We start from the raw sequence: 72,089 nt of genomic DNA, 5'->3' as shown, positions 1-72,089 counted from the left end.
ATAGATTCCGTATCTATGATTAGCGCTCCCACTCAATTATACTACCATGTCCTTAATCTATATTTCACGAGAAGATCCATTGGTTGACTTTAATGAACAGATTGAAGAACACAAATAATGCAATTGAACTAGAACCTAACAGGATTGAGATCATTTGATCTAAGATCAACTAGATGATATTGAACTAAAAAAGATATTACGGTAAGTTTATTATATCTTATCCAACTTTAATATCAGTCCCTTCCGATGCATACTCCATACATCCAACCCAAGCTTACTTTAACCAAAGCCTTGGAAATGACATAGCACTTATCCAAGGTGTAAGTAAACTACATTGTAGATTATCCTATCAGCTAAATCATATGTACAGATAAATCATAGGGATACATTTAATCACACATTCTCGATTACTTTCCACTGTGTTGACAACACAATAAATAAGAATATCAACGTGATAAGGATTTGGGTGGATTTATAAATCAAATAAATAAAGAAATGATCACATGAACCAAATAACACATTAAATAAGTAATGAAAATAAATCTGTTTCTTTAATGATAAATGAATATAAAAGATTACATTGAAAAAGATTTTTATTTAGGGCACAAAGCGCAACAGAAACATCCACCACTAGTGCTTTTTCAGTCATCTGCATTACTTGCCCGATCAGCATCACTAAAACAAACTAGATTAGAATTAGTGTCTTTAAGTATTATCTCTACTATTAATACAACCAGAAGGGAATCAGGTCGTTACCCTCTAACTAAGGGGGTCGAACCTCTATAAAAATATTGTCTCTTTTACTTTCATGTTATTATTGTGTACACGTGGTAAGTATCAGTAATAAATACGACTCCGCTATCGGTTGGCCAAATCTGAGGTCAACAGATGCGAAGTTGAAGTCGTAATAATTTAATTACTCTTTATATAACAAATATTTTAGTTAGCTACGTTATATATGTTTATTAATTGAAATATTTATAAATTTTGAAAACAGGGCATACAAGACGTTAGGGGGGGTCAAATGCGTTTATTGAGGCGTATCTAAAAATATCAATAGTAAATTACCCAAAACAACCTAAAAAGTAAGAATATAGTTTTTATGTATTGAAATACATCGTTGACATCATCGTACATGAAAATCCTAACAAATACTCAACTAATGTAAAAGTTGTAAGTTTTAATTATTAATTATCTTATTTATTATATTAACAAATAATATAATATATAATCTCATAAAAATATTTACCTCTTTTTACATTTTAGGGAAAAGAAGACATATGATACAAAACCTGTGTTGTTACCGTTACAACGATAGTGGATAGAACAATTGCATGCGATAATTCACGAAGGCTTACAATGATGCTGAATTGTATGAGAGTTTTTTTCTCTTATTTTTCTATGTTTAATTAGATAACTAGCAAACTTTTTTTTCTTATTATGTTTAGTTAGATAATAACTTGTAAGCACTTAGACTAATTTTAAAATATTTGTGTAATATATTTACTTAGAATAATGTATATATATATAGTTATATAGTTAATTTAATTTTTAGTTATATAAAATTAATTTAAGTAAACTAATAAAAATAAATAAAAACATATTATATAATACATTTTTGAGGAATTATCCCATAATTATTTTTAAAATTTTTTTTTTCAAATTTACGGTTTGGGTTTCTAAAGTGGTTGCAGTGCTAGTTGCAATAGGTGTTTCTATACGATTTTTTTGTTGCAATTTAGGTTGCAACACTAGTTGCAATAGGGGTTTCCATGTAAAATTTCGTAAAAATACAAAAAAAACTGGTTTGAAGTCTAAAAATGAAAAAACTCCTACTTTTTTTAGATTGTGTTAGAATTCTTTAAATTGATTTATTATTTTTAATATATAATATATTTTTAAGATATACATAAAAATATTTTGAAAATTATTTAATAGAATTTTATTGTTCAATTAATATTTATATATATAATTTAAAAATTTTATAAACAATCTCAAAACGGAATTTGTTTACTAATTAAATTAAAAGATCTAATTTATTTTAGGGAGAAAAACAGAAAAATATAAAAAAAGAAAAAAAAAATTACAAAAATAATATGGGCCGGCCCATTAAACATTTATACAGTCTACATACAAATATTTACAAAAATACCACATGCACTAAGCCTTCAGCTGTACAGAGCGAACGATGAAGATGAATATACCTCGATCGTTTCAAAACCGCAAAACAACCAAAATGAAACCAAAACAAAGAAAATACAACCATTAATTCTGGCGAAATCAACTGGAAAAGAAGACCTGCAATGATCTAAACAGAAAATGACGAAAAAAAATTAAAAAAATTGTGAAGAAACTGAAATTACACATTTGTTTTCTGTTTTATTCGATCAAAACAACTCCCCTAATATTGAAATCCAGATTCATGAAATGTAGATCTGTAACAAACAGATCTGGAGCTCCCACCAAATCCAAAACAATGTATGATGTGAAAAATTTTTAAAAAAAAAAAAAAACCTCATGAATAATACATCTACGTTAGATACAGTTGCATTTTGATTGATTACTGGTTTCCAATATAAATATATTTTTTTAAAAACACAACAAGAAGAGCAAATTCGAATTAAGGTACAATCAGTTACGTATAAGTCTGTTTATTTTTTGTTTTGGTTGCCTTATAGTTGCATTATCGTTTCATTATAGTTAATATGTTATGCAGAAATTTAATTTGAAGGAGAACAAGAAATATCAGTTATACATGGTAAGTTTTGTGCAAATAATTGCATATTAGTTTTATAATGAAATAACATATGCAAGTAGCAAAACTATAATAAAACTACAAAACAACTGTATACAAACTAAAATACAGGAAAAACTCTTTGAACATCAACATCCATGATAAATCTCATTGTTACCCATTGATGATATAAAAATAGACAGGAAACAACTAGACAAAAAAATATATTAAAAAAAATACATACAGAAAGTGTTTACACTATTAAAAAACTATGAAAAAACTATTACAAAATGAGAAATAATCAAATAGAAACTAAAATGAAAAACAATAAAACATCTCGAAAAACAAAAACAGAAAAAAAAAAAAAAAAAACAACAACAAAATAAAACAGAAATTAAGACTAAACAAACGAAAATGAAAAACTCATAAAAAGAACAAATAAATTAAATTAAAAAAATAGAAGCCCTAAAAAACCAAACAAAACTAAAAGAAATGTTAAAATGAAAAACTTAAAATAGTAAAATCGATAAACACAAAACACACTAATGTCAAATACGAAAAAAATTTCAAAAAGGGGGGAAACGAAAAAAGAAACCGAAAACAAACCTGAGATCGAAGACCAGTTCTATCTTAATCATTTTTTGAGCATCATCTTGATGAATTTTTTCCTGGGCAGCAACCTTTGATTTTTTTTAGGAGGAGCTCGCTCACGTTTCGACAATTGAGGAACAAAATCGGAGTCATCGTCTTATTCCTATTAGCTACAGATTTCAACCCTATTTTAGAACTTTTCTTTTGCACAGGGAAAGGAGAAGAGTTCAGCTATGGAGGTTTTATTTTTAAAAAAAAAAAAAAAAACTGAAAAAAAAATTGAAAATAATAATAAAAAAAAAAAAAAGAGAGAAAGAAAGATAAGGGAATGATGTAAGGTGTGATTGATATAAGCCATCAATCAATGACGTGTGTGGCTGCATGGATTGTGTGTGCAAGTGGTAAAAGTGTAATAAAATAAAGTTAATGAGTATAAATGTTGGTTTAACCGTGTGAAGATATATATGTAATAAAGTGTGTATTTTGTATTTTTAGTGTAAAAATATCTTTATTTTATTTATATTTAAATTTTTTTAAATATCCACAGCAAATTATTTACTAGTTTCTATTAATTATACATAAAACATATAATTATTCATTGCATTACGATAAATAATAAGTTTTTCAATCCACTATAAAATTGTTGTGACCAAAAAAAATACCCTCAAAATGAAATGACGGTGATGAACATATAGATAAGTACAACCTGCAAGGCTGCAAGCAACTCATTCTTATCACTATTTCTCATAATCCACTCATTCACACGTCTTTACTGATTTAGGTACTCCCAGTCCTAGGAATCACCAAATTCACCGCAGTAAAAATAATAAAAAAGAAAAAGAATTAACTCGCTCTCTCGATTGGACAGGAGATCATTCGATGACGTCAAAAAAATCAATAAAAAAATTAAAATAAAATTAGACAAAATTGTATTTGTTTTTTTTTTTAAAAAAAATATCATTTGAAATGAAGGGCGAAGCCAAACATAACAATAAGGAGGAAGCCCTCTAAGGCATGTGGCAATGTTGGCGGCGGATCCAGAAAAAGATAGCGATAAACCCCAGAGCTAAGCTTGCAACTCTTTTAAGTAAGTAACCCCGACTCATTGCCTTTGTATCAACGGCTCAGATTAAATTTTATGTTTTATATCCGATGGCTGAAACAATAACCGCGTTTTACGAAGCCAACCCATGAATCTGTCATCTTAAATAAAAACAAAATAAACAAAGGCCAATTTTCCTCACTATTTATAAGTTTTACAAGACCCTAACCGTGTTCCTCCTTTTAGAGAGTTTTCTTCTTCCTCTAGTTTCTCCAGCCTCCGCCCCCATCTCCTTAAACCCTTCACCCTCACTCTCTCTCTCCCTCTCTTATCTTTCTCTCTCTCTCAACAAAGGAGAATAAGAAAAGAAACTGTTCAAGATCATTAATTGGGTGGGTGCAGGCTAATATTAGTTTGAATCTGCTTTTTGTACTGATATAGGAAGGAAGTAAGATATAATAAAAAGCAGAAAATATGCAATCGAACAGTTCTGATTCGTCGCAACCACAACAGCAACAGGAGCAGAATCAACGGCCGCAGCAGCAGCAGCAACAACAACAACCACATCCTCAGCAGCACCCGCAATGGATGGCGATGCAGTACCCAGCGGCGGCTATGGTAATGCAGCACCAGATGATGCCACCTCAGCATTACTCGCCGTCGCCGCAGCACTACATGGCGTACCACCAGTATCAGCAGCACCACCCACACCAACAGCTGCCGGGATCTGGCGGCAGTGAGAATAAGACTATTTGGGTCGGAGATTTGCACCATTGGATGGATGAAAATTACCTCCATAACTGCTTTGCCTCAACTGGGGAGGTAATATAATTTTTACTTTTTTTTTTAGTGTTTTCTTTGAAATAGTTATTATATTAAGGATGTGTGCTAGTGATTATTGTTAGGTGTATATTTACAGAAGTAAAATCCGCCTTTCGACTGCTTATTTGTTTGTCGCATATTTTTATTTTTCCTTATACGAACAATTGTAATATATATATATATATATATATATATATATTTGCTGAAAAAAAAAATTCAATATTTTAGTTTACCATATAAAAATAATGATTTGTTCATAATTTCAAAATGTCAGGGAGCTAGCGCCATAGCTAGCTATCAATTGAAACGTGTGAGTTTAGAGTTTGATTTAGGGTGAAATGTGATGAGGGAATGTAACAGACATTGTTTATTTACCATAAATGCACGTTTAACATAAATGTTTGGTTAGAGTTTCCTTTCCTCTTCTAGATATGATTTAGCATTAAAACAAAAGTAATTAATACTTAAGCTGGAGTTAATATATATATATATATATATACAGATATTCTATTGTATATATAATGGAACAAATCAACTTTGTGTTTGATCAAATTAGCAAAATACACTAGGAAGAATGGCAACTGGCAAGATAACTTGATTTTTTCTATTTCTGTCTAGTCTTTTATTTATTTCTGTTTTGTCAGATTTAAGTACTTGATGTCATCAAGATTATTTCTCTTTTGGGTCTGCTACTTAAAAAAGTAAAACGTTTTCGTTTTACAATCATTTCTACTTACTTACAATGAAATTTATATTGAAGCATGTACAAATTAATCTTGTTCTTCCAACCGTATATTAAGCAGTTGGAAATATATTAACCTGATTCCATACAGAAAAGCACATTATTTTCTTTCTGTCTGCCTTATTATTTAACAAATAGAGTTGTGTTTGATGCAGATTTCTTCCATTAAAATTATACGCAATAAGCAGACTGGTTTGTCTGAGGGCTATGGCTTTGTGGAGTTTTTTTCACACGCAACAGCAGAGAAAGTTCTGCAGAACTATACTGGCATTTTGATGCCAAATACAGATCTGCCTTTTCGCCTCAACTGGGCAACATTTAGCACCGGCGAAAAGCGTTCAGATAATAATGCCTCTGATCTTTCAATTTTTGTAGGAGATTTAGCTGCAGATGTTACAGATAGACTATTGCACGAAACTTTTGCCAGTAAATATCCATCTGTTAAAGCTGCAAAAGTTGTCTTTGATGCCAATACTGGCCGTTCAAAGGGTTATGGATTCGTAAGGTTTGGAGATGATAGTGAAAGGACTCAGGCAATGACCGAAATGAATGGTGTTTATTGTTCCAGCAGACCTATGAGAATTGGTGCTGCAACTCCAAGGAAGTCCTCTGGATATAATCAACATGGTACTATAGATTAATTTCAACTTTCTTAATCTCATATTGTCTAGCTAACATATATAAGCTCAGAACTAATTATATTTGCAGCTCGCGGGTATAGGAGACAAACTAACATATTTACATAATTATATATGTTTGTCTGTGTGACTATAAGTTTTGTCTCGCCATTAATGTACTGGTCTCAGTTACTTATCACATGTCCTTGCAGATTATTTTACTGCCTACTTCTTTGTCCATAATATAGTTTGTTATTCTCTAATCCAATTCCAATGTTCACATAGGGTGTATATGAAATTTATAATTAGAACATGTTGTATGTGTTTTCTTATATATTGGCTAAAACATTTGTATGCTCTACGAATTATCTCGCTCATTGTTAATTGGTTTGATACTATTGCTTCGTCCATTATTTGAAATGCTTGCTCAAATGTTTACGTAATTAAATAAAATAGAAAATAACAATTGTGATCATTTTTATTTAATACTCTAACTCTATTCCTTATTAACCATTGTTTGAATGTCCTTTCTATGTTGTTTTGATTATTAGGAGGGTATGCACCTAATGGTGCATCAACCCAAGGCTTCCAATCTGAAGGAGATTCTTCAAACACAACAGTGAGTTTTTCATCTTCTATTGGCCCTGTTTATCTATCTATTGTGACCTTTTCTTCTCTGAAAGAGTCATGCATGCACTTTGCAGATATTTGTTGGAGGGCTTGACCCTAATGTTACTGATGAAGATCTCAGGCAACCATTCTCTCAGTATGGAGAAATAGCCTCAGTTAAAATCCCAGCTGGAAAAGGATGTGGATTTGTACAATTTGCCAACAGGTAAATTTTTCATTCAATGATCTGCTATGGCATTCAAAGCTGTGTATAAATTGCTGATTGCTTCTTGTTCTGAACCTCGTGACAGAAATAATGCAGAGGATGCACTGCAGAAGTTGAATGGAACAGTAATTGGGAAGCAAACGGTTCGTCTCTCATGGGGCCGCAATCCAGCCAATAAGCAGGCACTCCTCCCTCTCTCCTTTCTTCTTTCTTCTTTCACCATAATCACACACACCCACACACACTTAACAAGAACAACATAAACAACCAACTTATGTTCCTATGCAACCAAAAACAACTTTGTTGAATTGAGCCTCTTAACAACTGGACATGACTGTGATTCAGACTTCTTGAAACATTGTTATGTAAACGTTACTGGTGGTAAAACAGCTACGACTGCTTTACTAATAAGATTATAATCACTATATTTCCCATGGGACTAGCATGAAGCTTTTAAAGGAGGATAATTTCCATTCTTGTCCATATGGCCTAGTGCACAACTGCACAATCTTGTTTATTAATAGTATCTGAGACTTATTTATATTTTATAATTGTGATTTTGAGTTTACAGTTCAGAGGGGATTTTGGCAACCAATGGAGCGGGGCATACTATGGAGGACACGTTTACGATAACTATGGATATGCACTACCACCTCATGATCCAACCATGTACCCTGCAGCATATGGAGCTTATCCTATGTATGGAAGTCATCAGCAGCAAGTAAACTGATCCAAGCCTCAAATCTGTTTATGGCAGCCATCGAAGAACAAGTGAGCAACTTACCAAATGCTTCCACCTGAAAATGGCATCCATCAGCAGAAAAGCAAAGCTTGTGAGCTACAAAGAAGTAGTTCTAGTAGTTTGACCTGTTCATGACTCTAGAACCTGTGATTATGTAACTCGGTCGCTTGGTGCTGTAGGATTCTTATTAATCCCTCCTTTTAAAGGAGTGGAACTGAATTTTGATAAAAGTGAGGTAGTGTTATAGTTGGTTAATAATTTAGCTAGAGCTAGACTCTCAGAATTCAGAAAAGAATTATTGAAATGCATGGCCTGAAATATTATTTATCTCAAGTTTGCAGCAATATTTTATGGTTATATTCTCTATAATGTTTTGCTGGTCTGGAGAAGATTTTTTTTTTCTGCTTGCCGCTGCTTTATAAGAGTATGCAGATTTTGAATTTTTTTTATTTAATTTTTATGGCCTGTGGAGCCAAACAATTAATGAACAAAATGGATTCATTGAGGTGCTAACTAACCTTATTTAATGGGTTAGTTTTTGGGCTTTCTTCTTATATACCCTTATTAGTTATTAGGGTCAAAGTTTACTTTTTTTTAGGGATTATTTCACAAAAACATAAAAATAACAAAAAAATACGGTTTTACGGAATTTTTAATATTTTTACAATTTTTTTTATTTTATTTACAGAAAATACGGTCTTTTTATGTTGTAATCTTGTTAATTTGTTGTTGATTTTTTGTTATATGTATGTTATTTTTTGTTGTTATTTCGATGTTATTTTCGCGTTACTTTTATGTTGTTTTCGTGTTATTTTTTGGAAAACCGTAAAAATGTAAAAAAAAAAAATTCTTTGAACGTAAAAATGTAATTATTTTATAAAAAATGGTGTCTTATGTAATTATTCCTTTTTTTTATTACCATATCATATGAGAAAATAAATAAAATTAGAAAAATTAAAGTTTTTTTTTACAAAAATACGGTACAGGAGATTTCTTTCCCAAAAAACTTCTCCTTCTTGACAAGGAAAAACAAATGAGTTGCTCTCCATTTTCGGCAACACTTTACCTAACAATCAAGTGATAGAGATCTGGAATCAACAACCACTAGCAATGTAGAAGCTTTTTGCGATCTTCATGAACGCCCGCTAAGAACTTTGGGCTAATCTCCATTAACGCTGGCAAGTTATGTTTTGATATTCTGCCATGGCAGCAGGAACACCATGGGGAGATCTTCACCGACAAGAAAGGTTCAACAATCTAGGGGAAGATCTAGTGGAATCAACGAATATCAACGATGGAGAGATCTCCTTGAATTTTCATACCCACACGTGTATTTTTTTTCAAAAAAAATCTGATTCTTTTTTTTTGGAATAAAAAAAATAAATTTGATGTTGTTTAGTGTGTTTTCTTCAATTAGTTTGTAAATTATTTGTTGTTGTTGGTTGATTTACATATATTTTCAGTATTTTTATTTAAGATTTTTGAAAATCTGAAAGAAAACCAATGCATTGAATTTTTGAAAAAATTTAATAAGAACAATGAGTGTGTTAAAATTTCAATACATAAATATGTTGCTTTCACGTTGTTTTTAAGTTTCCTTTACGTTGTTTTTTCATCTTCCTAAAAATAAAAATAAAATGACACGCGACACAATAACAACACAAATATAACGATGCATGTTATAGGAAGATATTGCAAATATGAAGAAAATTTATATATATTGATGCAATAACAACATCAGTAGTTGATTTTGAGTTATTTTGTGTGTTTGCTTTAATTATTTGTTCATCAATCGATATTCCTTTGGTGGAAAATAACAAAAACTACACAATATCTACAAAAGGATAATTAAATTATTTTCATATTATTGTGAAGCTTATTTTGTATTCTTTTTGTAATATCTTATTTCAACGTGAAAATATTATATAAACTCAAGTTGTTTTCATGTTGTTCTAAAGTTTATTACGAATTAATTGTTATACATTACACTATAGTTGTTCAACAAGTAAAAGAATATAGTTTTACATGTTAAAACAAAAATTTATCTTATCTCTTACATTAAAAAATAGAAAATAATAAGAGAACACACATTATGTTAATTTTAAATCAAGTGTGGGAATGGATAGGAAGAGATTGTAAATATGAAGAAAAATTACTTATATTTAGTAATATCATTGTTTGTTGTTTTATAATTATAAACACGTTATTTAACTTCGTTATTTTTTTGAGCATATTACTTTCACATTGTTTGTACAATGAATTTCAGTGGTTAAATTTTGTTGATTCCTTAAATTAAACATACAATTGTTTTTATATTTTTATATCGTTACTAAATGGTTGCTAACAATTTTTTAAAAAAAAAATTACTAACAACTATTATTCAAAAAAAAAAGAATATAACAATTGCAATACTTGATGTAGAAATTAAAAATATAATAATAGTTGTTTCTCAATGTACTAAAAAATATAAACAAATTAAAAAGAAATTATAATGTTCAATATCTCATACAAGATACATATGAAGTTAATTAGATAAAAAAATTAAGAAGTATAAAAGCAAAATTTCTTAAAAGATATTGCTCTTCAGCGCATACAATCAAATCCAAATATACTTCTCAATTATCAATTCATGAATAATAGCTTTTGCTGTGAAAAATTGTATACGCAAGTGTACGCAATCGTAACAAGTAATAAAGTGATAAATCGAGTATCGTCTCCACAGGGATTGAAAATTGAAAATTAATTTATAAAACTAATTACTCACAAATTGGTTTCAACAAAAGTAACATAAAGTGATGAGAATATGTAAAAAATTAACAAACACAAACTATGAAGAAAACAAGCTAGAATTATTAAATTGGCCTAAAAATGCAAAGTTGATATAATGGTGCTAATGAGTATTGTTGTAAATTGATAATGTCAACTAGAAATTTAAAATGTCATAATCCTTTTTCCAAAGTGTTTATGGTTTGATTCTCTAATTAATTAACATATTCCTATGCCCAATTAATTTTAAAAATACCAATTTAAGCACAATTCCTTCAAGTCATACAAGGTAAATAACACATTCCTATGCTATTTACAAATCATACTTTTCCAAGTTGATATTCATGCATCATTCAAGCAATTCCACTAACTCTATTTTTTTTCAAAATCAAGATTAGCTACTACTTACTAATGGTGATCAAGCAAAAGTAAGCAATTGCACAATAAACACTCTTGAATGAACAAAACCAATTCACTAAACATAGCAATAAAATACCAAATCACAATTTAAGTCAACAAAATAATTCTAGCAAAAGAAAAATTAACTCATAATGGATTGTGCAAAAATTACAAAGTTTAAAATAAGAGAAAGAGGAAAAGAAAAACCCATATTGGAGTTGTCACAATACTCCAAGCTTTTTCTTGCCAAAATCTTCTCCTTCTTCCTTTGAATATTTGCCAATCTCCAAAATAAAAATACTAAATTAAAACCCTAAATAAAACTCTCTCTCTCTCTCTCTTTTTCTTCATTTTTCTCTTTGGTGTGAAGCTCTGTAGCAGCCGCCTCCTCTCCTCACATATATGCATATCAATGTATATATACATTGCAGATCTCTTTTGTTAAATTCTAAATGTCAAGCCCATGATGTGATGGCCCAATTCTCGTTCTTTCTTTTTGTATTCTTCTCTTTTAAATGGATGGGTCTATAATATAAAATGCAAAGTTTGCATTTTAAAATCTTATTATAACACCACATGAATTAATTATGGGAGACTAAATAAACAAATAAACATTAAAAAAATTAATTTCAAACTACTAAAATTAATATTTATGAAAAACTAAATAAAACCAAATAAAAGTTACTAAAATAAACTAAAAATTCTTGAGAACAAAACTAATTTAATGCCCAAAAAGATATAAATAACTCTATTTTCATAAAGTTATCATCTTTAACCTTCTTGAAAGAATTAGAAACACTTTCTTGTACACTTTCAATGTGTGTGACTCACTTCTTTCTAAGGAATAAAAATGGACATGAAGCATATTCCGATCAACTTTGAAGTTCATCATCACTTGAAATCAATTTTTTTTTTTTGCATTCAACTACAGTAACAAAACAACAATATAAAAAATGAATGCATTTAGAAAATAACATATAATCAACTTATAAACAATGCTATATTAACAGAATCAATAAAAAATCTATAAATAAATTTGTTAGGATTTATAAAACACTCTAGAAATATATATATATATATCACAGATCTAAATATATTCTTAAAACTGCTTTAATATAAAAAACCCTAAATCATAAATCTATAGAATCTTTGCTAAATTAAAGAAGAAGATGATAAAAGATAAGCAGAAGCACTAACCTGAAGCTATTGTTGGAGATTGCAGAGAAAGTTATGATCTTCCAAGAATACACTATTTTTCTAGAGTATTTTCTCTGATGGGGAAGAAGAAAATACAGAAACCCTAGTGTTTCTTGGGGATCACCACCTATTTATAGACTCTCATCTTAGAATGAGTTTTTGGGTATTTATAATTTGGCCCCTCAACAAATTATAAATTAACTTATGGTATCTACACATTATTTTCATGACAATTTAATACCCTTTTGATACTCATAATATAATTGGTCATTTAATTTTGTATCACACTTTATAATAGCATCTACATTATACATATGTGCCCACAATAGGATTTTAATCCAACAATCTCCCACTTGAGCAACATATGTTACCTTATAAATGTATAACCTTATGAGCTCAAAATTTGATATTATGTAAAGGTATTCACAACAATCTCGTCCATCAACTATACCCATATAGGATCAAAGCGGTTTTCGTCATATCAATAATGACTAAACCCATCAATGGTCACATATACAAATATAGCCAAATGACATAGATCAATCATGGATGTGTAGCATGGAAATTACATGCGATGTGAACCGAACATTCCTATTTCCAACTGGTCCTCCTTAAACCAAAGTGAGGTCAGACTTAAACATGACAAAACAGAGTGAATGAACTGAATACTTTATTTCTGATCAGAAAATAAGCAAATACATAAATGTCGTAAACAAACATAAAGCAAAGAAAATACAAACTCCCACTAAATCATGATATCCTCAAGTAATACTACACCCATATGAGCAGTGTGCCCATGAAAGACCTTGGGTGGTAATCCTTTTGTGAGCGGATCCGCTATCATAGAGTTTGTCCCAATGTGTTCTATGGATATCTGTCCACTCTACAGTCTTTCTTTCACAACTAGGAACTTTATGTCAATATGCTTTGACTTGGATGAGCTCCTATTGTTATTGGAATATTAGCACTGCTGATTCATTGTCACAAAATATCTTGAGTGGTCTTTCTACATTCTCCAAAATACGTAGCCTAGTGACAAAGTTTCTCATCCATATTCCCAGATTTGATGCCTCAGAACACGCTACGAATTCTGCTGCCATAGTGGAAGAAGCTATAAGTGTTTGTTTGACACTTTTCCAGGATATAGCTCCTCCAACTAACAGAAAAATGTAGCTTGACGTAGACCTTCTACTATCTTGGCATCTAGCGAAATCAGAATCAGAATACCCTACGATATCCAAATGATCTGACTTCCTGTATGTGAGCATGTATTCTTTTGTTCTTTGAAGATACCTCATAACCCTCTTGGCTTCTATCCAATGGTCCATACTAGGGTTGCTTAAATATCTGCCTAACATCCCAACAATGTACGCAATATCTGGACGCGGTCATACCTGAAGATACATTAGACTCCCAATAGCTGATGCATAGGGAATCTTTTTCATTTCTTGAATTTTAAGGCTTCTTTTAGGTCATTGACTAAGACTGAATTTGTCTCCTTTAGCAATAGGGGATCACCTGGTCTACAATCTTGCATGCCAAACCTTTTTAGTACTTTATCGATATAGCCCTTTTGTGATAATCCAAGAATACCCCGAGAACGATCTTGATGTAATTGAATTCCTAAAACAAAAGAGGCATCACCAAGATATTTCATCTCAAATTGCTTAGATAAAAATTTCTTAGTTTCGTGCAATAAGCATATATCATTAGTGGCAATCAATATGTCATCGACATATAGAACCAGAAATATGTATTTACTCCCGTTGAACTTGTGATATACAAAATCATCAATAATATTCATCTCAAAACCAAATGAGATAATTACTTCATGAAACTTGTGATACCATTGACGAGAAGCTTGCTTGAGTCCATAGATGGATTTCTTTAATTTGCAAACTATATTCTTTGGGTCACCGACTACAAAGTTTTCTGGTTGCTCCATATATATATTGTCTCATCATTGTCGCCATTGAGAAACGTTGTTTTAACATCCATCTGATGTAAATCAAGGTCAAAGTGAGCAACAAGTGTCAATATTATCCTAAAAGAGTCTTTTGATGAAACCAAAGAGAAAGTCTCTGTATAATCAATGCGTGTTTCTGAGTATAGCCAGTTGCTACATGACGTGCCTTAAATTCATCCATCTTGGTTTTAAATATCTATTTACAACCAATTGGTTTTACACCTTCTAGTAATGGGACAACTTCCCAAACCTTATTGTCTTGCATAGACTTATTCCCTTCATTCATGGCATCATTCCACTTTTGAGAGTTAGAACTTTTCATAGCCTAATGTAAGTTGATTGGATCATCTTCCATCATTCCAATACAAAATAATCATCTAAAATAGCATTTCTTCTCTCTCTTTCTCTCTCTCTCTCTCTCTCTCTCTCTCTCTCTCTCTCTCTCTCTCTCTCTCTCTCTCTCTCTCTCTCTCTCTCTCTCTCTTGTGGACCTCCTTAATGGCTCTTATTCTTTAGGGTGTTGAATTTGTTCTTCTGGAACAATAACCTCATCTTGATTTGGGAGTTGTTCAACATTGTTTGGTTGAGGTTCCTGATTCATTTCTTTTATCAATGACAGGTGTGGAAGCATGAACATTGTCTAAAATGATAGTAGGAACTGAGTTTGAATTCAATTCTTCCTCAAAAGTAATGTTTTGGAGTCCAATTTATTTTCATGTAGCCTATAAGGCCTTGCCTCAGCTGGACATCTCCAAATGTGAAAATGCTTTAGACTAGGCTTTTGACCTGTCCAAAGCTCATAAGGTGTCTTTGCAACTGTTTTGGTTGGTACTCTATTGAGAATGTAAGCTGCTGTCTTTAATGCTTCACCCCAGAGAGACTCAGGTAAGGTAGAATGAGCGATCATGCTCTTTACCATATCCTTAAGAGTCCTATTTCATCTCTCAGCAACACCATTCATGCTAGGTGATCCTGGCATGGTGTATTGTGGGACAATACCACATTCCTCTGGAAATTTAGCAAACGGTTCTGGACGTTGTTCACCTGAGCCATCATATCTACCGTAGTACTCACCACCACGATCAGATTTGATGTTCTCAATCTTTTTATTGAGTTGATTCTCAACTTTTGATTTGTAAGCTTTGAACACGTCCACAAACTGAGATTTTTCATGAATGAGATATAGGTACCCATAACGTGAGTAATCGTCTATTAATGACATAAAATATTGCTGACCATTCCAAGATGTTGTAGGGAATGGCCCCCAAATATCTGTGTGAATCAATTCTAAGACTTCTGAAGCTCTATTGGCACCTAATCTCTTAGTTTTGGTCTGTTTTCCCTTGATAAAATCTACACATACATTGAAATCTGTGAAGTCAAGAGACTCTAAAATGTCATCAGACGCAAGATGCTCAATTCTACCTCTTGAGATATGACCTATGCGTTTATGCCATAATGATGCTGAATTTTCTTTATTTGATTTGCGTTTAGTACCTCGTGATTCGACATGCAAGGTTTCATTATAGGGTGCAATTGTTTCTAGCAAATAAAGATTGTCATAAGTATTCAAATAACCAGTTCCAATAATATTTGAATTTAAAGATAAAGTAAACTGATTGTTTCCAAATGAACAGCAATATCCAAATTTGTCCAACAAAGAAACAGAAACTAAATTCTGTCTAAAAGACGGAACAACAAAAGTGTCTTTCAAATCCAAATAAAAACCAGTTCCTAATAACAATCTAAAATGCCAAATTGCTTCCTCTTCTACCGATTGTCCATCACCCACAAAGATGTATCTTTCACCATCACTTGGCTTTCGGTAGCTCAGGAAACCCTGTATAGAAACACTTATGTGAGTAGTAGCACCAGAATCTACCCACCAAGTGTTTCTAGGTACTGAAACTAAATTAACCTCAGAACAAACCAAAGCAAGATTAATACCTTTCTTTACATGCCATGCGTGATATTTGGCACAATCTTTCTTCACATGTCCAAGTTGGTTACAAAAGAAACAACCCTTAGAATCCTATTGTTGTTTCTTTTGAATTGGACCCTTAGCAGCTTCATTCTCAAATTTGCTTTTCTTGCCCTTATCCTTAGGGGTAGTAGCCAAGTGAGCACTTTCAGTTTTGTCCTTTGTAAACCTTTCTTCCTCTTGCACACAATGGGAAATGAGCTCGTTGAGAGTCCATTTCTCATTTTGACAGTTGTAACTAATTTTAAATTGGTTAAACTGTGGAGGAAGCGTTAACAAAATCATGAGCACAAGTACATCATCCGAAAGCTCAATCTTAAGTGTCCTTAATCTTGAGACAATATGATGTATTTCTATAATGTACACCCTTACATTTCCTTGACCCTTATATTTCATGTTCATTAAAGAACTAAGAACTGTTGTGTAACGTCCCTTATATTTTGTGCTGGGAACCCAAAAAATGCCCCCATGACCTCAAAATCAAACCAAACTTAGCAAAACTTTCCAGTATACATGTACAATGCATAACCAACATTTTCCAACCAGTAATTCCTAGAAAAAGTCACTAAATCAAATTATGCCATTAAAGACCTAAACTTGAGTTTCAAAACTCAAGCTTGCTCAATTCCCACACCATAGCTCAAAACTAATATCCAGGGCTTAAAATCAATTCAAAACAAACTTAGAAATCAGACTACACAATCTTCAAACACTAACAACCACCAACTTCAAAAATCACATACTAAACCAAACTTTAAAGCTTCAAAAATAAACAACCATGATTCTAAAATTACCTTAGCTTAATTCCTCTTGAACTCCTTGCTGAAACTCCAAAGATTAGCAGCAAAACCCCCTTGGTTTTTGGTTTGGCCGAACAAAGAGAGGGAGAGAAGATGAATTCTCTAATTTTTGGCCTTTTCTCTTACTTTCCTATTAATTCCTCAAATGAAATAAGGTTTAATATATTAACCTTGGCTGAAACTTAATCTTGCTAGGTGTCACTCTAATAGGCAGCCACCCAAAACATCATTTAGCCAAATGACCAAATTTCCCTTACTCATAAAACTAGGGTATCTCAAAAGCAAGGGGTAAAATGGTCAAATTCCATAACCCTGCTTAAACCCGGTATTTTATTTTCTCTAAAATATTTCCCACTAAGAAATAAGGTTCTAAACTTATCCATGTGATCAAACTAGCCATCCATCGCATTTTCCGTTGTCGCCGAGCAAAAAGTACAAAAATAACATATTTCACATATAAATCAAATAATGCCCATTTAATAAAATCTCTGGAATTGAAAAATTATAACTCTAATATTCATTTCTAAATATTGTGGTCCACAAATAATTAATTTCATAAATAATCATAAAATAACAGAAATTAATGCTAATTGCCTTTACTAATCCAAATTACTAAAGCGGTCATTACAAAGGAGTGGGTGGGTGTGGGTGTGGGTTCTGTGAGAGGAGGAAGAAAAGAGTAAATCAAAAGAAAAAAAAAAAGAAGAAAAAAATGGAAAAGAAAAAAGGAGAAAAAAGAAAAAAAGTAATAATTTTTTTTCTTTTTCTGATTTTTTAATTTTTTAAAAATATTTATAATTATTTTTTAAAACTAATATTACGTGGACCACTAAAAAATTTGCCACGTGTACAAGTGTGTACACGTGGACAGTCCACTGTGGCACTTAGCTGTGATTTTTGGACGGAGGGGTACAGAGCAAAACGGAACCAGGGTTTAGGTAGTTATGCCGCCAAAATTTTGGTTTTTGTGGTTAAGTGTTACAAACTATAAAGTTCAAGTGGTTTAGCCGCCAATGTCCCTTATTTTATTGATGAGATTGATAATAGTCTTGGGTTTATTGGAGCTTCAAAATATAGGTTCATGGTCCCCGAGTCACCTCTATACAACATTGTACAAGGGAAGATTTTATTTGATGAATAAATTTCAACTGAGAATTAATTTTTATGGGAAATAAATTCTTAAGAGAAAAACAGTAATTTGTTAAATTATTGTTTTAATTAATTATGGTAATTGTGAATTGTATAATTAATAGTATTTAACTATTTAGTTTTATCGGATAAAACTATATTAAGTAGTTAAATATAATAATATCGCTAACTAATATTACAGAGAGAAATATATTATTTTAGAGAAAATAATATTTTATTTTAATCCTTGAGAATTAAGATATTAATGAGAATTAATCAATTATTATTTATTGGTAGAATAAATAACAAATTTTATTTGTAGCAAAATTGAGAAATCGATTTTGGACCTTAAAATATGGCCACACGTGTAAGCCTATTTTACACGTGTAGGGTGACATATAAATGTCTATGCTTAATTTAGTTTAACTATTTAATTGAGTTAAAATAATTTAAATTAAATTAAGTTCATTATTATTTAATTATTAATTAAATACATTATTGGACAATTGTTCAATTAAAATGATAATTATTAAAAATAAAAGATCTACTGATATTTTGATATTCGGTTACTAGATATTTATATTTAAATTTGAATTATGAATTTAAATCAAATTAGATATTTATCTTTTATTTTAAATAAAAGATTAAAGGCTTTATTTATAACACTGTATATATAAATATATACAAGTAGGATAAACAATAACATTAAAAAATAGAGACAGATAACAAACTGAAAGTAGAGAAAATAAAATTGGATTTTTCAACCCTATTCTCTCTGTCTCTCTCACGTGTTACTATCTCTCTCTCTCTCTCTCACCCACACACACACACACCCCACATTCATTCAAGGTGTGTGTGAGATTATTCTATTCTCATTACAGTGTCTCATAAGTTGAGTACACACTGTAATACCTAAATTTGTTCATCCAATAAGATCTAATAGCCTACTCTATTCTTGAGTGTTGAGGCTGGCTTGGAAGATCAAGGTGTAGATTCTTCAATAAAGTTCTTGGATTGGATGTTCGATTGTTATACGAAAAGAAAGAAGGATACCCTGATAGGCTTCAAGAGGTAATTTATTTTCTTTCAGCAGTTAGATTTAATCTATATATATTATGTTGAGATCCTTTGGCTTATGGTTCATATTAGATAAAAATTATTTTATCAAAATTCTACTTCCACTTTTATAACTCTGATAAGGACCATAAAAACTAGCATGAGCTATGGAGTTGGTTTCGAGGCCTCCACCTAGCATCTGAGATGTAGGTGTAGTTCCAGTGACTGGCATGCCCCTAGTCTGTTGGTCAACAGTTGTGCTTCTTTCCACACTTGTGGATCGAGTTGCAACCATCTTGTAAGTGTCTTCTTGAGTTGTGGCTCTCAATGAAAGCACCAAAATATTGATGTAGAAATTTGGCCAACTCGCTCGTATGTATAGACAAGATGAAAGTTAGAAGTAACTAAGTAAAATATTGAGCACACACAAGAATTTATAGTAGTTCACTCTCAGTGTCGCAATTATAATAGAGCTACGTCTACTTCGAGTTTTTATTCTCACTGGATTGATTACAAGTTTCTAGAGAGAAAACTAGAGAGAGATGCTCTCATCTTATGAGTACTTTTCTGAATGTCAAAAATAAACTAGATGACCTTTCCTTTTATAGGTAATAAAATATTCCAAAAAATATGTAAAATACATTTAGGCTATTTTTGACCGTTGATGATGATCTAATGGTGAAATTGACTCTGGAGGTTAGTCTTCAATTTCTAGAGCTTGAGTCGCGTTTGTAGGATCCATTTTGAGTAAGTTGCAACTTAAATTCATAACTCTCTTAAGGATACAATTTGGACTTGATAACTTCAGAATTACGATTGAAGTGTGAGAAATAACTTGATAGATCATTGAAATAGCTTCAAAATGCAAGTTGAATCGCGTAAATTAGATCAATATTGAGTGAGTTATGACTGTTTTACTAAAGGCTGCTCTGATACCAATGCCTAGATTGACATCCAGCCCCCAAGTTGACATATGATGTCAACTTAGACGCTAGGCCAAGAAAAAAACGTGTTAAGGATTTACTTTTTGATGCCTAAGTGATATTTTTACATCACTTAGCTAGTTGTCGTGTTTTGGTGAAGTTGTTCACCAGTTTTCAAAGATGTTCCTATTTCGCAAAATCGGGAGACTCGAAACTACCCGATTTGCGACTAAGTCACTTGCCAAAAAAGTGAAAATATGAAGTTTTGAATTTGACTTGTCTGAGTTCATAACTCTTATTTACCATGAAAAGCTAAATGAACGCTCAATATAGAATCAGAATCAGATAAGCAGAACCCAACGCACCAGGTCACATGTCAACTTGGTGTTGAGTGCTCCTTTTGGAGCTTCTGGGAAGTCATTTTGATACTTCCAAGGTTCTTAAAATTGAGGACAAGGTATCCTACCCCATTTTTTTACCATTTTGGAGAGAATGCTTAGAGCAAAATTTGCATTTAGATGATTGAAACTAGCGCACTAGGTTGATTGTCAACCTAGGTGCTGGGCTCAACTTTTTGTCCCTCATGATTCTCGTTTTCTCCCTGAGTTTACTTGTATCATTGTTATTTTTGATGATTGAAAAAAAAATCCTCATAACACTTTTTTGGAAATATGATTGGAAACAGCCTAAGTTGACAAAATGTCAACATGGGCGCTAGACCCAGCACTAGGTGTCAACCTAGGCGCTGGGTCCAATTTCAGGCCACCAAATGTTTATGTTTGATTCCCGAAAAACACTTGTATCTTAGTTTTTAACAAAATAGGATAATATGCCCAGAAGAATTCTTAGAGAAGCTCCTTGGAAATGGCTGAGGTTGACAAAATGGCTACCTGGGCAATGAGCCCCCCTTTGGCCTCCAGGTTAGTATATTTCTTCCCCGAAAGCACTTGTTTCCTTGTTTTTAATGAAGACGAAGAAAATGCTCAGGATTGTTCTTTAGTTTGATGCTTGGAAGTGCCCTAGGTTGACAAAATGTCAACTTGGGCGCTGAGTGCCTGAGGCACTTGGTGCTCTGGTGCTCAAAAATGAAAGTGCTCCGAATATGATTCTAATGCCTCAAATATGTTCGTGACATGTATAATTCATGTCCCAGTACAAAGTTTGACCCATTTTCACTAAGACGATCTCGAAAAACTAAAACCCTAGTTAGGTTGTCAACTTAGACGCTGGGTGAAACCCTAGGGACCTGGGTTGACTTTCGAGGTGTTGTTTCGTGTATTTTCTGTTCTTGGGACTTGGAATTGGATGCTTCATGTCTTCATGGTATAGAACATCAAAAGATAGCTAGTTGGAAACAACTTGGCGGGATCCAAACACTATTCTGGAGTTCTTGAAGTTAACCTAGGGACATAGCAAGGGACCCCTCTCAGGTCAACTGCTATGACTCAGGATTACTCAACTTCATAATGTTTTCTTTCTTACGATGTGTCAAACATTAATGTCCACGTCACTGGGGTAAGTTTTTGGGTTAACAAGTAACTCTTCATTGGAGCTCTGTAGGTTAGCACGAGTTGATTCAAGCATCATCGTTTTAGGATGTTCCTATAGCTCTTTCTCTACAATCAATTGTGAAAGCAATCCAACTCTAGAATTAATACCAGCTCTTGTACCTGATTGCAAGATTCAATCATGCATGTGGTTTCTTCGGTTGAAGGGGGCTCCTGAAGCCTAGCTCGAGATACAAGCTTTCGAGTGACCTTCTTCTTCTTTATTGCGGGAGAGAATTAGGTCCTATGCATGCCCTTTGAATACCCTGTTTTAACTAAATTTTATATATTTAAAAAATTATGATATAATTGAATTAGTTTTCTTTATCTTTCTTTTTGTTTAACTTTAAATGATTTGGTTAGTTGTAATAAGTTTTAAAAATCAATTTTAATAATATTTGTATTTGGCAAGAAATAGTGTTGCCAAATAAATTAGTATTTAAAAGGAAAACTAAAAATGCAATAAATATCCATAAGAGAAAAATAATAAATCAGAAAATCAAAAAAACCACTTATATGTGATATATATTCTTTTGAAAAATGATAGTTAAATCAAGAAAAAATATAATCATTCAGCCAAATAAAAAATCAAGTATAATATATTCTTTACAAATCAAAATCAATACAATACTAATTAATTTATGAGGAAATTATACTTTGAATTTTAAAAGTTGTTATGTTAAATATGATAATTTTAAGTTTGTCCAATTTATATGATATTTTTTTGTTTTTAGATTTTTATGGTATTTGATATGCCATATATATGTAAATTTGGTTTTCAAATTCTATATTTAATGTTTTTATTTGTTTAGGTAGTTTTATTTGTTAGTAATGCCAAAAAAGTCACCGGAGTTTGCTGTTGGTGTCGAAAAAATCACCGGAGTAGCTGTCGGTACCGAAAAAGTCGTCGGAGAATTGCTGCCGATACCGAAAAATTCGTCAGAATTGGCATTGTTGCCAAAAAAATCACTGAAAAAATCACCAAGAAATTATTTTTCCGGTGACAGTGACAATTCTGATGACTTTTCTGATACAGGGAGCTACTCTGGTGACTTTTCTGACACCGACAACAACTTTGGCGATCACTGTAGTTTCATTTGTTTTTTTTTTTTTAAAAAATATGAAAGAAATTTTAATATCTTTTATGGTAATTCAGTACTATATATATATTAAGTTTTTATTTTAAATATCACATTTTATCTTATTAAGTTTCCTTACCATATTTATATAAACTAACTTTCTTTTTTTCATATTTATAAAATTACCCTTTTATTAATTATAAGATAAGACATGAAAGTCAAATAAATGAAAATTTGATTGGAATGCTAGTTTATTTATTTATCCTTTTTAAAATGGTTGGAATATTAGTTGCTCATATATTGATCAGAGACTCACATATGATGAATATATTTCTGGAGAAAACATATATAGTTGTATACAATAATCAATTATTGTTTGGTATTATAATTGCTTAATTAAAAAAAAAAAAAAGAAAAAGAAAAAGATGACTTCTGGAGTCCCAGAAGAGTCATGAAGAGCGACGACGTACTCAAAATGTTGGTACCGGGGGTGCACAACACCCAATCCAGCGGTTGGGATGCAGAGGGACCAACGTTACAATGGACCAAGTAATCATGGGCCCGCTCTTTAATACTCCTCACCCTACGATTAAGATGACACTTCCAATTTTTGTCCGGATTCAACTAAATCCACGGTCCACATTAGAAGCGATCTGATAACACGTGGCGTGTGATGATTGCTCACAAGAGAAAGCACATGATAAGCTATCAAGCTGATTGGTGGGCGGTCGATGCCTCTTGGGGATGCTAGAGTGTCGGCGAGCCACATTACACGGCCCTACCACAATCTTTCACGTGGCATCCACTAACGTCTACAGGTGTACCAACTGTGACCTTTTGAGTCGGATACGAAAATATTAAGCACAGCGTTCAAGTTATTACATATTTAAAAAATGGTCGTGTAGATGAATCAATAAAATAATAAACCAATCAGCACAGTTTGATAATCAAATTTCGATAAATAAAATATTATCTTTTTGGTACACAGAAATTATAATAATGCTACTTGCTATACTTAATTGGGAAATAAATAGCTGGTCCTGTGAGCTCAACACGTTTCCACACCAATGGCTGCACTTTCTCTCTCCTCTCTCTCTCTACCATTTACAGCTCCACTTCCTCCTCATTCTCCATTACTGCACCGCCGAACTCGAATATTTGCTCATTCTTCCACTATTCAACCTGCTTCTTCTTCGTCTTCTGTTTTGACTTCAAGCCCTAAAGTTGTAGTGACCAGAGAGCGTGGTAAAAATGGAAAGCTCATCAATGCCCTGGTGATTCTCCTATTCCTTTTTTCATTTCTTCTTTTGTTATCGCAGTTGGATTATATTTTCTTCCAGGTTTTCGTCTTATGCGATTCTAGGACCAGTGTTCGCAAGCTTTTCCATGATTAGGGTTTTGTATTATGTGCTTTGGATCCAAAATGATTAAAAGCTTTGAACCACATCGGTCTCCTTATTGTATTGGAGTTGCTTTTTTTTGCATATCTGTTTCTCGGTTCATGCATGTGAAGTTTCCAGATTAGGTGTTTGATCAAATGTTAAGCTGAATGCACATTCCCAGTGTTATCGTTTATCTGTTGAATTCCGTTTTCTTTCTTTTTTTTTTGTTGTTGTGCGTTTCTATATTCTTATACTGACTTTTTTGTTTTATTTTTTTTTTTAAAAGTGGGTATCTACATTCAAAGTTTTCTTACAATGTACATTAGAGTCTGACGAAGTAATGATGAATTACTTAATCCTGACTTGAAGTTTTTTTATTAAAATCTTAAGCCGCAATATATAATGTGTTGAAACCGCCCGAGGTTTTACTGTACGGCACTATAGTTTATCACTTATTTGCTGAACGCGTCACCAGCCCATCCCACACTGACATTTCATGTTTTTCAGCTAGGCATGGCTTATTTTTTCCCCACCATTCTCTCATGTTAGTAGCTATGTTTCTGCGAAAAGTGTTTGTTTTATTTATATTCAGGTAGTTGTGAAGTTCTTATTAATGAAAGTTAAGAAAATTATTTTTTTTTTGAAAAAGAGTAATTAAGAAAATTCAATTTGGCCTAAAGGGTTTCTTTTACTTTTCCTTAATATGAATTTTTAAGTCATCACCTTGAAGCTGACCTATTATTTAAATTCACTTTATTTTTCAAAATTGTTGCTGTTTGATTTTTCGTTTTTACCTTTTGCATTGCTGCAAAATGTCAGCATATAATTACATTTTGCTGAAACTCTGTTCATCGATATTGAAAATAAATTCGAACGGGCTGGTTTGGTTTAAGCTGATTGGACTTTTCCAAATTATTCACTTCGTCTAATAGATACTCTTTGACTTGTAAAATTTTAAGATCCAGTAATAAGAATGCAAATTGAATGTTCAAATAGAAAAACTCTATAATTTGTAAACATGTAAAAATACATGATTGATGTCGAAAGCACCATCGATGTGGCTAAACTAGAGAGGTAGTAGTCATATGGCTCCTCTGTCTGACATGTAGCAACATCAGTATTATTGCCATGTATGTTGACTTTGGTGGTGCCTTGCAGCTCGCTTTGTAATGTACTAACGGGGTATACTCCAGTCCGTTTTCTATAACTACACATCAATGGTGTCATCTTTATTAGTATACATTATGTATGAACATGCTATGTTGACATATAAATAAGTCTGCACATCATACTATATATAGACCTTATTGTTTGTGTGGTTAAATACACCCTGGTGTGATTATGAGAATTGCACACGTTGATTACAGGCTAAACATGGAATTAGCTGTTTGGAGCTTCCCCTCATTCAGCATACAAAGGGACCTGATCTGGATAGGCTTTCTGCTGTACTAAGTGGTAATCTCATCAGATTTCTCTCTGCTTGATAGTGATACGGAGCAATATTTTTCGTAATTTCATTGTATGGACACCGATTGGAAGAGTTTTGGATTGATAATAGGTGCACATGATGGTTGTTTTCCTCTTATAAAAAGTCAAGTCGTTATGTACCCCTAGTATTTTCTTTTCTTTGGGGTAAACAAATTTCACCTACAAGTTTTGTAGCCAAAAGATTGTTGTGGTTTAAATCAAGCCCCCTTTTTTTGTTGGTCTGGAACATTCTATCGATCGATTCTCTTATGCTGATTTAATTCAAGTGGAGCATCCTATCTATCAATATTTTGTTTATGTCATTGCACTTACAATTTTGAATGGTTGCATATGCTGGCTATGGTAGATCCGCATAAGTTTCTGTCATTACACAGTCGTTCTAATGGTAGAATTGCTTTTCTGTTTCTTTGTGATGCATGGTCACTTTTTATTAATATTTTGGTAGGGTACTAATTGAAAACATGTTCTCCAGTGAGATGTTTCTCTTTAATTACGAGCTCATTAAATTTGGCACAATTATTATGCAAGAATTGTTTGCTGATTTTTTTTGGTTCTTCATGGTAGCAGATACAACCTTCGATTGGATTGTCATAACATCTCCCGAAGCTGGTTCAGTCTTTTTAGATGTATGGAAGTAAGGGTTAGAACTTGCTAACTGGATATACAGGCTTATTTCCTCTAGTTTTTTGTTTACTCTGCTCTGCTTAAACATGACTTGAACTGTGGTTTCTGCTATTAAATTTTGTATTCCCTCTCTTTTTATTTATTGGTTCAAGTGATCATGCATTTTTATCTGAGAGATTACAATGATAATATAATATATCTGTTCTATATTTCTCTACTGCTCTCTCCTGAAGTTTCCTAGTATTTTTTCCCTTTTAGAAAAGTCTTTGTACAATAATTCAAACATATATTGTCTTTTCCGTAATAATGGATATGCTGTTTAAGGTCTTGCTATATGATTATCAATTAATTCTAGTGCCAACAAATAATCTCTAAAATCTAACTCATTGCTATAATTATTTATTTATTTTTATGATTTAGTATTGATAGTCTTGACTTTGGTTATGTTCCTTAGGGCTTCTGGAACCCCAAATGTGAAAATAGCGGTTGTTGGGGCTGGTACAGCAAGCATTTTTAACGAAGTACTGCAATCATCAAAACAATCTCTCAATGTTTCATTCATGCCTTCAAAAGGTACTTATGATACATGTGTCTGGCTTTTGTTTAGCACCTACATTGTGTGTCACTTGGCTCACTTGATTACTGAAAGACTTGAAATTCTTATAATTATATTTGAGTATTGAGGTTTAATTCCACTAAGCAGAAATTTGCAATGTAATAATTTGTTAGCTTAGCTAAAGTTTACTTTTCTACTGGATTTTATAATGAAGCATTTATTAATGTTTTCTTTCTTTTGCTAAACTGTTTTCAAAGCATTACTGTTGGGTGCTTTAATGGTTTCTCTTCAAAATTGTTTTCTCTGGCCATTGTTATGATTGCAATCCACAGAAAGAAAAGAAAAGGCACTGTTTGGCTTCTGACATTGTAAAACTAATATCTTTTTCTTATTGTCAATCTTCAGCAACAGGGAAGGTATTGGCTTCGGAGCTTCCCAAAAATAGCAACACAAAGTGCACCGTTTTATACCCTGCATCAGTAAAGGCCAGCCATGAGATAGGTTTGTGGAATTTTTCTGCACACTGTGATTCTTTTTATTTGTTTTTTTTTTTCTTGATCTTTTTACAATAAAGCTAACTCAGCAATCTGATTTTTCACTCTATTAATGAAGTCTGAATGGTCTAATTTTCATCCTGTATAGTTGATCTAGGAGTTTTTAGCTAGTGGACTGTTAATGCACTACGGAGTGTATAATTGTACCAATTGAATATTAATAAACAATATATCTGCTATGAAAACCTGCTCAAGGCATTTATTGAATGATTATAAGACCTCCAAGCAACTGAGATATGGTTTGTCAGAGGTTTTGTCACCCTCTTTGTTCTTTCAGACTAATGAAATTAGATATTAAATTATGGAGAACATTTCTACTCAGACACTTTTGAAGATTTTTTCATAAACATGGAACTGATACACATTGAGACAGCCTAGTATACTAATAAATGGTCTTATCTGTTGACAAATTAGAAATTTCTTCTCCATTCCATTTTAAATGGTTTTCTTTTTTAAATACCTATGTATTTGCATTGAAGTCATGAGTATATTTTAATTATTTATGTGTAACATATAGTATGCATACCTTCTCTATTGTTATTTATGTTGATATTAAGAATTTGCATTGAATGCAATCACGTAGACTTGTAATTTCCTTTTCAATTGAAATTATTGATTTAGATCAATTTTAGCACTTGTTGGATTTCTTGTTGCAAGTACTAAGTTTTATTTGAATGCACTCATGTTTTCAGAAGTTTAATTTGAATGCACTTATGTTTTCAGAGGCAGGTCTTTCTAATCGTGGATTTGTAGTCACGAGGCTAAATACATATTCAACGGTATGCTACGGTTTTGATGGCTAGGGCAGACTTTAGTCTCTTTGGGAATTTCTGATATAAAATTCTTAAACAAATTTTATTATCAGTTAAGGTTTTGGTTAAACTACTATTATTATTATTTTATCAAAGAAGTAAATACCTTAGGTGGGGGAGAATGTGTGATCTCACTTGACATCTAACTGTGCTATTTACTTAAGTAAGCTCACAATTTCTAGTAATTTCTTGCAGGCACCTGTTCATGATGTTGACCAAATGGTTTTAGAGGAGGCACTGTCAGCCCCTGTTGTCACAGTAGCTTCACCTTCTGCCATTCGGTAAGTTGCTCGTTAAATGTTATATTATCTTTTCTTGCCGGAGTTATAGTTTTTTCTTTTGTAACAGTTCTACATTTCATTTAAAACAAATATTTGCTGCTATTTACACACAGAATACTATATTGCTTCAACTATTCCGTTCACTATAACTATGTTCAGTGCTCTATGTGATGTAATGAAGTTTTTTGAACTTATCTCTCTTCCTTCATTGAGTCAACTACCAGTGTCAACATGCAAATTTTGCACTTTTTGACTTGATATGTTCTTCAAGTTCTTTTACTCTAGTCTAAACTAAAAAACATTATTATGTGCTCTGTTTTGCAATAGTGCCTGGGTCAATCTCATTCCAAAACCTGATAAATGGAGCAATTCAGTTGCATGTATTGGTGAGACAACTGCTTCAGCTGCAAAAAATTTAGGCTTGAGAAATGTGTTCTATCCAACACATCCAGGTCTTGAAGGGTAATTGTTGTTTCCTTTAACCTTTCACTGGAATATCTAAGTCAGCTTTATATCCTTGTTGAGCACAGATTTGTAAAGCAATTTCTTTGTTCACACATTGATATTTGAATATGGAACATTTTGAGACAGTTTTCACCGTGTTTTTGGAATTACTTGTGCAAATAGACAGAAAACAAATATATATGTTTTAAATTCACTTGGCGAAATATATAGGTTTCTCTGAACTTTTGATAAATTTGGTGAGATATTGAAACAAATTTGTCATTGTCTGATACTGCTTTTGTTAGTTATTGCCTAATACACTAGAACTCTCTTGTGACTTGGCTTGCAGATGGGTGGATAAAATCTTAGAGGCATTGAGAATGAATCATCACTAGAGGAATGACAACCAGTTAAGGTAGTTTGCTTTGTCCTTTCCGCTTTGCTGAATAATTTTATTTTCAATCCTTTCTAATTTAAAGATATTCCTTAGCTTTCTCACAGGTGTAGGCAGGCTAACAAGGGGTAAGAGGACACCACTGCAAATGTGCTAAGATTTCAATTTTCTGTTCAAAGAAGTTGCAGTAGGGTTTAACCGCATGCTAGCAGCAGAATCAGAAAGGTGCTGAATTTTATATTGCACTGAAGAGATCGAATCTAGAAAAGCATGTCTTCTTTATATAAAATCATTAAGAGGTCATCTGGGTGATGTTGTGGATAAAATACCATTCTTTGTACCTGAGTTCCAGTAGTTCATTCATTTTTCAAAGCCAGTTTCTGAAACACCCATTACTTCTATGATTTCCATTAGTTGATAATAATAAGGTAATAGTAGTATAATGTAATTCATATTCTAAATATACATCATTGTATAATACATTCGTACGTTTTAAGCTTACAATGGCAGTACATTTTGGGAAAATAAATATTTTATTCTCTAATGTTTTTCACTGTTAGATTTCTCTCTTGACCTCTTATTATGCAGGATTTTGTAAAAATACTACCACTGAGTAATACTCTCACAATGAGAGAATAATTATGTCTGTTATTGGAGAGATTGGTTTTCTCAGGAGGGAGGCGGAGGCTTCCCATCAAGGAAAGATGAGATCATGGTCAGTGCTCGTTTTGGTTGATAGCTCGGAACCATATGGCCAGCCCCTCTTACCGTGGTAAGTGTTAATCCTTTGTACTCAACTACATAACCTCCAACCTATTCACAAGATGTGGAGAAGTGGTGTTTTGAGATCTAGTTTTTGGCTTTATTGAAATGCTAATAGCAAAATGAAAAAGAATTTTAGTTAGAAGTGACTCCATCACTATGGATCAATTGTTATTACCTCATTTCTAGAATACCAGGGGCGCCAAGCTTTCACAACAGGCAAGTTTAAAATGTTTATGGAGTATCTAGAGGATGCCACTGGTACTCGGCCATCAGTGTCCCCACACTGCAGATTATTTATTATATAATACAATGTACATTTGGTAACTTATGTCGTGCTAAACTTGAAAACATAATACCAGTTGCAATTATATAATATTTACATGTTTAAATGAGCTGAAAAGAGCAATGCTGAAATAAGACTCAACTGTATACCCAGATACTTATTCCACTTGTTGTAAGCTGCTCTATTACTGGTAGAATGGTGGCCGGACTGTCTGTCCAAGAAACGCCGCTACACATAAAATAAACAGAAAGTAATACATTTAAGCTCTCTGAAATTTCTAGCTGTTTACCCGGAATTTTCGATTTTGTTTTCATTGATAAATTAGGATATATGTATGCTGTTTGATCTACAATTTTTGAATCGATTAACTGCTCAAATTTCCTATTGCGTAGCACATTGTTATTTGTATGACCTACACGGCATGACGCTAATACCATTGGAATGAGTCGTCCTGATCAATACTTATTTTTTTTTTATAATATTATTTCTAAAATATCAATCAATAAATCAACTTCATATTAACCAAGTATGAATATGTTATGGATATATGTATTTGATTTAAAAAGTTAAACTTACCCGCAACCTGTCCAATTTGTTGGTTTAGCATGAAGAGCTGTTTGTACCTCCCCAAGATTCAGATATGCTTCAACATAATTGGCGGAGCATGGATCAACATCATTGATCTACCACATGCAAGAATGTAGTGTAGTTTAGCTTATTTGAGGCTTGATCTGTAGCATTCTGTCCATATTTCATAGCCAAAACTTAAAATATTATACGATGTATATAAAAGAGAGTTGGTAGTTTTCAGTAGTAACTACTTACGGATTGCTTTGATGCTGCTGATGAATGATACAATGGAGCATATGTGTTGTAAATGTCAATGTCTCCCAGTTCACCATCTCCTTGACTTAAATATTGCTCACAGGTACTGGAATAATTACCTGTAACGAAATCTCATTACTGTATTCCTGCATGGGTTTCATCGGATTTCAAGGCATGTGTTCAATAGTATTCGTATATACCTTGTTTGCCAGTGTTATCATCGATCCAAGCATTACCAATCTATATAACTAGTCAATACAAAGATATGAGCGTTTTTAAGTTAGTTGACCAATAGTTTGAACTCCCATTTGAGTTTAATCAATATGAACAGAGTATTCTGTATTTGAAGGGAGCTTACAGCGATGCCTTTGAGGTTGATAACTGTTTGATTTGTTACTTTGTTCAAGAGAAGGGTGTAAGCGAGTTGAGGTACGTAATGACCAGCATAGCTGTTCCCAGTTGTGAAGAAGTCTGGAGTTTTGTATTCGGGAAATCTTTCTAGCCAGTTCACCAGAAAGGTGTACGAGTCCTCTGTTGTGCGTATGTCGCCGACGTTGTAATTGGATGATGTGTTGGAGTATGAAAATCCAACCGCAGGGGGGGACTCCAAGAAGTTCACATTTGCCACTGCCAAAGTTATATACTCTGTACCTTTTGTTACTCTTCTGCTAATTGCTATTCTTGAAATTTTGACAGAATATGTTATTGGATTATCTGAAAATGTTTGTCAATAAGTCAGTTACCTTTATTCCAGCCATACTGATTTAGGTAGTGTCTTTCCATCGCTGTTGACCCCAAAAGGTCCCAAGCCTTGCATGCCTCCAAATCTAAAAGATGAGCATCCTGGTCCTGTACTCAAATCACATTTAATTGCAATTAAGCTTCGATTACCGTTGTGACATTTAATCTACAAACCTATATATTTGAGTTCAGTGATACAATTAAGAAGCAGTCGTTAGCAGATGTCGGCAATGTGAAAGCTTTTTTGGACTTGATTAAACTGTTGTTTTCTAAAGCTATTTGTCTTGTCAGCCAAAAGAATTAAAAAAGGCATGTTTTATAAATTTGTGGGATAAATAGGATCTATTATTACTTTGATCTTACATCATTCACATATTAGTTGTGGTGACTACTTCAAGTTCTTAAAAGTGTTGATATTTTACAATAAATAACACTAAACAAGGATTCTACATTGTATTTCAATTTTTTTTGTCTCTCTAAAAGTTGATCGCAAGAAAAGAAGGAATTCTTTTCTTGCAATGAACCAATTTGTTGTCTACTAAACAAAGGGATTCTATTATTGTATCTCAATTTTGTCTCTCTAAAAGTTCATTGCGAGAGAAAAGGAATTCCTTTCTCGCAATTAGATCTAGTGACAACACATATTGTCGCAATTTCTTGCGATGACAGATTCATCGTCCAGATCTAACGACAACACACGTTGTCGCTAGAAACCCAATTTCTGTAGGTATGATATAATTCAAGTGACACATTCTTAACAGCCAGAGGATGTTTAATTTAATATTCTGTTTCAACTAGTATCGACTAAATTATGTCGGGTGCCAATACCGGAAAATTGATGTTGATGAGAGGACTAACAATATGTAGTGCTTAGCAAATACTATTGGGAAGCAGCTGGTAATAGTTGGCCATGACCAGACAACAAATTATTGATGTTGATGAGAGAATTAACAATATGTAGTGCTTAGCAATACTCTTGGGAAGCAGCTGACAATAATTGGCCATAACCAGACAACAAATTAATGGCTAAAAGTCACTGAAGCAATTCAAAGGGGACTGATTAGACACAATATAGATAGAGTCTGTTCAGCTAGTGAGTGGACCCTCACTCCCTCGCCCTTGGTTGACTACTTAGAGCACTCAGATGAGCTTTTCTACGCTATTTTCTAAATACCTAGTAAAAAATTTTACTTTTTTTTTTTTATTTTATTTCAAACTTTTATATTGCATCATACATTAATTATACATTATTTTTTTTTTCTACATTCATTTAAATATATTCTTTTTAGTATATATAAAATATACAATGAGTATGAATGTAGCATTTTTTAAAATTTAAACATAAATGTGATGGAGCTAATTTTTTTATCATGTTTCTACTTTTCTCTTCTCTATTTTGAAAAAAAGTTTAACTCATTGTATTAAGAGTTAGTCCCACATTGCTAATGTGTAGAAATAAATTGTGATATATAAGATGAATGGGCTACTCATCCCATTGCCAATTAATTTTAAGATGGTACCCCATTCACAGTCTATTCTTGCTCAAGGAAGCAACCAATGTCCATCGAATATTATTTATATAATTTCTATTCAATGCACACTGGATGGATCAATCCATGAGATTACGTGATCTCCTGCAAGAAAAATTATAAATGGATTGATTATTAGGACATGAAATCAAACAATATAGTTGGGAATAATTTCTTCCAACTCATCCAGAATTGGCTGGTTTAATTCAGTGCAGTGTTTGAATTGAATATACCCTTGATAGATTACAATCTTGGCTCGACACCGCATGATTTTCTACAGGAAAGGGACCCAACACATTGATATCAGAGTAGGTTCAAGGTCGTAAATAAAATGATGAACAAAACAAAAAGGTTGAAGGTGGTTCTTGCAAAATCTTGGTCTGCAAGATTTGAGGTTGACAAAGTTTGACTAGATGAATGAATTTGTGGAGGGTGTAGAGATGTAGATGATGACTTGCCTAAGGCACTTGGGGTGGGACCCTCCCATAAATTATCTTCCTCAATCCATGACTTTGATCAATTGTGAGACGCTATGAAGCATGGTAAGAATGCACTTATCTTGGAAGAACTTACAGGTGCGGAGGTGCCACATATAAAAAAAGAGCTTGATCTCAAGGCGAATGGATTAATGTGGCGTTTGGAAGAAATGAAAACCTAAGAATAGGAGTGAGAATAAGAATAGAATAGGGAAATTAATAGTCTGAAACAAACAAATGAGAGGAATAAAAATGGTTTTTTTTTCATTCTATTTCATTTCATTACTTCCAACCAATGCTAAATGTGAGGTGGTAGATTTGAAAAGGGAAATTCTCATGATAAGAAGAGATGGACGTCACAATCTAGGTCCAAATGACAACAAAAGAAGTTATGTAATTGGTTTGATCAAAAATCACTTATAAGAGACAATCTCTACATTAAAATGACCGAGAGTAGTTCCGGAGATTGTTTCAGACGGTCATAAGGGTTTCAAAGTGTTAACTGTTTCATCTAATGATCCATGGAAGAATGGATCACGGATGAAGGCCGGAGGCGAGTAAGATCCGGAGCAATAATTGTGCCATCGAGAAAATCATCTATGCCATTTGCAAGAATAACATTCTCCATGTGAGTATGCCATAAAAGAAAGTTGGAGTAATCAAGCGTGATTGGAAGAACATGGTTGAGCGCCTTAGGAAAATCAATAAATTGTTGTTGTTGAGTAGAGAGGGCCGAGAAACCTTGTGATGCTGGAGCTTGAGGTTGGGCACATGGCCCATCTTAGACTAAGGTATAAGTTTAGGAATATTTTTTTTTTTTTGGTATAGGGTAATTAAAAATATTTTCATATTATATTTCATTAAAATCTACTCACTTTTATGAGTGGATTGCCTAATATACTCTTGCTCTTTGCTCTAGTACATAATTTATATTAATTTATGGAGTATAATAAGGATATCATTTATAAAAGTAGATATATTTTAAAGAAAATAGAAATAAAGTTAAAAATGAAAACAAATAAAATAAAATGGGTATACAATACAATTTCCATAACTAAATCTGTGGTAAGACATAATTAAATATAATAAAATATTCATTCAAAAAATATATATAATATAATATAAATTAATACAAATTATCGTATAAAAATGAGAGTTAGTGCAATTATAACCTACACATTTTTACAAAAGTGAAAATTACATTAAATATGAGTTTTTAAAAATATTTACTTAAATATGATATTTTTAAATTTGTACACATTTTATGGTAGTTTTGTATTTGTGTAAAATTATTTAGAAAGCCCATATCTTATTGATTTTCCTTCAAAATTACAATCTCATTTTACAGACCCCTTCCACTTCTTTTTCTTGGAGAAATTACATCGTATACTCACTTTATTTTACTTGTTTTAATTTTTACCTTCATTTTTATTTTTTTAAGATATACTCACTTTTATAGATGATATCCCCCATTAGATCCTTTAAGTTAATGTAAATTATATGTTAGACTTAAGTAGAAAGTAAAGGTATATTAGACAACTCACTCATAAAAGTGGGTATATTTTAATAAAATATAATATAATGGCATTTTTAGTTAATGGATATAAAAAAAAGTATTCTTCAACTTATCCATTTTTTCTTCTCCAATGATCTCAGCCATACACCCATTGATTCCTCCTTTTCACATGTAATTTGGTTTCTGAAATTTACTGTAACTTTATTTGAAAGCTCCTTCGCCATCTCCTAAGTTTGAAAGTTGTTTGCCGTAAGTCTCTCTCAAAGCATCGTAGAGCCGTTGAGAATGGTGAGTGTTCTTCGTAGCTTCTTCTTTCTTCCTCCTTTCACTCTCCATCTTTCTTAGATTTTTTTTCGATGCATGTCGCCGGCAGAAGCTGCTGCATCATCGACGACACTGTAATTTCGTATTCACTTTGAAGATTTGTTTTTTTCTAAAAAAAGAAAAATTAAAAGTTTACGTTTATGGACTTTATAATGGAAGCAAAGTTGTTATTTATTTTAAATATATTACTGTGCATAAAAACTATAAAGCAAACGGAAGAAAACGTAGCACTAGTTGTAATATTTTCTTATTGATTTAATTTTAGATTTACAAATTGTTTAGCTGTTAATTTTGAGGTGTGTTGTGAAAATTATGTACGCAAGTATACGTAGTCACACAAGTAATAAAGTGATAAGTAAGATCGTCTCCACAGGGATTGCAAATAAAGTTTGATGTAAAACCAACTAATTACAACTTAAAGTAAGAGGAAATAACATGAAAATGGTTGAGCAATGATTCAAAATTAAAATGACAGTAATTAAACTTGCTAAAATTAATGCTATTGTTGCTAAAAAAATACTTTCAAAAAGAAAAAGAAATGTAATATGGTAAAAGTGGCTTGAATAGCTAATTCCTCCTATGCTGGTTTTTCCTAGATATTATAGCATTACCTCAGCATTCCTACCAGTGATAACAAAATTTTTATGTGTTTATGAGAATTTTCCAAAACTCCACAATTTAAGTTCAACCATCTAGATTTACATATTCCTATATCAAACCATATTAGAGAACACTAATTATGCATCAATTCTTAAGTTATGCAAGGTAAATGAAATATTCATATTCCACTTACAAAGAAAAACCTAAATCTAGAATTTCTCTTGCTCCATTCAAGTTGAACTACTAGATCTAGCCCTTCTAGAACAAGATCTAGCTTAGCAAATTGTTATTAACGGCCAAGAAATAACAATCAAATAGAAATGAGAAGTCACTTGAATGAACAAAGGCATAAATGCTAAAATATGCTTAAAAAGTCAATCATACCCAACATAGGAGTTCATAGCCACTCAAGCCTTAAGAAAATTAGCTCATGTTCAACACAAAAATTACAATCCAAATTCAAAATTGTTCATCCATGGCTGCTTCCCTTTTTACAACGTATCAAGTTTTTGATATTTAAAGAGAAGAAAGAAAAGAACAAAATATAAAAGGAAAGGGAAGAGAAATGCAAACAAAAAAAAGCTTGTGTCCTTCTCTTCTTGTGCACTTGGGTCCCCCTTCTGTTTTCTTCTCTTTGTACTTTCTGCAATTACTCCCCTTTAAAAAATGGCAGCAGCTCACGTTATATAGAAGATGTAGATGGTGTACTTGGCTTTTTCTTCTTTTAGTTGTTGGGTCCCTAGGGTACAAAATCACACTCTAAAATTAGAAGCCCAATCATTTTTGCACTTTGGCCCCACTAGGTTTAGTCCCCCCTTTACAAAGCTTCCAACTGGTCTCATTTTTAGAGACAAATGCATTCCTGTTGATGTGGACAGCTAAATCTCGTGTTTCCACGTCACTGCCAGAATGCTGAATTCGTTTCAGCATTGCTTCAGCATTCTGTCCCAATTTCAGCTTTTGTTCCCGCTTCTTCCTTGCTTCCTTTTCTTTTTCATATCAATTTAATTTTTCCTTTTTCAACAACAAACAAGCACAATTAATTAGAAAAACACACTTAACAATATCCATTTTTACAAGACTTCAAAGTTAGCTTACTAAATAGAAAATGAAACTAAGACTAACTAAAATTAAGCAAACAAACACATTTTCACTACCCTTCTCACAATACTTTTAGTTTAAAAGCATAAAAAAATAACTTTATACCATAGAGTTATCATGTGTTATCAAAATTTGATTGGAAATTTAAAGAATTTATGGGGTTCTAGGAATATTAAAAAGGGATAATACCATTTTGGTCCCCTGTGATTTATCTAAATACTACTTTGAACCCTCTGTTCCCATAAATTCTAAAAAGAACCTTGTAATTATTAAAATGATAAAAAAAGAGTCCCCTAATTATGATTTTGGTCAAATTTATTTTTCCAAGGACCAAAATACCCTTTTTTATTCATTTCTTCCATTTTTAATTTATTTACTGTAAATTCTGTTTTTTAAAAACCATTAAATAATTAAAATATTAATAAAAATATAACCTAAACAGGAAAACTTAAGCGTCACCCTCACTAAACTTCTTCAACAAGATTCTCTAAAAAAAAAACATCTTCAGCAAGAATATGTACGACTCCCTCCCATCCACCACAACGAACAACTTACTCTGTGCCATTTTTGACAATAAGGAGGTGGTGAACGAACATCAAAGGCGATTTTAAATCAAATCGGGTTTGTCTTCTTCTCTTAGTATTAGTTCGGTATCTTCATCGTTAATGAGAGTTTGGTTTTTACAACTATTTAAATGCAAAACCACATGTTCTACCATTGTTGATATGGGTATTTATTGGGTTGAAAATATTTGGGTAGTTAGTGAAAGTTTTTTTTTTTTTGGAATGATTTTGTAGTGATTAGTTTGAATAATATCTCAAAGTACTCTGATAATGATTGTATATCGTATATGTGTATATTTTTTGTGGTATTGTGTGGGTATTTAATGAGTTTGATGATATTTTTTTTTTGCTTGTTTGGGATTGCCTCTGTTTGTGTATTGTAATGTGGTTTGTCTTTTTCTCTCAGTATTGCCAATAAGCTTTAATATTATGCAATCTTCTTTATTCCTAATTAATTAAGCTTTGTATTTGTATGTTAGTGTATTCATACCAGTAAAAGTATATAATAATTTGATTATGCTTCCTTATTTTTAGTATACCAGTACGTGTCTCTTTCTTTTAACACTTGAGTATATATATTCTAGTATATATATTGTGGAATATCTAACTAATTGCTATAGCTAGTAAAAATTAGTTTTTAGCATGTATTTTATATTAAAACTTTTGTTGGCTCTTTATTTAAAATAAACATGAATCATAAAATTAAAATAAAAAAGAAAAACTAGATTTTTCTTTACAATATGATGTCAATTGCTATAAAAACATTTTTAAGCCTTCTTATCTCTTTACTAACTGGTTGTGTATTATTTTTCAAATGCATGTACTTAATTTTTGTATTTGCAAATAGGGTGAACATGGTGAAATCCATTGAGATGAATGCATTACAAGTTCAATATGCTGATAAGGGAATTGTAGAAGGTTTTGCTCAAGATGTTGCAGGACCAAGTGTAGCTGCTAGACACAACTATGAGACAAGAAAAAAATTACGTTTTGGGGAACAAGGTGAAACAAAGAAGGGTGAGACACTATCATCGCCTACCGATGATAGTGATTTAGAGTGGAAAATAGGAAGGCATTACAGTGAAGAAGATGATGATACAGATGAAGATGAGGGTGATTATGTAGATAGTGATGTTAACCTTGACATTGGAGAATATTATGATAGTGATGAAGCAGGTCATAGAAAACCCACACACTTCAAGAAGAGATAATTTTCTTGACCCTAACAGCAACATCCAAATCCAGATGAGGTGTATATCAATGGAAAAATTGTTTTGAGACAGTTTCTAAGATTTAGTGACCATAGACAATTTGCACAGGTAATGAGAGACTATGCAGTGCAAGAAGGTTTTGAATTGCAAAAAGTAAAACAAGAAAGAATTCGTGTCACATTTGTTTGTAGGGCAGATGCTTGTCCATGGCGCATACATGCGTCGTTGTCTCCTGACGAAAGGTTGTTCATCATCAAAACCTTTAACAACACCCATACATGTCAATGTGTAAGGACAAATAGGGCAGCCAATAGTGGTTGGATATGAAAGAAGATGGTTGGCCCAATCAGTAGACATCCAAATATGAGTCTCAAAGGTATGCGAGAAGAGTTGAAGGATACTTGGGGAATTGAGGTGAATAATAGAAGGCTCTGGAGAGCTAGAGCAATTGCTAGGGGGGAAGTTAAGGGTAATCATGTTCAGTCCTATGGAAAACTTAGGAGATATGCATTTATGGTGATGCAAACTAATCCAGGTAGTGCTGCAATTATTCAAAGTCAGCTTGTGGACATAAATAAACCATCTGAGGAGGTAGAAGAGGAAGTTCCACCTAAATCTCGAGTGCCAATTCGGAGACCTCAGTTTCAAAGAATATTTATATGTTATAATGGGGTAAAACAATGATTTTTGGTTGGATGTCGACCTTTTTTTGGATTGGATGGTTGTCATTTGAAAGGCCCTTATAAGGGGATCTTACTTTCTGCCATAGGATTAGATGCGAACCTTCATTTTTATCCAATTGCGTATGCCATTGTTGAGGCTGAAAATACAGATTCATGGAAGTGGTTCATTCATCTACTTTGCGGTGAAATTGGAGAAACATATAATGGTCTTCCTTGGTGTGTGATGAGTGATAGACAAAAGGTAACTTTATTTTCAACTCATTTCTTAAAAATAAGTATTACTTTGATCATTGCTAATTTTTGTTTTAACTGATTCTAATTAAATTTAGGGACTGATAGAGGGTGTCCAAACTATCTCAAGAGCTTTCCATCGTTATTGTTGTTTCCATATTGAAAACAACATGATGAAACATTTCGGTAGATCCAATTTACAAAATCTTTTTCGGGCAGCGGCTGAGACGGCGAACTTTCAACATTTCCAATATGTAATGAAGCAAATTCAACTTTTAAACAAAGATGCATATGTATGGCTATCTAATATTGATGCAAAACATTGGACTTTGAGTTGTTTTGACCCTAATGCCAAAGTTGAATATCTTACAAACAACCATGTGGAGTCCTTTAATGGTTGGATTGATGAAGTACGTTACAAGCCTCCCATGGAGTTATTGGAATGTCTCAGAACTAAGTTAATGAACATGATGTATGCGAGGAAAGTAATAGCTGAAAGATGCAAAACCAAACTAACACCTGCAGTGCATCTTAAAGTGAATCAACTACTTAAAGATGCTAGCTTTGCTGAAGTTACTCGAGTGGCAGATTATGAATTTCAAGTTGAATATAAGGAGAAAAAATGTGGGGTGATGCTTGATAAAGGCTATTGTATTTGTGGTCAATGGCAAATTAGGGGTATTCCATGTGTGCATGCATCTGCTTGTATAAATTACATAAGAGCTGATATATATTCTTATTGTTCAGATTATTTCACCACAGAGAGCTGGAAGAAGACCTATGACCATGTGATTCATCCAATACCTGATGAGTCAATGTGGCCTCAATTTCAGGATGAACTTTTGGTACCCCCTCAAGTGAAAAGGCCAACTGGAAGACCAAAGAAGCATCGTCGCAGAAAAGTTACAGGGGAAGAACGATCTTTGAAACCAATTTCAAGCACCAAGAAATGCAAGAACTGCCACCAATTTGGTCACATAGCAAAATCTTGCAAAGAAGAGCCAATTCAAAAAAAAAAATCAAAGGAAACCACTAGAAACAAAGGGAAAGAAAAACAAAACTTGGAAAGTCAAGGGAGAGCAAGAGGTAGACCTAAAGGTGCTTCTACATCTACTCAAGGCTCATGCGCAGGAAGAGTAAGAGGTCGACCTAGAAGTGTTTCTACATCTACTCAAGGTCAAGGCGCAAGCCATCTGGAAGAATATAAATTAACGGAAACCACTAAAAGAGTAAGAGGACGACCTAAAGGCATGGGTCGAGACAAATCTATTATGGTATTGATCAGTTATGGTAAAATGCTCCTCATATTTGTTCTATTTGTTGTCTAAACTTTAAAATGTATTTATTTTGGTATTATTTGCAGGTCTCAACACAAACTAATCATGATGAGGTGAACACATCCCAAGCCCATCCTGATATATTTCCATCACAACCAATATAGTGAAACTTAATTAGCAGGATATATGTAATTTTACAATTTTAAGCATCGATATACACCATATTTTGATCATTTGTTTTGACTTATTTATTGGATGTTATTGTATTGCTGTATAATTTTATTGAGATGAACTCTTAGAACAATGATTAATGAACACCCATTTAAATCTCACTAAACTGATTGATACAATAACAATACATGTCTTCAAATTTTATTGAATAAATTGACACCTTTCTAAATTTCTATGATAAATTGATATATATATATATATAAAAAAATTTAATGCATTATTTTTATTAGATTTAATTATTATATTAATATTTTAATTATTTAATAGTTTTAAAAAGAGAATTTAAAGTAAATAAATTAAAAATAGAAGAAATGAATAAAAAAGGGTATTTTGGTCTTTGGAAAAATAAATTTGACCAAAATCATAATTAGGGGACTCTTTTTTACCATTTTAATAATTATAAGGTTCTTTTTAGAATTTATGGGAACAGAAGGTCCAAAGTAGTATTTAGATAAATCACAGGGGACCAAAATGGTATTATCCCTATTAAAAAATCAGCTTCATTTAAATACAACATATGTTGCCAAAGTAAATTATTATAATTTTTTTCAAAACATAATTTTAACTGATTAAAGTTCTAATAGATTTAAAAAAATTTAAATTTATTTTGAAAGATTAAAAATGTATTTTAGTCTTTTCTTCGTGATCTTTTTCCTTATGAGTCAGAACACTAGAACATAATGCAAGAGTATATATAGATGTTGATGTGAGACTTTAAGTTGGAATACAGTATGTAATTGATTACTTATAATTTTTTTAGTTTAGAAATAGTTATCTCTGAAAGTTAATATTTTTGTTTTACATTTTTGTTGTTTAATTTTTTATATTAATTTATATGATTTTAGTTATTGGTACTGTATTATTATTATTTTGGGTATTATTTTTTTATTAATAGTGTGTTTGTGATTAAGTTGTTATTATTTTGATGAGTTTTTTTTTTTTTTGGATTGTATTGTGTATGATTTATTTTCTTTTGTTTTTATTGTTTAGCAGATAGAAATTGGTTCTCCTACTAAACATGCATACATTGGGAATAACGTTAATCTTGCCAAAAAGGTTAAAGTACCCATTAAGAAATGAGCATGCCGAATTAGAGTATGTGTTATATTTTTATAAAGGCTAATTAGTAATTTTCCCCCCAACTTTAACATGTACTAAATCGTGCCCCCTGAACTTTTTTGGCCGTTAAAAATTCTCCCCGAACTATTGAGATTGTTAAATTTAAGGACTTTTGTCTAATTTTAGTAAAAAAAATTCTAACATGGATGAAATGTAACACCCTAACTAGCATAGGCATATTGCGTGATTTTTAAACGTACTGTGCAGCTCGTTGCTAATCAACGAGGTTTATGGAAATCGTGATTAATTAAAATTTTTGCTTTTTTAATTAAACTTATATAATATTTTATACAAAATACTCGGGATCCCGATTACAAAATACTTTACAAAGTTTACTGTCTAAAACAAAATACTTGTCGCCTAGCGACCAATTACAAAAGCACTGCTGTCCCGAGGATCGTACGCTCCAGGCCTAACCGCCCCGACATGTACAATCTTCATGGGCTCGTCCTCACAGTTCCTCAGCCTTGGCCTTGCCCTTACCTACACATGACCATAGCACTGTGAGTCGACAGACTCAGTAAGAAAAGCATAAATCATAAATCATACATAATCCCGGGTTATGATCAGACGCCCATACCCCTGACTATAACCCTAACTGCCGTGTCCCACACGATACTGAGTCCCGAACGTTCGTACGATGGTACTTTTGACAAAGTAACAGCCTATACTCGGTACACTGGTCATACTCCAGCTGCTAGTCATACTCTAGCTTTACCGATGTGTTACAGTATCAGCCTATACTCGGTTCACTGGTCATACTCTAGCCTAACCAATGTGATACGGTCAAACAGTACAGTACCACCAACCCTAGTATCAGCCTATACTCGGTTCACTGGTCATACTCCAACTGCTAGTCATACTCTAGCCTAACCGATGTGATACAGTGTCAGCCTATACTCGGTACACTGGTCATACTCCAGCTGCTAGTCATACTCTAGCTTTACCGATGTGACACAGTCGGATGGTACGAAGCCAACATACATATCTAATGTAATCTAACAGGCTTCCTAACATGCACGCTAAACATGTAATACATATGCATACTATTATACTAATCTTACCTCGATTCTGAATTCAGGTGTGCCGGTCAACCTGAGTGGAACGAACTGCACGACGATTTACAGGCTCCTAAACCATAACAATCACAACACTAGATAAGTGATACGCTAAATCACTTCCCAGGGACTTAAACTACAAACTAGAAGTTTCCCTATCGATAAAAAGCATGGCAATACCCTAAACAACATAAAAATGGGAAGAACTAGGGTTCCCAAAAATGACCCAACCGGTAGACCGATTCTACAACCGGAATTCCGGTTCTGGGAATTCCTGGAACCCAACCGGTAGACCGGTTGCTGAACCGGAATTCCGGATCAGAGCAGGAAACGATCAAAAATTCATAACTCATTCCAATCAACCCCAAATTACACCAAAACTTCCAGAGCTGCTATTTAAACCCTAAGAAACATTTCCAAAGCATCAAAACTGAGCTTCATGCATAAAATCAAAAATCACCATTAAAGCTCCAAGCTTTAAGTTCAAAACTCAAACTTGTTTAAACATCACTAACATGCATCCAAACCAGCTCAAATCTACCTAAATATGCATATAATAACCTCTGAAAACAACAACAAGCATCAACAACAAGTGCAGCAACAGATTCCATTATTTCACTTTGAAAAACATAGTTCTTGAACCAAAATTCTAAACTAGTTTAAAACCAACCAAACATGCATCAAAAACAGTTTCATTCCACTCAATCAAGCATGCTTAAACCTCTGAAAACAACACAAACACAACAGCAACAACACTTCAAGAACTACACATGCAACCTATTCAATTTCCTTAAAAAAAAAACAAGAAAACATCAAGACAAGTTCAAGGACCTTACCAAAAACTTGAATTACACTTAGATTGGTTGAAAATGCTTAAAAAATCAAGAAGAACTCCCAGTCCACACCAAGCCGAAAGAGAGAGAGGAAAAGAGCTTTGAGTGAAAAATGCAATTTTCGTTCTTTCTTTGATTTTTTCCAATTTTGAATAAGTGATAACATGCATAACTCCACTTTTATTCAGCTAACAAATAGCAATTAAAATCACATATTTTCACAACATAAAGTCCACTAAAGGACAAAATAATAATGGGGCAAAATGACCAATTTGCCCCTCCATACTAAAATAACATAAAGGGTATTTTGGGAAATTCTAAATTCCCGACCAATCCCGATATTCCCAATGTCTAAATAATCGTCCCACAATACTAACATGCTAAGTTGTGATTTTACTGAGCCAAACACCGAGTTCCATGTTGCCGGGCACCGGAAATGCAAAATTATGAAATTCACTATATGACATAAAAATGCATTCGGAATTCTAAAATAACAGCATAAATAATTATTTAAATATCTATAAATAATTTTCATATTTAATCATAATTAACTGCTAATTTCCAAATTAAACTAAGCGGTCTTTACATGAAAGTTTAAGGGGCATGATTTAGTACATATCAAAGTTTAAGGAGCATGATTTGGTAGATATCAAAGTCTGGGGAGCATGGTTTAGTACATAAGCAATCACTGACACAGTAAAATTGAATGAAATTAGACAAAAGTCCTTAAATTTAACAATCTCAATAGTTCGGGGGGAATTTCTAACGGCCAAAAAAGTTCAGGGGGCACGATTTAGTACATGTCAAAGTTCGGGGAGAAAAATTACTAATTAGCCTTTTATAAAAACTGGTTTTAATTCATTCCTTTTGGTCAATTATGTTAATGGTGTTTGATGGAACTGGTTTCAGAATTTTTTTTGTCAATTAATGTGTTAGTTTTTAGTTGATGTTAATGTGATGAAACTGGTTTAGTATTATTTGTTTATTGTTGATTATAGTGTTAAAAGTTTGGTTTGGTTATTTTGTAGCATTACTATATTTTGTGAATTGGTTAAAACTAATTTTGTATGATGGGTTTTTAGCTTTGATATAAACTCTTTGTTATCTTATTTAGATTAGTTGAAACTAGTTTTTGTTTGAAACTGGTTTTGCAGGTTCGAAACTGATTTCACATTAAGGGTTCTGTAATGAGGTTGCTCAATTTTATGAAGTTATTGTATATTTTTTAATTTTAAGTTTCTTTTTATTATTTTATTTCTAGGTTTGAAACTACTTTTATACTTATATTTTGTTTTTAAATTTTTGTTGTGCATTGTATGTTATTTTAATTATATTTGTGAGTTTTAAATTTTTTTTGTTTGTGTGCATGTGTTTTTTGTTTTTTCATATGGTTGATTGATGAACTGGTTTAAGTTATCTTCTTTATTTATTATTTAATGTTTTGTTATACTTTTTGTTACGAGGGTTCACAAGTTTGAAACAAATTTGTTATTGTACGTAATTAAGCTTTAAGTTTTGTTTTTTCTTTTGTTATTTTAGAAATATAGTTTCGTTGTGTAAAGTTTTCAAATAGCTGATAAGTGAAATTGGTTCTGATAATTTAATTTTTAAGCTATTTGTTAAAAAAAATAAAATAATGTGCTACATTTTTTTACTAACTCATTTTTGTGTTGCAAATTTTTTTTATTGTTTAGTTGTTTTATGTTTGCTCAATTTTTTTTTACGTAATTGGCTTCTCTATTTAAGATTTTTAATTGGTTGTTTAATGTAACTGGTTTCTTTGTGTCAGATTTTTAATTGTTTGTTCAATGTAACTGGTTTTTTTATACGATATTCATTTGGTTGTTTATGTAACTGATTTCTCTGCATCAAAAATTTAATTGGTTGTTTAATGTAACTAATTGTTGGGTTTTATGCCCTAAATAAAACTCATTTCAATATAATCAGATTTACTTATTAATATAGATGAGAAATAACATTTAATGTTGCATGGTTCACATGATTTATTTCATGATTATATGTACATAATGTATAAATTCATCTGAAACCCTTTTCACATACTTGATCCTGTTTATTGTGCTGTCAACACATTGGAAAGTAAACATGACTATGTGAATAAAGATTCCTAGATTTATCGGACATAGGATTTTACTGATATGATAATCTAAAACAGAGTTTACTTGCATTTGGAGAAATGCTATGTTCTTTCCAGAGCATTGGTTAAAGTAAAGCTCAGGTTGGATGCATGGAGTATGCATCGGAAGGGACCGATATTGAACTTTGACTTAGATTTATTAAACTTACCGTAATATCTATTCAAGTCAATATCGCCTAGTTGATCCTAGATCAAATGATCTTAATCCTGTTATGATTAGGTTCAATCTCAAGAGGCTATTCGTGTTCTTTGATTTGTTAGTTAAGCCTACTTTTAGGTCAGGGTGATACGTATATTTTGGGAACATGGTAGTGCAATTGAGTGGGAGCGCTAACATAAACATGGAATCTATAGCTTCTATCTGGCGAATAGTAAGTAAAGGAAGATCTCCTTCGAGCTTGACCAAACGAAAATAAATGGTGGAGATCTCATTTCACATAAGCTGAAATATCATTTATACAGGGTTAAGTGTTTTAAGGATTAAATACATTGTAGGGTGTAACGGTAATCTAATCCCTTTACAGTGTAGATCATTCATATAGAGAATCATTGATCAAATTAGGATTATAACAATGGATAACTAATGATGTGTCTATATGGTGGAACATATAGAGCATTCTATATACTGAGAGTGCAATTCTAAGTTCTATGCGTGGATTCAATGAAGAATTGATAAGTCAGTCAATTTAGGTTATAAATTCTTGATCTGCTTATTGGAAGCTCGGTTATATAGACCCATGGTCCCCCCACTAATTGAGATAATATTGCTTGTAAGACTCATGTAATTGGTTTTGATTAATCAATTATAATTCTCAAATTAGACTATGTCTATTTGTGAATTTTTCACTAAGTAAGGGCGAAATTGTAAAGAAAGAGTTTTAGGGGCATATTTGTTAATTATGATACTTTGTATGGTTCAATTAATAAATATGATAAATGACAATATTATTTAATAATTATTTATAGTTATTAAATAGTTAGAATTGACATTTAAATGGTTGAATTAAAAAATTGGCGTTTTTGAGAAAATCAGATGCAGAAAAGATAAAACTGCAAAATTGCAAAAGTGAGGCCCAAATCCACATGTATAGGGCCGACCACTTTTGTAGGGTTTTTCCCTCTGATGTTTTCATTATTTTAATGACAAATAATTCAAACCTAACCCTAGTGGAAAGCTATAAATAGATAGTGAAGGCTTCAGGAAAATTACACTAAATTTTCTACACTTTTCTTCTGACTTTTCATTCAGAAAAAACTGAGCCTCTCTCTCTCCCTATCTTTGGCCGACCACTCCCTCTCTCTCTTCCTCCTTGAGATTTCGAAATTCTTAGTGTTAGAGTAGTGCCCACACACAACAAGTGATACCTCCATCATAGTGAGGAAGATCGTGAAGAAAGACTTTCAACAAGGAGTTTCAGCACCAAAGAATCAGAGAAAGAGATCCAGGTTCAGATATTGATAATGCTCTGCTACAGAAAGGAATCAAGGGCTAGATATCTGAACGGAAGGAGTCATATTATTCCGCTGCACCCATTGTAAGGTTTACTAAACTTCATATGTGTTTATTTCATCGTTTTAGAAAGTTCATAAATAAGGGTGTTAATCAACATACTTGTGAGTAGATCTAAGATCCTGATAAAATAATTCCCAACACTAATTTCTATGTGTCAAAAATTTGATTTGGTTAGTTAATGCAACTCGTTCTTATGATTTAAATTTATTTATATGTTAAGAAAGCTCTTATAGTGGTCTTTTTTTTTTTTTTTTTTTTTTTTTTTTTTAATTTAACTAGTTTTTATGTTTCAATGTATCATTTTATTGTTTTAAGTTTCTTATATTAATTAGGTAATTGTATTTGGTAACTAATTTTTGTATTTAATTTTTATTTTAGTTATTTAGGTAATTGATTTATGTAAGTTAATTTTTAATTTAATTATTTTACGTAACTGGTTTCTTTATATCAAATTTTGTTAAGTTATTTAATGTAACATGTTTTTGTTATTTAATTTATAAGTCATTGTTAAAAATTATTTTATGGAATGTATTTTTTTTCTTTTTTAAGTAATTGGTTTTTGTAATTAATATATCTTTTCATTACTTTAGGTGTCATATGTTTGTTCACTTTTTAGTTGATTGTAATATGAAATTAGTTTTGTATTAAATTATTATTTTTGTTATTATAGGTAACTGATTTTAAGATTTAGTTTTTAATTTGGTTAATTTACATAACTAGTTTCATTGTCTCCTGTACCTAATAAGGTACGCCGCCAAGTATATCGCATCATCTAATTAGGTGAGCCTGTATATCACATTCATGGTATCATCACATTATCATAAATTAATCAATCAATCATTTCATTATATAACAATAATAATCATACCTTAATCTCAATATCAATCGATTCCAAATAATATTAATTGTATTACGATATAACATGCTATGTAGTACAATATACTTTTCTTAGCTTTAATCTAAATTCATGCATGTCGGCCAACCCAAATAGAGAAATATCCCTGATGATCTCAACCTTATGTCACAACAACGGTAAACCAATAAGTGTTTATCCTAAAACACTGCTTAACAGTTGCAAAGGATAACTTAGGTTTTCCTACCAAACCTTGTAGTAAAAATACACTAAAATAAAACTTATATTTTAGCTCTAAGACATACAACATATTGTAGAGCTCATCGCAAGCTTTGAAACAGTATATAGAACGTCCAAAACGGACACCCAAATAAAAAGTTACAACAAAAATATTATTCCTAATTTTCTCGAGACTGCCCAAAAACGGTTAACCGGTTGGGAAATGGTTAACCGCTTCCACCAAAACTGGTTAACCGATTCACAACCAGTGGACTGGTTGGGTAGGGAGAAAAAGTCGTGATTTCTAAATTTTTCACTCATCGAAACCTATCCAAATCAAACTTCATAGGTGATAACTCTATGAAAATAGAGTTATTTATATCTTTTTGGGCATTAAATTAGCTTTGTTCTCAAGTATTTTTAGTTTATTTTAGTGACTTTTATTTGGTTTTATTTAGTTATGCATAAATAGTAATTTTAGTATTTTTCAATTAATTTTGTAATATTTTATTAATTTTATTTAGTTTCCCATTTTATAAGTTTTAATCTCAATGTTTTGTTTTTATTTTGTAGAAAGTTTAAATGTGTATTTTGGGCTTGTCACATTAGTTTAAATGAAGAGTATTAATGTTCATGGATGGACTCACTAATGACCACCAATATTTGATGTAAAGTGAAATGGACTAAAAGCCCAAACATTTTACACTTGAGTGGCTATATTTATTGGGCTTTAGTTGAAAGTCAAAAGAAAGAAAGATTGGGCCAAAAAAAAAAAAAAAAAGAAAGAAAGAGAAAAGAAAATCAAGTGAGGGCTTGATTTGAAAAAAAAAAGACATTATATATATGATGAATTGAGAAGGGCAGTAGGCGTGAGTGGATTGAAAAAGAAGCAGGAGGTGGCTGAAAGGGAAAAAAAGAGAAAAATGAAGAAAAAGAAGAAAAAGAAAAAGAGAGAGAGAGAGAGAGAGAGAGAGAGAGAGAGAGAGAGAGAGAGAGAGAGAGAGAGAGAGAGAGAGAGAGAGAGAGAGAGAGAGAGAGAGAGAGAGAGAGAGAGAGAGAGAGAGAGAGAGAGAGAGAGAGAGAGAGAGAGTTTTATTTAGGGTTTTAATTTAGCATTTTTATTTTGGAGATTGGCAAATATTCAAAGGAAGAAGAAGAAGATTTTGGCAAGAAAAAGCTTGGAGTATTGTGACAACTCCAATATGGGTTTTTCTTTTCCTCTTTCTCTTATTTTAAACTTTGTAATTTTTGCACAATCCATTATGAGTTAATTTTCTTTTTGCTAGAATTATTTTTATTGACTTGAATTGTGATTTGATATTTTATTGCTATGTTTTAGTAAATTGGTTTTCTTCATTCAAGTGTGGTTATTGTGCAATTGCTTACTTTTGCTTGATCACCATTAGTAAGTAGTAGCTAATCTTGATTTTGGAAAAAATAGGGTTAGTGGAATTGCTTGAATGATGCATGAATATCACTTTGAAAAAAATGTGATTTGTAAATGGCATAGGAATATGTTATTTACCATGTATGACTTGAAGGAATTGTACTTAAATTGGTATTCTTAAAATTAATTGGGCATAGGAATATGTTAATTAATTAGAGAATTAAACCATAAACACTTTGAAAAAAGGATTATGACATTTTAAATTCCTAGTTGACATTATCAATTTACAACAATACTCATTAGCACCAGTATATCAACTTTGCATTTTTAGGCCAATTTAATAATTCTAGCTTGTTTTCTTCATAGTTTGTGTTTGTTAATTTTTTTACATATTCTCATCACTTTATTTTATTTTTGTTGAAACCAATTTGTGAGTAATTAGTTTTATAAATTAATTTCCAATTTTCAATCCTTGTGGAGACGATACTCGATTTATCACTTTATTACTTGTTACGATTGCGTATACTTGCGTACACAATTTTTCACAACAAGTTTTTGGCGCCGTTGCCGGGGATTGATTTAGTGAAATTTTATTTTTAGAACTTAATTACTATCAATTTGGTTTTTTTAGTTTTTCATTTATTTATTCTATTTTCCTTGTTCTATTTTACGCTTTGTTTGTCTTGTTTTGGTTTCTTTTGCAAGGTCTTGAGATGTCTCATCTACAAGTCCTTATGAATTTTGTTCAACATGACTTGGAGCCCTTGTATGAAGCATGGTGGAGATACAAGGCATTTCTAGTGAGCTTTCCATATCATGGGTTGTCCAAAGAGTGTCAATTAGAAATCTTCCTAAATGGGTTGAATCCAAGCACACGAAAATGGGTAGAAAGAGGAAATGGTACCACCAATTTCTACCAATTATCAATCGATGAAGCCTATTGGATGTTGGAAGACATGGCGGAGTACAATGAGTGGTGTTGTAATTGTCCAAACAATGATCATGTTTGGGAGGACAACTACAACAATTTGGAGCCAAATTTTGACACTTACACTCAAGTACCAAATGATGAGAAATTGAAGGATTTTCAAGAGTTCAACATAAAAGAAGAGCCTCATCAAATGGTTCAACCAAGCTCACTTGAGGCATTGATGATGGAGTTCATGGCGAAAAATGATGCCTTAATTCAAAGCCAAGCTTCATCCTTGAAGAAATTGGAGAATCAATTTGAGCTTTTGGTCAATGAGTTGTATGCTAAACCCCATGAAACTTTGGGTATTGATATGGAAAATTCAAGGGAGGAAGAAGAAAATGAAAATGTCATTTTGAGGAGTGGTGATGAGTTGGAGATACTTGGGGAAAATTTTGAGCAATTACAAGAGCTCACTTCAATCCAAAGTAGTGAAATAAAAGATAAGGAAGCAAGCATTCCAAGTTGGTCAACATTTATTGCTGCTCATAATGCTGTAGCATTATCACAGCAAAACTGTCTAGTTTTTGAAAAAATTCAGCAAGAGCATTTTTGCATTCCTCAAGTCAAAGAGCTCATGGTAATGGAATATTATGTTTATGAAGATCCTTTTTGGCCACTACCTCCTCCTCCACCATTGGCATGGTACCTTGGCATCCATCATGCCAATTCTTCGAAGTCAAGAAAAGTTGAACATTTGCGCTCATCAATTTCATATCTCGCCAAGCTTGAGGGCGTTCATGACAAAGACCCATTTGTGAGGGCATATGCCACTCTCTATGGGCGAAAGCCGCTCTTTGATGAGTGCTTCTCAAAAAGTCAAGCCGACGACTTTAAATCAAGCGCTTCTTGGGAGGCAACCCAAGCTTTCTAAACTTTGTCTTTATTTTGTTTCAAATTCAATAAATATGCAATGTTAAATGGCTTTGACAATTGCATTGTAATTTTTTTTTTCTCTCTTTCTTTTCTTTTTCTCTCTTTTAGGTGCGAGCATAAAGTCAAGTGGAATTGGGCGCACTTATGGAGGTTGACACTAGCGAGTTTGCACATCATTGAAAGGGAGTTCCTCTTTAACTCTTCTTTATTAATTTTAAACTTGCTCACACATATTTGAGAATTTTGTGCATACAATGGTTTGGGAAACTAAATATTTTTTTTTTCTTCTTTTCTTTTATTTTGATTGTTTAAAAAAAAAATTGAGGCATATGTGCTTTGGTTTGTTGATTTTTTCACATTCTAATACATGATTGATAGAGTGCATAGCTTGTTGAAAAATGTAAATATTGTTTGAGCTTGTGACTAATTCTTGTGCTAGTTTCATTTTGATTGAGATATGGCTAATTTTGAGCACGAATGCCTTGATCATTTTATTGTGTGTGATTTGGTGAAAGTTTGTGTAAATATATGATGTTGTGATCTCACAAGTCTTAGAATTTTGTTTGATTATCTCTTGAGGCGAAATCCTAGACAATGCTTAACCAAAGACATGATTTAGGCCATTTTTGGACCGTTTGAGCCTTTCGAGCCAACAATAGTATTATTTCATCCCTAGTCACCCCCTTTGAGCATAATTGATCCCTTTATTTTTTTTACCATATGTAAGCCTAGCTAAATACAAATCTTCTCACCATATACCCTTTGAGCACCTTATTATTCCAAGATTTTGTTTGTTGTGTCATGAAGGGGATGGGAGGGGTGCAATTTTTGTAGCGTGGTAATTGGGTGAGTGTTTTCATTGTGGTACTTTATTATTCTCACCATTGGGGACAATGTTGAATTTTAAGTTGGGGGAGAATTACCATCTTTTGTGTATATTGTCATTATTATATTTGTATTGTTAGTTATTCAAAAAAAAAAAAAAGAGCAAGATTTTTTTTTAGAAGCTTGAAGTCCCAGGTGTTATAGCATTGCTTCAGCATTCTGGAGCAGAGACAGAAAAAAAAAAATGCTATGCTAAAGCATTGCTATAACTCCTGGGAGCACATTATTTTGGAAAATTTTGGGGCAATAAATAATGGCAATATTAATACTCAAATTTTTTGTGGGATATTATTTGAGGAAGTAAGTGTGAGGTCTCATTTTGGTCTTAGAAAAATTAAGGTGTTTTTAGGTGATTTGAGCCAAAAATGACTTCTCTTAACCACCTTCACCTAAGCCTTACATTACAAGCTTGAAAAAGTCCTTTTGATCTTTGGTTTGTGTTTGTCTACATTAGTGGAGAGAGAGATGAAAAACAAACCTATGAGACTTTTTCACTTTAGAGATTTTGTGCTTAATTCATATTTACATAAATTGATCTAAATTGCAAGTAATATTTTGATAAAAGGCATTTCACACACACACACTTGGAGTATCAAAAATTGGAATGAAACTTGTTCTTGACTTTTTTACAATCATTGGACAATCTTTTTATTTTTCTCTAAGCTATGTTCACTAATCAATCTTTAAGGAAAATTCAAAGATCACCAACTTTAGTATCATATTGCCTCTTGTTTTATTTTCTTTATTTTTTCTTTTTGCTTGAGGAAAATTCATGCATGTCGGCCAACCCAAATAGAGAAATATCCCTGATGATCTCAACCTTATGTCACAACAACGGTAAACCAATAAGTGTTTATCCTAAAACACTGCTTAACAGTTGCAAAGGATAACTTAGGTTTTCCTACCAAACCTTGTAGTAAAAATACACTAAAATAAAACTTATATTTTAGCTCTAAGACATACAACATATGGTAGAGCTCATCGCAAGCTTTGAAACAGTATATAGAACGTCCAAAACGGACACCCAAATAAAAAGTTACGACAAAAGTATTATTCCTAATTTTCTCGAGACTGCCCAAAAACGGTTAACCGGTTGGGAAATGGTTAACCGCTTCCACCAAAACTGGTTAACCGGTTCACAACCAGTGGACTGGTTGGGTAGGGAGAAAAAGTCGTGATTTCTAAATTTTTCACTCATCGAAACCTATCCAAATCAAACTTCATAGGGCACATATATATCATATATACTACCATCCCTACGTAATAAAAATTAAATTAGAGCCATTAAATGAAAAATGTCATTAATGTTCAGACTTAAGCTTTAAAAAGTTTCAAACTTGATTTCTAACTCAAAATCACTTCAAATTCAACAACTAAACATCAAAACTAGTTCCATAGCTACCCAAGAACAATTCTATAAGGTCAGAACCTCTATAACTATTCTAATCCACAAAACCACTATATAAAACTAATCGTTTTTAGCTTAAAGCATAATTAAACCATACCTTAAGCTTTTGCTCTTCAAGAATTTACTATCCCGCTACTACTGGAGCTTAGATCGCTAGGTTTCAGGTTGAAAATGAAAGAAAATTAATAGAGGAAAATGAGGGTTTTGTTCGATGGAGGATGGAGGGTTTCATTCGTACTGTTTAATTTATAAACTTAAACTTAATATACATATATATAAACTTATCAGAGATAAGTTTTATAATAATAATAATAATAATAAAACTTTATTATTAATTTTTAGCTTATCATTTCTTAACTACTAAAAAATCTCTACTTCTAGGGTATTTGGTTAATTCCAAGTACTCCAAAATATCTTGGTATTTCTAAAATCAACTTACCTCAATAATTCCATCAATATTTTCTAACTAATACCGTTGTGATAATTTTAGCCTCTAATCAGGTCTTCAAGGTCGTCAAATCTGAAAATATTTTTATCTCACAAATAACTTACATTATATCCACATATTTCAAATAAATCTCCGTAATTATCAAATTACGCTTATTTATCCACTTATGGCAAAATTTATAATTTGTACTAAATTAGGTTAGCAGGATCATAATCCTACTCATTACTACCTAATTAATCCATAGTACATAATAAATCCTAATTATTCATAATTTGGTTTCCGGGATATTACAACCATCCCCTCCTTATAGAAATTTCGTCCTCAAAAATTATTTAAACAATTTGGGATATTACCCCTGTATTCATGATTTTAACTCTGAAGCTGCTATTTCTATCTTGCTGTTTCTCTGCAACACTTTCTTAATTAGTGGAATTGTCTCATTAAATAGTACTTCTCTCTTTTAGTCCAAAACCTGGACAAGATATTTTTCCCATATAATAATTTTTTTTGAAGCTTAACATCGTCACAGCTCAGTATTGGAATTATTTTACCAGGATCTTAGATCTACTCACAAGTATGTTGATTTAACAACCTAAATATGAACTTCTAAAACGATAATAAATTAAACACATAAAAGTATGAGAAACCTTACATTGGGTGCAGCGGAATAAGATGTCTCCTCCCACTCAGATCTCTAACCCTTGATTCCTTTCTGTTGCAGAGTATAATCAAGATCTGAGCCCGAATGTCCTTCTTTGTTGACTCTGAATTCTACACAGCCTTCCTCACTATGATTGAGGTATTACTTGATGTGTGTGGGCACTACTCTATCACTTAGAGGGTTTCGAAAAACAGAGAAGAAAGAGAGAGAGAGAGAGTGGCGGCTTCAACAGGGATTTTGAGTGAAAGAAAATAATGTAAAAGTGTGTGTAAAACCTGAAGCCTTTACCTTCTATTTATAGAAGACCACATAGGGGTTATAGTTGAATTACTTGGCATTAAAAAATGAAAAATAAATGGAAAAAGGGAAGCAAAGGTGGTCGGCCATAGCATTGTGGAAACAAGCCTTCCACTTTTCAAACTTTCTTTTTCCATCATTTCTAGTTTCTCATTTTCTCAAAAATTGCCAATTCTCTTATTCAACCACATAAATGTCAAATCTAATTATTTAATAACTAGGTAACATAACCGCGTTTTGCGCAGTTTGTTGAAAGAAAATATAATTTAATTTATAGATTTTAAATATTTTGAACAATTTTTTTTCTTTTTCACATATAAGTTTAATTTTTTATGGAACAAATAAAAAAATAGCAAATGTGAGAAAAAAATGAGAATAAATTAATAGATTTGGAACAACTATTGAGTGTGACATTTATCCTATATTTATAAAATTTATATTTATTGGTTACTAATCTTTTTTTTTTAAAAAATAATATATATACTATAAAAGCTTTCACTGTGCACCCTTTAAAGTTGACCATAACAACTCAAATTATTTATGTATTTATTTAAACAAAATATTAAATTTTAAGTGGCTCAAAATAACTTATAATAAACACATAATAAGTATATAAATCTAAGAAAGAAAAATTGAATTATTGACACGGCTTCATGTATAAATTTTCGATCATTAAATAGTAAAAAAAAAGAGATAAATGATACATAAAAATATTAAAATTATTTTGCCATAAGAAATGAAATAAAGTAAAATTGATAAATAAATTCTACCACTATATGAACTCAATAAAAAAATTCATCAAGTATTAACTACTACAACCATTATATTTAAATTAATATTATTTTCCATTAATTATTTTTTAGCTAATTAGTAACATTGTAAAAAAAACTGTAGAAAATTAATGTTAACATATATTGTTATGATTGATATTATATATATTGATCGGTTACAAAATTAATTAATTACTAATATTAATAAAAGTGCTTGGAGTTATATATTCTAATTAATGTATATATATAGAGAAAATAAATTAGTATCTTTTCAAATAACTACAATTTAAACCATATTCTATTAAAAGTTATAACAATATATACATATATATATATATAAATCATATTTTTTTTACATAGAATATAGTGTTAGAATTTAGTGATGATAAAATTCTACTCACGTAAAAATATATAAATTTATCGTTAATTTTATTTTATTATTAGTAACTGTTATGATAAAATTTAGCATTAATTTTTTATTTATTTATTATTTTTTAAAGAACAATTATTTATTTCTAATAAATATAAATACAAATACAATTTATTTACTAAAGTTATCAAATATTTATATATATATATATATTATAGGAGGAATTATATCAATAAATTATTGGTTGGTGGTGATAAAAATAAAGATGTAAAATAAATGTGAATTGATATAATTCACACTTAATAGTATAAAAGATGTCAGCAATGTTAAGATTAATTATCTTTTCTTTTTTAACAAAAAAGTATTAATTGTACATTTTGTCTAAATTAATAAATAATAATATTATATAAATATATATATATTTATTTATTCGATTTATTAACAACCTGGAAAAAAATTAACATGATAATTTTGCCTGTGCATATATTTGTATATTCATTAAAAGAGTTACCACACAACTAAAACTTGTAACATAAAATTTGTTAGTGTCTTGGCACATAATCTAGCTTGCAAATTTTTTTGCATAGAAATATATACCAATCAAGTTTTATTGTCTTATAATAAAAAATAGAAATTGAAATAATAAAGAAGATATTACCTTAATAAAAGTATTTTACATGTTTGATTAATATTTTTGGAGCATATCAATTATAATATAATTAATTAAGATGATGTAGAGATCAATATCATAATCAAAATAAGAAATTTAAAGTTATAATAACTAAGCTTAAGAGGGATATTAGAAACAAAAAGAGAAAAAAAAATAGTATAAAAAGCAAGAGAAGAATATGATAATCATGAGAATGAAGATGGTATATACTATATATATATACATACAATGAAAAATGTAACTGCAAAAAATTAAAGTAAAAATTTTTATTGTAATTAATATTAATATTCATATATAAGTTTTATTATTAATAGCTTTGGTTTTTCAACTTGCATACCATTTTATTATAATGAAGAAATTGAGTATAAAACGTATATACTGATTAACATGATTTATAAATATGTAAATTGGCTTATGGTCTCAGGAAATTTGACTGTTTGAGAGTTTAAAGTATTAGGATTTTATTATCAAAAGAGGGTCATTAATGTTTTGATTTAAATGTTGTATTATTATTGTTAAATATAGAAATAAAATAATATAGAAAAAATGAGAAAACAAAGAAGATGTAGAAAAGTCATAGAGGCGGGCACATTATTATACCTAACAACAACATTATATATAGATATAGATAGATACTCAAAAATTACAAAATGTTTATGTTGTTACAGAATATATATATATTTACATTTTTACGGATTTTTTTTCTTACACAATGTTATTTTTACGTTGCAAAAATATAATATAACGTTGCGGCAACATGAAAATAATATTAATTTTTTTAAAAAAAAAATCACAAATCCGTAATAATATAAAGAAAAAAATATTCGTAAAAATATATAAAAAAATAATTTTAAGTACTTTATGCAAATTTCCCTAATTTTATTGCTATTATTATTATTTCCTTAAAAAAAAAAAAAGAAATACTCGATCTCATTAAAATCCAAGGAAAAAAAAATATTAAGGAGAGAAGAGAGTGTCATGCTGCTATTATTATTGTTCAAATTACAAAGAAAATATATAACTAATAAAAATGTTTTTTTATATAACTAAGTGGAAATGATTAATTATTTTCATTATTATAGCTCTTATTTTTATAATAATAAATTATATTATTGTAACTGAAATAGTAAAATTTATAATTAGTTGTTATTAACATTATTTGTTATTAATTTTTTTAAATAATTAGTAAATTTTTTATTAATTACACTATATCACTTGTATATTTTGTATACAAAATTATGTATTTTTTTAATGAATTTAAAAGACATAAGAAAAATGGTACTAATAAAATCAAAAAATAAAGGACTGAATTAAATAAAAACTCATTTGAAAAAAAAAAGAAGAGATATATATGTATCTGATATACATTAGATTATAAAAATAATCTCATTTTGTAAGTAAATAATAGAATTACAAAAATTGTGAGATCTTGATGAGAGAGGAGAGAACAAAAACATAAGAGGTGTTTGAGAGCAAAAAATAGTGAAGGTAAAAAGGATGCGTTTGTAATTATAGTATGTGATACCAATATATATTCAGAGCCAGGTTTAAAAGTGAGGGGGGCCAAATTCACTATCACTAATTAATTATATATGTGCTATTTTTAGGGGAATTACTCCATATACTTTTTTTTAAACTTTTTTTTTTTTTTTTAAATTTACGATTTGGGTTTCTATAGTGGTTGCAACACTAGTTGTAATAGGGGTTTCTATACGATTTTTTGTTGCAATTTAGGTTGCAACGCTAGTTGCAATAGAGGTTTTTATGTAAAATTCCGTAAAAATGCAAATATATATATATATATATATTTTGAAGTGTAAAAATAAAAAAACCTCTATATTTTATCTTAATAATAAAAGTATATTTATACGTATAGTATCAAAATAAAACTCAATGATATATGATCACCTTATTTATAAAATGGTGACTCGTGTGACTTGCTTTGAAATAAAATAGAAAAAAAAAGTTACGATGATATTTGGTTATTGTAAGTGTTTTGATATTTTTTTTAAAAAATTGAACAGTAATTTTGCTAATCATTTATATTATTAATTATTAAATTTAATAATAAATAATTAAAAAAAAAGTAATCAATGACTTACAAAATAAAAAAAAATAAGGAAACTAATTATTTTTTTTGAACATTTACTCTACAAGTAAAGTTTGTTTTAATATTATTTGAAATTTATTTAAAAATATTTTACATTGATCAAGGGAGGCCATTTAGTAACAAACTCTTAAAATTAGATTATATATAATAAAAATTAGAAAATAATGCATATATACTAATTGGGGTGGGCGGCCAAGGCCACCCTTGGCTGCAATGTACCTCCACCCTTGTATATATATATATATATGTATATATACATTTCATTTACATGCATTTGTTTGTATATTATTGCTTGAATTTTCTTATTTGTAGTTGATATATTTATGTACACATAACTGATATGTATATAATATATTTTTAATTATTTACTGTTCATATTTAATTTGTAAATGAATAACATTAACATTCTAGCATTCAACTATTTGTATTAATTGCATGGTATAAATTATTAAAATTGAAAAGTCTCATGTGTCATTTATTAAGAAGCTCAAAGAATAAGATTAGACTTAATTGTATTAATATATTTTTAAAAAATAAAAATATATTAAAAAATTGAGAAAAAATTAGAAAATAAAAAAGTGTGAGAATAGCTCATATAGGCCGCCACATCATCTATCCTAACAATAGGATTATATCTATATATATATTATAATTAATTATCAAATAATATATTGTCATTTATTTTATTAATCAAAGTTTCCCAATTAATAAATATGCCCTTTAAACTCTCTATTTACTGTTTCACCCTTAATGAGTGATAAATTCTCAAATAGACATAGTCTAACTTTGAGAATTATAATTGATTAATTAAAATCAATTAAATGAGTCTTACAAGTAATATTGTCTCAACTAGTGTGGGGATCATGGGTCTATATATCCGAGCTTCCAATAAGCAGATCAAGAATTTAAAACTTAAATTCACCGACTTATTAATTCTTCCTTGAATCCACGCATAGAACTTAGAATCCCACTCTCAGTTATATAGAACGCTTTATATGTTCCACCATATAGACACGTCATTAATTATCCATTGTTATAATCCTAATTTGATAAATGATGTTCTATATCGATGATTTACACTGTAAAGGGATTTAATTACCGTAACACCCTACAATGTATTTTATCCTTAAAACACTTAACCCCGTATAAATGATATTTTAGCTAAGTGAAATGAATACTCCACCATTTATTTTCGTTTAGTTAAGCTCGAAGGAAATCATCCTTTACTTTTTATTCGCCAGATAGAAGCTATAGATTTCATATTTATGTTAGCGCTCCCACTCAATTGCACTACCGTGTTCCCAAAATGTACGTATCACCCTGACCCAAAAGTAGGCTTAACTAACAAATCAAAGAACACGAATAACACTCTTGAGATTGAACCTAATCATATCAGAATTTAGATCATTTGATCTAGGATCAACTAAGTGATATTGAATTGAATAGATATTACGGTAAGTTTAATAAATCTATTTCAAAGTTCAATGTCGGTCCATTCCAATGCATACTCCATGCATCCAACCCAAGCTTTACTTTAACCAATGTTCTGGAAAGAACATAACATTTCTCCAAATGCAAGTAAACTCTGTTGTAGATTGTCATATCAGTAAAACCCAGTGTTCTGATAAATCTAGGAATCTTTATTCACATAGTCATGTTTACTTTCCACTGTGTTGACAACACAATAAACATGATCAAGTATGTGAAAAGGGTTTGAATGAATTTATAAATCAAATAGACAAACAATTGATAAGGTGAACCAAAACATACACAAATGAATGAAAAATACTTCTGTTATTTTATTGATATTGAATAATCTGGATTTCATTGAAATAGAGTTTTATTTAGGGCATAAAACCCAACACTCAGAATATGAGTCGAGTCTGATAAATATTTTCTCAATATGGATATATGAAACACATTATATACTACGGATAATGCAGGAGTCAAGACTAGCTAATAGGCTATATGACCTACCTACTCCAATATCAAAAGGTCTAATAAATCTAGGTTTTAACTTCCCTCTCTACATATCCTTTTCATAGGCAATACTCAGAGAAAAACGAAATCTCCCATTTAGAACTCGATAATTCTACGCTTTTAATTAGCATAACTTTTTGTGTATGTAATGAAATGAGCATACAACTCGAATTCACTCTATAACTTTTTAAGTTCCATGGATCTTTTCGGTCCATTGTTATTCTTTTCTCACATGTATTACTCCAGTGAACATGTGTCTAATATTTCTCTCATACCATACTTTTTAAAGTACCTAACCAGTGGTATATTTAATTATCACTTTTAGACAAATATTTCGTCAAGGGAACAAATTATTCTAAGATAATCTAACCTTTATTAAATATGCTCACAACATGTTTCTAATATTCCATTAATCCTCCCAGATTACCCATATCTTTCAAGAATAAAATATTATACTATTTTTGTTTTAATCTCTATGGTTCTCGATAACTTCATAATTTCTTAACATCATAGCCAAAGATATCAACTTTGGGATTTCACAAGATTAGACTATTCCTTCGTATGAATTCCATATCCTCATTCATTGTCTTAATTATCTACACTGATAGACAGTATATTAACTCAGTATGTCCAAACACTATCACTCGGTTGAAATCATAAGATCCCACAATACATAATTCATAATTACATCTTTATATTCCTCCTATGGGACCTCCTAAGCTGATCTACTGACTTAACTATTGGGTTTTGTGCCCTAAATAAAATCCATTTAACTATAATCAGATTTACTAATTAATAAAAGATCAGAAATTATTTTATGTTGCATGGTTCACATAATTTATTTTATGATTATATGTTTAATGTATAAATTCTATTAAGTCCAGAACATATATTTATTCTTGATTATAGTGTTGTCAACACCGTGGAATGTAATCATGATTATATGTTCAAATGTTTGAGTCTCATGATATGTCAGTACACTGGATTTAGACTGACATGCTAATCAGTGATAAGGTATATTTACACCTTGGATAAGTGTTATGTCCTTTTCAGGGCATTGGTAAAGTATGCTAGTATCGGATGTATGGAGTATACATCGAATTGGACCGATATTGAGCTTGGATAAGATAATCATAAACATACCGTTATATCTTTCTAAGTCAATATCACTAGTTGATCTTAGGTCTATAGATCTTAATCCTGATATGGTTAGGTTCGTGTTGGAATTATTTTACCAGGATCTAGATTTACTACCAAGTATGTTTGATTAACACCCTAATATGAATTCTAAAACAATGAAATAAACACATAAGAGTTTTAGAAAACCTTACATTGGGTGCAGCGGAATATTATGACTCCTTCCATTCAGATCTCTAGCCCTTGATTCCTTTCTGTAGCAGAGCATTATCAAGATCTGAATCTGGATCTCTTTCTCTCCTTCTTTGATGCTGATTTTCCATAGTCTTACATACTATGATTGAGGTACCACTTGATGTGTGTGGGTGCTACTCTATCACTCAAGGAATTTTCAAAATTTAGAATAGAAAAAAAGAGAAAGGAAAGTGGTGGCTCAGGAATTCACTCTGAAAAGAATGAGATGCAATTGTGTGTTGTTTCCTGAAGCCATTACTTTCTATATATAGAATGCCCTCTAGGTTTAGGTTAGAATTGTGTGACATTAAAATAATGGAAAAATAAAATGGTAAAAGCCTATGCATAGTGGGCGGCCCATATAAGGAAAAGGAAATTTGAATTTCCATACCTACATAACTTTATAATTTTTTTTCTTAAATGCATACTTATTAAAATTTGTAATGTATGACTATTTTACCAATTTTCCAAAACTACCCCTCCCATTTGTAAATGCTCAGCCGACTCTCACCCACCATCAACCCCAACCCGAACCACCCTCACCCACGAAAACCCTCACCCACGATCAACCCCAACCCGAACCACCCTCACCCACGGCATCGACTACCCTCACCCACGATCAACCCCAACCCGAACCACCCTCACCCACGAAAATCCCAACCCGAACCACCCTCACCCACGAATCCCAACCCCAACCCGAACGACGGTCAAAGCCCAAGTCACCGCCGGTCCCACGAATCCCAGGCCCCCTCATCACCGACGGTCGAAGCCCACGAATCCTAGGCCTCCTCTTCACTGCCGGTCCATCAGTTCGAAAACAAAAAAATAAAAGAAAAAAAGCCCCAGGTCCGATGGTCGGACCATGGGGTCCGACCAATCGGACCCATCGAACCCCTCTCTATTCGTCTCTCTCAAATCGAATGAAGAAAAAAAAAAGCCCGGTTCGATGGTCGGACCATGGGGTCCGATTGGTCGGACCCCATCGGACCCCATGGTCCGACCATCGGACCTGGGGTGTGGGATGCCGAGATAGAGAGAGAAAGTGAGATGCTGTGAGAGTTTGAGGGTATTTTTGGGGTTTTGAGAAAAGTGTCATATTTTTGTTAGTTTAAAATGTATTGGTTTAAGAATAAAATATTTTAATTTTTTAAGTATAGAAAATCAAATTTCCCTAAGAAAATTGGGCCTCACTTTGTAACTTTCCCATTTTGTTATTTTCATTTCCATTTTCTAAAAAATGCCAATTTTCCAATTTAACCATTCAAATGCCAATTCTAATTATTTAATAACTTAAAAATAATTATTAAATAATATTGTCATTTAATATATTTATTAATTTAGACATATAAAATATCTTAATTAATAAATAAACCTAGAATCTCTTTTCTTTACAATTTCGCCCTTGCTTAGTGAAAATTCATAAAGTAGACATAGTCTAACTTTAGAATTATAATTGATTAATCAAAATCAATTAACTGAGTCTTACAAGTAGTATGGTTTCAACTAGTATGGGGACCATGGGTCTATATAACCGAGCTTCTAATAAGTCGAACCGAATTTACTAAGTAAATTCCCTAACTTATTAATTCCTTATTGAATCCACTCTTAGAACTTGAAATTGCACTCTCAGTCATATAGAACGCTCTATATGTTCCACGATATAGATACTGTTGGAAATTATTTTACCAAGATCTTAGATCTACTCACAAGTATGTTAATTAACACCCTAAATATGAACTTTCTAAAACGATGAAATAAACACATATAAAGTTTAGTAAACCTTACATTGGGTGCAGCGGAATATAATGACTCCATCCGTTCAGATATCTAGCCCTTGATTCCTTTCTGTAGCAGAGCATTATCAATATCTGAACCTGGATCTCTTTCTCTGATTCTTTAATGCTGAAACTCCTTCTTGTTGAAAGTCTTTCTTCACGATCTTCCTCACTATGGTTGAGGTATCACTTGCTGTGTGTGGGCACTACTCTGACACTAAGGATTTCGAAATCTCAATGAGGAAGAGAAAGATGGAGTGGTCGACCAAAGATAGGGAGAGAGAGAGGCTCAGTTTTTTCTGAATGAAAAGTCAGAAGAAAAGTGTTATTTTTCTGAAGCCTTCACTATCTATTTATAGCATTCCACTAGGGTTAGGTTTGAATTATTTGGCATTAAAATAATGAAAATATCAGAGGGAAAACCCTACAAAAGTGGCCGGCCATGCAAGGTGGATTTGGGCCTCACTTTTTACAATTTTGCAGTTTTATATTTTCTGCATCTGATTTTCTCAAAAACGCCAATTTTCAAATTCAACCATTTAAATGCCAATTCTAACTATTTAATAACTAGAAATAATTATTAAATAATATTGTGATTTATCATATTTATTAATTGAACCATACAAAGTATCATAATTAACAAATATGCCCCTAAAACTCTTTCTTTACAATTTCGCCCTTACTTAGTGAAAAATTCACAAATAGACATAGTCTAAATTGAGAATTATAATTGATTAATCAAAACCAATTATATGAGTCTTACAAGAAATATTATCTCAACTAGTGGGGGGACAATGGGTCTATATAACCGAGCTTCCAATAAGTAGATCAAGAATTTATAACCTAAATTCACTGACTTATTAATTCTTCGTTGAATCCACGCATAGAACTTTGAATTTCACTCTCAGTATATAGAATGCTCTATATGTTCCACCATATAGACACATCATTAGTTATCCATTGTTATAATCCTAATTTGATCAATGATCCTCTATATGAATGATCTACACTGTAAAGGGATTAGATTACCGTTACACCCTACAATGTATTTAATCCTTAAAACACTTAACCCTGTATAAATGATATTTCAGCTTATGTGAAATGAGATCTCCACCATTTATTTTCGTTTGGTCAAGCTCGAAGGAGATCATCCTTTACTTACTATTTGCCTGATAGAAGCTATAGATTCCATGTTTATGTTAGCGCTCCCACTCAATTGCACTACCGTGTTCCCAAAATGTACGTATCACCCTGACCTAAAAGTAGGCTTAACTAACAAATCAAAGAACACGAATAGCCTCTCGAGATTGAGCCTAATCATAACAGGATTAAGATCATTTGATCTAGGATCAACTAGGCGATATTGACTTGAATAGATATTACGGTAAGTTTAATAAATCAAAGTCAAAGTTCAATATCGGTCCCTTCCGATGCATACTCCATGCATCCAACCTGAGCTTTACTTTAACCAATGCTCTGGAAAGAACATAGCATTTCTCCAAATGCAAGTAAACTCTTGTTGTAGATTATCATATCAGTAAAACCCTGTGTCTGATAAATCTAGGAAACTTTATTCACATAGTCATGTTTACTTTCTAATGTGTTGACGACACAATAAACAGGATCAAGTATGTGAAAAGGGTTTCAAATGAATTCATACATTATGTACATATAATCATGAAATAAATCATGTGAACCATGCAACATTAATTGTTATTTCTGATCTATATTAGTAAGTAAATCTGATTATATTGAAATGAGTTTTATTTAGGGCATAAAACCCAACAAGCTCCCACTTGCAATAATATAAAACAAAATGTGCATTTCAAATAATCTCAACACCTTGATATACAAATCAAGTGTAGTAGTAGTAAACTCCTCATAATAGGATCTGAAAGGTTGAATTAAACACAACCTTTTCTCCACTATTACTCTTCCTTAATCACAAAATCATTGATAATGTGAAATTCCTCTCTATATGTCTACTCTCTTGGGATACTGGATTCTATTCCTTTGGCAACTACTTTTGGTTAATCAGGAAATAACACTAGTAGTTTAAGGCAATTTGGAATGGTGCCAAAAATGTATAGAACTTTCCTTAGACTGAATAAGTACCTTTCCTACAACTTTTAACATTCAGTCCCTTTCTGGTAGACCTAGAGACTTCGGATAGGTTTTTACACTTCTCCAAAATCACTATTCCACCCCAGAGTAATCACCATCTTATCAGAAAGATTTTCTAGCACAAAGGCAAATTTCGAAATCTGATATGGTGTAGTCTAAGAGTTTTAAACACACCCTTATAGACTAACATATAGTTCCTCTTCTTTATCTTAAGATTTACTTGATTGTCTTCCAATGTTCTTCTCCTGGATTAATCTGATACCTACTCATTACTCCCACTCAACAGTAGGTGTCTGGTCTAAGGCATACAAAAGCATATCTAAGACCTGTCACTGTTGATTTAAGAAATTCTTTCATGGCTTTATCGTTTCTGGAATAGTTGAGACTTTTCCTTAGATAAATAAAATCTATACCTAGAAGTCGAGAAGCTTCTATAGATTGCCATTAGAAAGAAAATGCTTCAGCATCTTACTAAAGTAAGTTGCTTGCATTAGAGTAAGTAATTACCAGGTATACCACAAGCCATAGGTTTAGATAAACTCAAACCTATAATACTAGGAACAAGAAGTTTTGTTAAGTCCATTGAATAGACTTATAAACGAAAATTTCCTTTTATGTCCTTGTAATAAAAAAATTTAGGTTATTCCATGTGAATGGATTAAACCATAGTTCTATTGGCTTTTCTTCTTAGTTTCTTATCTTGACAATCCATTAATTGTTTAAACTCACAATGAATTTTAATCACTAGTGTCTTCCAAGAAGGTGAGTTCCTAGAAACTCTCCCACTACGACAAGGTACCGTGAATTATGTCTAAGAAAACTAAATGGTATTGACCTCTTCGGTTGTGACAAGACAACAGAGGCAGTGGGATCATCATTTGTCATATAAGATGATAGAACACTTTTGGAATCAAGAAAAAATATCTCCTTTATTTGCTACTTTATTTTCAGACTTAGTCATTTTCTTAGAAAAGTAGTATTTGTTTGAACAAACACTTTCTTATCTATTGACTATGGGATGGTCCACCCCTAATCACTTAGAATAGCTAACAAACCATGGTTAACAGTTTTAGCTTTTCTTAAGATTTTGATTAGGTCATCCATGAATCTAGTAATGATTTACATTAAGTATACAACCATTACATCATTCTGAAATTGTATTACCATAGAAGGATTTAGGCAACGACTAGTAACTAATCATCAATATGCAAATCGAAAATTCTGGGGAGGTAAGTTTGGATATAATTCAAAATCAATTTAATGATCTTTAAACTGCATATCTACTAACTATTTCTCCACCCCTATCAGTTCGCAAGATCTTTAACCACTTACCTTAATGGTTTTAACCATTGCTAGAAATTTATGAAATTTTCAAACATTTCAAATTTCTTTGCGTAAGGTATAATCTAGAGTGATCGTTTTAAGAATACAACGAAAAACTCATATCCGCCCCTGAATGTACATCCATCTGCGAATGAGATGAACTACTTTCAGTGGATATAGGCATATTAACTCTTTCTTGGACCACCACTACTAATTTAACTCTAAGTCTGATTTGCCCATACAAGTAGGAGATTTCTAAGATTGATGATTTATATCAATTGGGAATAGAATTTCGGGATTATAATCATATGTGTCATTTAATTTCTTAAGAGAAAATATAATGACATGAAATGATTTATAGACCATTCATCCAATGATATGTTATTAAGCTAATTCGAAATGAATAAGCTAAGAGGAATTAGGATAATTTCGTTTATAAATAAGAATCCAACGATGCTTCCATTAGCGAAAGTCAAAGTAATCTTATTATACAATCTTCTTGTTTCATATCGTAAAAATACTAGTCTAAGGTGTCATCTATTGATGAACAGCTAGATGTCGCATATACAATATTTATCTTTCGAGATCTAACACTATTATGTATGTCTAATGGTGAAAATCCACTAGGGATTTATCTCATTAGATAAACAAGCCAAGTTAGACCAACAATGAAGATTCGAAATTAAACTACAACTTAATAACAGAAAATAACATGGTTCAATATAAATTCATACACAATTCAGAAATTATAAACATATAGCAAGTAGGAATGAAAAGTGAAAATACTAAAACTTACAATCCTAAATAATTTCCAAGGTTTTCAACAAACTGATATCAGTGTCCCGTTTAGGCGAGAGTCAAAGCTACCATTCATTGAATAGAGTTGTCAGCTCGTCTAAAATGTTAAACATTCTAGCAACCTTTTATTCGATCAAGATTGGAATTCAGCGTTGTCCCGTTTAGGCGAGAGTCAAGGCAATTCTATCTTATGAGCTTCCACCATTGTTTCATAATTTGCAAGTCAAGTATGGTCGCCACCATTAGGGTGATCCATACCATACAAAACACTTACAAACTACTTATCATGCGAGGTTAAACGGTGCGAAATTGCTAATGAACGTTCCTCCATTAGGGAGGATTAGTCACTAAAACAAACGCGGTGTAAAACCCACAATGGAGATCGAATATCTTAATAATAAAGCTCATTATTTAAAGAGAGTTGTATTTTCTTTGATTCTCTTTATTTATTCTATTTATTTTAAATATATATTTATTTAATTAAAATTTCCAATTTAGAATGAAAAATTCCAAATATAAATTTTAATTTAATATTTATAAATTTTACTTAGATGGATATGAAAATAACATGAATTATTTCCATCTTAGTAATAATTTCCAATAAATATTTAGAAAAATATTCAATTTAAGTTGTTACAAAATTAATTTAAATTAATTTACAACTCAAATTTAATTTTCTATAAATATATATTGCATTTCGAAAAATTAAAGTATATAAGAATACAATTTTCGAAAAATGCATATTAAAATAAAAAAATAAATCATGGAAAAATTATTCTAATTTAATGTTGGCCCAAAATTAATTAATAAAATTAATTTACAACAAAAAATATAATTTTCCTATTTAATTAAATATATAAGAAAAATTTCAAATATTTAAGTATGATGATGAAAATCAACTTAAATATTAATTTTCTATTTAATTAAATACACTAGAAAAATACTTCAAGCAAAAATATCATCTATCTAGATTTTCCTTTGACTAATTAATTCAATTTCTAATAATATACTTTAATGATCAATATGCAAAGATATTAATTTTCTATTTAATTAAATACACTAGAAAAGTGTTATTTTCCTGAAGCCTTCACTATCTATTTATAGCATTCCACTAGGGTTAGGTTTGAATTATTTGGCATTAAAATAATGAAAATATCAGAGGGAAAACCCTACAAAAGTGGCCGGCCATGCAAGGTGGATTTGGGCCTCACTTTTTGCAATTTTGCAGTTTTATATTTTCTGCATCTGATTTAATTTCTCAAAAACGCCAATTTTCAAATTCAACCATTTAAATGCCAATTCTAACAATTTAATAACTATAAATAATTATTAAATAATATTGTCATTTATCATATTTATTAATTGAACCATACAAAGTATCATAATTAACAAATATGCCCCTAAAACTCTTTCTTTACAATTTCGCCCTTACTTAGTGAAAAATTCACAAATAGACATAGTCTAAATTGAGAATTATAATTGATTAATCAAAACCAATTATATGAGTCTTACAAGAAATATTATCTCAACTAGTGGGGGGACCATGGGTCTATATAACCGAGCTTCCAATAAGCAGATCAAGAATTTATAACCTAAATTCACTGACTTATTAATTCTTCGTTGAATCCACGCATAGAACTTAGAATTTCACTCTCAGTATATAGAATGCTCTATATGTTCCACCATATAGACACGTCATTAATTATCCATTGTTATAATCCTAATTTGATCAATGATCCTCTATATGAATGATCTACACTGTAAAGGGATTAGATTACCGTTACACCCTACAATGTATTTAATCCTTAAAACACTTAACCCTGTATAAATGATATTTCAGCTTATGTGAAATGAGATCTCCACCATTTATTTTCGTTTGGTCAAGCTCGAAGGAGATCATCCTTTACTTACTATTTGCCTGATAGAAGCTATAGATTCCATGTTTATGTTAGCGCTCCCACTCAATTGCACTACCGTGTTCCCAAAATGTACGTATCACCCTGACCTAAAAGTAGGCTTAACTAACAAATCAAAGAACACGAATAACCTCTCGAGATTGAGCCTAATCATAACAGGATTAAGATCATTTGATCTAGGATCAACTAGGCGATATTGACTTGAATAGATATTACGGTAAGTTTAATAAATCTAAGTCAAAGTTCAATATTGGTCCCTTCCGATGCATACTCCATGCATCCAACCTGAGCTTTACTTTAACCAATGCTCTGGAAAGAACATAGCATTTCTCCAAATGCAAG

The 72,089-nt window shown here is 31.5% G+C and overlaps 2 protein-coding genes and 1 pseudogene across 15 annotated transcripts; 2 read left to right on the top strand and 1 right to left on the bottom strand.

Moving 5' to 3' along the window:
- Nucleotides 1–4,296: 4,296 nt before the first annotated feature.
- On the top strand, nucleotides 4,297–8,469 carry LOC115695131 (polyadenylate-binding protein RBP47). Its single transcript, XM_061107060.1, has 6 exons — nucleotides 4,297–5,189; nucleotides 6,087–6,558; nucleotides 7,100–7,167; nucleotides 7,253–7,383; nucleotides 7,469–7,565; nucleotides 7,955–8,469. Exons 1-6 carry the CDS (start codon nucleotides 4,842–4,844, stop codon nucleotides 8,111–8,113), a joined length of 1,275 nt encoding a protein of 424 aa, XP_060963043.1. The 5' UTR covers nucleotides 4,297–4,841; the 3' UTR covers nucleotides 8,114–8,469.
- Nucleotides 8,470–23,879: 15,410 nt separating this feature from the next.
- On the top strand, nucleotides 23,880–31,428 carry LOC115695173 (uroporphyrinogen-III synthase, chloroplastic). Of its 14 annotated transcripts, none has more exons than XR_009685364.1 (12): nucleotides 23,885–24,241; nucleotides 25,717–25,804; nucleotides 26,405–26,471; nucleotides 26,916–27,034; nucleotides 27,423–27,518; nucleotides 28,295–28,350; nucleotides 28,579–28,664; nucleotides 28,992–29,126; nucleotides 29,458–29,523; nucleotides 29,599–29,930; nucleotides 30,091–30,274; nucleotides 31,155–31,428. XR_009685364.1 is itself a non-coding variant. In XM_061107151.1 (10 exons), exons 1-9 carry the CDS (start codon nucleotides 24,035–24,037, stop codon nucleotides 29,501–29,503), a joined length of 900 nt encoding a protein of 299 aa, XP_060963134.1. In that variant the 5' UTR covers nucleotides 23,880–24,034; the 3' UTR covers nucleotides 29,504–29,523; nucleotides 29,599–30,046. The 14 variants fall into 14 exon arrangements, 4 of the variants coding, with proteins under 4 accessions (XP_060963134.1, XP_060963133.1, XP_030478129.1 ...); XR_009685363.1 differs by having other exon boundaries at nucleotides 23,903–24,241; nucleotides 26,402–26,471; nucleotides 29,610–29,727; XR_004007501.2 differs by having other exon boundaries at nucleotides 23,906–24,241; nucleotides 26,402–26,471.
- On the bottom strand, nucleotides 30,172–37,491 carry LOC115725702 (serine carboxypeptidase 1-like; annotated as a pseudogene).
- Between the last annotated feature and the right edge of the window lie 34,598 nt (nucleotides 37,492–72,089).

The sequence above is a fragment of the Cannabis sativa genome, chromosome X (genome assembly GCF_029168945.1).
Source record: "Cannabis sativa cultivar Pink pepper isolate KNU-18-1 chromosome X, ASM2916894v1, whole genome shotgun sequence".
NCBI classification, from domain to species: domain Eukaryota; kingdom Viridiplantae; phylum Streptophyta; class Magnoliopsida; order Rosales; family Cannabaceae; genus Cannabis; species Cannabis sativa.
The sequence above is the reverse complement of the archived record's forward strand: the minus strand, read 5'-3'. Positions and strand labels throughout refer to the sequence as shown.

Excerpts from the sequence above, each read along its gene's own strand:
- LOC115695131 (XM_061107060.1), top strand. The coding sequence starts at position 4,842 with ATGCAATCGAACAGTTCTGATTCGTCGCAACCACAACAGCAACAGGAG. Across the intron at positions 6,559-7,099 it reads CTCTGGATATAATCAACATG|GAGGGTATGCACCTAATGGT; the intron begins GTACTATAGATT and ends TTTGATTATTAG. Across the intron at positions 7,384-7,468 it reads TTTGTACAATTTGCCAACAG|AAATAATGCAGAGGATGCAC; the intron begins GTAAATTTTTCA and ends ACCTCGTGACAG.
- LOC115695173 (XM_061107150.1), top strand. The coding sequence starts at position 24,035 with ATGGCTGCACTTTCTCTCTCCTCTCTCTCTCTACCATTTACAGCTCCA. Across the intron at positions 24,242-25,716 it reads GAAAGCTCATCAATGCCCTG|GCTAAACATGGAATTAGCTG; the intron begins GTGATTCTCCTA and ends CGTTGATTACAG. Across the intron at positions 25,805-26,401 it reads GCTTTCTGCTGTACTAAGTG|CAGATACAACCTTCGATTGG; the intron begins GTAATCTCATCA and ends TCTTCATGGTAG.